Source organism: Argopecten irradians, chromosome 9 (assembly GCF_041381155.1).
Source record: "Argopecten irradians isolate NY chromosome 9, Ai_NY, whole genome shotgun sequence".
In the NCBI taxonomy this organism is placed as follows: Eukaryota; Metazoa; Mollusca; class Bivalvia; order Pectinida; family Pectinidae; genus Argopecten; species Argopecten irradians.
Genome location: NC_091142.1, coordinates 43,734,794 through 43,806,882, shown reverse-complemented (window position 1 = coordinate 43,806,882; position 72,089 = coordinate 43,734,794). Strand labels below are relative to the sequence as shown.

The following is a 72,089-nucleotide window of genomic DNA, read 5'->3' as shown; positions in this document are numbered from 1 at the left end:
ATCCCCCAAGATGGCAATGTAATGCTTATATTTCCGTTTTATGTTATTTTAAGCCAACCTGTAACGTACACTGTTATCGCTATTACCAAATCAAATTCCCCGCTGCCCCCGTCAGTGAAGCCTCTTCTTGTGATGTCATAAGTATCTCGGACGTCATAAGAACACCCAACGTCATTCGCGGTAAAAAAAAATAAGTCCACGGAAATAAATATACTTCCAACATTTTAATCAATATGTTCCATCTTTAGGATATTCAATATTTTAAAACATAACTACAAATATTGTTGCAAATAACATAGAACAATTGGGGGTTTTCATTCAGGTAATTGTCGTCTTGCTGAGAGGATCAGCCGGATTTATCAGATATAAACTGTTGACGGAGATCATCAAAAATCGTGTGGAGATTTATCCGTGATTTCTGTGTCTGGCTTTAATGAGTACAAATAACGGGTGTTGTTTTAATGTATATCACAAAATACCACTTAGTACGTAGCAATACTATTAATTATCGTACACCGATGAAAACCTCGCTTTAAAATGTTTCACATGAAATTAACACTGGCACAATACTTGGTTGGTAAGCATGGATTATTGACGAGCTTATATTGGAAGACATATTGTTTCTGATGCGATGTTAATCAGCTGAAGCTCAGTTTACAAATTCGGAAGAATAATTGGTGTTGTGGTCGGAGTTACTCTTTTATGGTATCTGTAATAAGGATAATTGGGTGGTGACGTGAAAGGACCTTCTTTCAGTGTGAGATCATATGTGGGTAGTTATTGTAAATCGCATAAGATGTTGAAGCATATGGCTTGAGGTGGTTTGGACTATTATCATTTGGAGTCAGAATGTGTGGCTGCCTGCTTCATTGAGATATTACTAAATATATCGTTATACTATCCAGATAAATATGTAGAGCAAATACAAGGACTTGTGCATGGTAATATTAGTGACATCAAATCACTTATGAACGACATACTTTCTAACAGTCTACAATCTTAATGATAAAATAGGATTTGTAGAAAATGAATCATTTGTACACAGTGGTACTAACCGGTTATAGTACAATGTGAAATGATTACATAAAACAACTGTTGAGTCACTGCCCAACTGTTACATCGCATCCATTCAATAGTCCTAAACTGTTTGAAGCGCGGAACCTTCCGCCATATTTTACTGTGGTAGAGTCATACGTCAGGAGCACTATATGTATTACTAGTCATCCTTATCAAACACAAAAGCCATTCGTTAAATCACACGAAAAGCTTGATAACCCAGTAATTAAATTCATGACACCCTCTTTTGTTTCCATTGTATGTAATTGGGTTTTAATTGGACGTAATTAAAAATCAATGTTTACATCATTGCTTTGATCTCAAGTTTCAAAAGCTTTTTATTTTCGACCTATAATAAAAGTAAAAGTTGGCATAGTGCGGGTTGCATTACGCCCTATATAACATCATAGTGCGGGTCGCATTACGCCCTATATAACATCATTTCATTATTTGTTTCCAATAATGCATTTCCTCTCACATTTCCCAGATTCAGTTCAATTCTTTAATACTTTGAAGTATTTGATTTATCAGTGGTACATTTAACAACTTTTCCTAAAATATGTAAAATGTTTCAATAGATTGCAAATACTTGCAAACCAGTTTTATTTCTACACTTTTGGTATAATAAAATAAATACTACCTGCTTTAGTCACTGGCAGTGCCTAGTGTGTGCTTCGTCTCGGGTGACAGTGATATCCTCAGGGTGACACTATTGATTAGTATATGCATATTTATTTATAATTAATAACGTCGTAATGTGTCGTTATGTGGGTAAAAATCTAGATATCAGATGTAAAAGCGTTCATACTAACAGAACGTGCTTTTAAGCTTGTTTATTGTTATCATTATTATTGATGAGATGTTACCAGACACTTCTAATTTACTTTATTTTTAAATATAAAAAATATCAAATATCATTGTAAATATATTTTACTTTGCTGCCATTCAATTTATTGATAAATACAACTTGATACGTTCGATAAAGATACTTATTATTTTTCTGGATTTTTTGTCACTTCTCATTGGTCAAAAACACGCCACGTGATCATCGATAAAAAACTATATTGCACGATTTTTCCGGAAGTAGTTTATAGAAAAAGTATATTGCACGGTTATTTTAAGATAACGTTATTGTCTACGTTACCAAAACGCTTCGTGTTCCTGGCGCTTTGAAACAAACGCTTTGATGACCTGAGTTTGAAGCGTAACCACAAAAAGTGACAGACGACGTTGATTGTTTCGGTTTCTAACTAAGATGATGATGACTTCCAGCTGATGACTACAATTTAGGTTTTTAAAGTTTCGATATAAACACGGTAGGAGAGAAGAAAATAATCGAATAACATTCATTAAGCGTTTGGAGCCATTGAATACTCAATAGTGAATACGTTTGATATCTATTTTTAAAATTCCACCTAAGCAACTTACAATATTAGGCCTAGGCTAATCCTACTGTATGTATACGATTTTCATTTTACGTAATAGAGTACTAAGCATAAGATAATGTATCTTAATGTCAATCTGAATCTGATAATATATGTTTGACGCCGAAGTGTATTATTTCAACGGAGAACAGCTATACATTTAATTGACTGTGTCGTTAAGACATGGAGCTACATGTATAATGGAGTACATGTACATGTATGCAATTTACAAACACGCATGCACCGGGTTCATGTAATAAAAGCTTGAAGTGCATCAATTGATACTGTTTTCATATATGTTGTTTTTGAATTATACTTGTTACAAAATCATAGGATTGTAACGGTCATCACGAAGCAGAATTTACAATGCGATGCTCATTTAGTTTCACACTCATTTCAAAATGTAAAAAATCCAGAAAAATAATAATATACACTGTCGTCTAAACGGCAAAAACGCAAAAATACATCCTCAAATGGTAACGTAGAAAACAATAAAAAGAACTATGTATGGCTTGGGCCCTTTTTGGCCCCTAAATCCGTCAAATATTCAAAATTGTTATTAAGTATTTGATTAGGTGTCAGATGGAGGTGTTGATGTCCCTACTGAGGCAATGTACCACGTATTTAACAGTGATAAATGAGTGGAGTTGACAGGAGACACACTAACAACGATACTTGGGCTCAGTTTAAAAACTTAACTCACACGCGTATGATTCACCTGAGATGGACTGTCTATTGGATATACACGTTATATATATACTGTTAATGATACAACGTCATTTTCTTGTTTCATAAACATGTGTTCTACTACTAAGTGATTTGTTCTGGAATAAGGAGCAGATAGATACATCTCACTAAATTTATATAATTGCTTTAATTAATGTACACAAAAATAAATTCTCACATTAGTACATTGAGCTGATTAGAATGTTCCCTTTACTAAATGTGTCAATAACTATTTTCAGAAAGTACCTTGAATTTTTTTTATCTTCAAAGTAATGAATTAAGAAAGAACAAAACCAAGTGAATGTCTTTGTGTTAGGTCCAGTAATGGTGAATATCGTAGGAGATTAATACAGAAGAAGTGAGAACCATTGACAGACCCTCATGCGATAGCTTGTGAGTAATTTCGGGTTAATTGTGGTCATTCGATATCGGAAATAAAACTGACACCATATGAGCGATAGAAGTTTGATGATGATATTTCATTAGGGTGACTGAGGCGTTGGGGAAACTGTTTCAATTTTAGAATGTAAACAAATTATTACTATGATTTCCAATTAAACTTATATTATGATAATTGTTTTGTATATTTGACATCGTTTCAATTAGACAATAATACTTGAAATGTCACTCATTTTATTGTATCGATCTTAAACCTAATCATTTCCCCTATTGATAACCCACAAAAGGCCTCAGTGCTTTGGCTGACGTCTCGCGCATGATGGTGTGCATATTTTCTGACAACTGGCTCAAGCTATCCGTCAATCTATGTCCATTCCGTCAGATTAATTTCACAGAGTTATTTAGTGCTATTTAATATCGCTATACACTTCATAATCCAATAACGACTCTGACGGGCCGGAGTCACTCAATTGTGAAAAGTCAACATCACATCTATACAAATCGAATATGGCCGTTACGTCACATCATAAGTAAAGCGCGGTTCTGCTCGACTTCAAAGAAGTAGAATTTTACGGTTCTGTGAATTTGTATGAGCCAAGTTTGAAAACATCATACAGCTTGAATAGCACTGCCCTTAAGAGTCATTATAGCGTTGGCAGATTTTACAGATGACCCAAAATTTTAGACTAATTGTCAATCCAGAGAGTATCTATCATAAATAACAAAATGAATGACGCAAGCGCAGGAAATGGGAAACCAAGTAATCTCATAAAATCATCTTCAGAAATTATTTTACTGATAAATTGATATGCAAGCGATTGTATTAGATTTTAGTTGGATGCTTCAGAGAATATTTTGTTTATATTACCAAATGTGTATTGTAAGTAAATATTTTGTACACTGTTTGCGTATCCCTAGATACCGTAACACTACGCCCTCTAGGGCCGAATTGTGAAATCAAACCGCTGTGAAACTGTCAGTTAATTGTTGAATCGTTAATCAACGCCAGGCACAAGTACTAAATAACTGATTAAGATTGGGGGGGGGGGTCAAATATTCAGCAAGGTAGATATTTTGTCACAATAGAAAATAACAGGCATTTAATATTGTACCATCATAGCCATATTAGCTTCGGCAAATGGAAACTTTTTCCAAAATGAGATTGCTGTTGAAAGTATCAAATGTTTGTCCAAATGATAAAACTCTCGCCTATACATGTAGACTGTAATAGGTGGAGAATATAGAGATATACAGCTGATGTATAAATACCGCCTATCATTACATACAGGTCTTTAATCACACGTGACCAATGAACCAGTACATTGATTGTATTTATAACACTATACCAAAGGCAAGTGACAACATAGAACAACTCATCCAAATGGTTTATACAAAGGAAAGTAAGACAAATGTAATATGGAAAGAACCAGGTGGTCGGAAAGAGTGAGCGATTCCTACTTTATAAAGAACCCCATCATGATTTGTGGGTTCATATTAAAATTACAATCGCGAATAGAATATAACAGTATTCTTCATTTTAATAACCTTTACATTATTTTATAAAAGAAAATCATTACACTGTATAGTTTCACAGGACACAACGTATAAAACTTTGGGTGTAGAAAGTGTTAGTGATGGTAGAAAATTATTTTTTACATCTTTGTACTGGTCAATCTTAATTTATGAAATAAATACATTGTTAGTATACAAATTTGATATCTGTTTTTGTAGATATTGAAATGATGACAGCTTTTTCAGCAAAGATACTCTATCACATGCAAAACGACTTTCTTTGTTTTGTTTCACAGGTAAATTGTTCATTGCAAACTTGCTATTCGCCAATTCTAGTTACAAACAGACATTGGTTGGGGTTTTTTCCAAACCGTTTCTATATATTTTCTAATGAGTATTCTACGGCTTTAGTTTTGCACGTTGATTATCGAATTGAGTTGGAAATCTTTTTCCTGTAAAATCAACTTCTCACCAGAAATGTTGACATTCCAAGGCTGAGAGAACCGAATCTGTCCAATATTCGTCTGTTTCCATGGACAACAATTAAATTAGAAAGCACTAAATGAGCAAGTTCTAAAACATTGAAAGCTCCCACAGGGAATATAGGCACACCGAAATCAGATAAATAAAACGATAATCAAATTACACTGAAAGATCGAAAGTGCAAACCCGGTAAAGTGAACACAAGAAACATACTGTTCATTCACTTTCCTAAAACATGCTGAAAATGGAAAGGAGTGAACCATTCGGTAAATCCCAGTAGAATTGAACTACGGAATGCCAGTAAATTTAAACTCAGTCTTGTGTATTAAAGTTCACCTTTACGCGTGGCTGAAATCCGTCGTGAGTTGAAATCTCGCCACGAAGCCTAAGTGAAAGAGACATGTTTAAAGTAGGTCTAGCCGACTTCGCTCTTCTAAAATGGATTTTCGTGGTTTGAGTAAATTTTCTACTCCACAGTGCTAGCTAAGATACATGACCTATATGTATACCCAAGCATTGAAACAGACATGTCATGAATAAATAAACACAGGAGATTGTTGGTGAAACGTTAAACTCTCTGATATGATAGATGTAAGACGAGACGACAGATTTACCCATATATTGTGTTGTGTAAAGCTTATCTTTGATATAGAAATATGTCTGAACATTGTGATATATATTTTGTGTTATATTTAAGGAATATATTTAAATAATGGAGCACGTGTAAATTATGTAACCCGCCTGGTTACATAAAATTTACACGGGCTCCATTATCATTATAACCTCATAACCTCAACAAAATAAAAAAATATATTCCTTATATTTACAGTTTTTCACGTAAATGGATATTATTTGTTCTTGTGACATTTGAAAATGTTTTTATTAAAATATCCATATTTTGTTCTCTCCCGTCATCGTCAACGAATTCGATTGAACAGCTGATTGGAATCAAGTCATTTATACGTTCCTACCAAAAGTTGGGTCATGATCCCACGTTGCCACGCCAGCGACTATTCCCGTAACAATAGAATCGCCGCACGTGTTGTACTATTATTATGCACTGATAATGATAATACTAGATTTTATACAGTGAAACAATAGGGCTTATGACTAATAACAATTCAAACCATACCATAATTATGGTCAGGCCAAAAAATGTCCGTTAAGAGTTACTCAACCCACCCTAATTTTTACCTCCGACCGTAATTTATGAAAATGAAACTACATTTAAAACCCTACCAACGTTTGACTGTCCATGGCCACTGATCGGCAGTATGTCAACAACGTACCGGAAGTCATGTGTCTAACAATGTGATTCGTAGTCCAGATTATGAGTTATTACAAATCATTTTAGCGCTTCAACTTACCCGAATTTTTTCGTGCAGTACTGGTGAAAACATATTGTCGTTAATCTATGTAATCAGAGGTATTTACCACTTTCCATGACCAATAGGTTTAAATTCTTAAAATCGATGTAACAACAAGGAATTTCCAGCTTAATTACGATTTCACAAGCACCCGCTGCTCAACATTCATTTGGAATAACCTCAATTTTCGTAATAAGCCAAACAGCCCCCCTGACAAAATAGATCCTTGTTGTGTCGGCCATCACCCAGTGACCGGCGGAGAGAAATCTTCCGTATCGCGATAGATAGATAAATTGATAGACAACTTGTTGCACAATTAGGACAAACTATTAGATATCTGTGTTGATAAATTGGTACATTTTATTTGATGTTGTTTTGCTGATATCCGAGAAGATTTGATTATCCTGACGAATATTGGTCCTTCAAGGATACTACTGACGGCACAGAAGTTGTGGAATATAACGCGACATTTGTACACATACACGAAAAGTCAAGTATGACAAGAATTTACACATTGCATGGAAACGATTTTGACGTTAAAACGCCTGCCGCCGAAAGGATATCTAATAGCGTCGATGATAAGGTTTTCTCACATCAGCAATAAGTTAGTACAGTATCTAAACTTATATATGCTGAAACGTTCCACACAGTATCCATTACTTATATCACACCAGCATGTAATACCATCCCGCCCAGTTTTAATCCATCCTACTCCTACCAGCAGCGACAGTCCTAATTAATCTCTGGCGACACCAACAACACGTGAAATGGATGGCTGGTGTCGATTTCTGTGAGAGCGAGAAACTGTGTGCCAATAGAGTTAAATAGAATGTTATACGTCAACTGGGCTTTTTAATTATTATGATTATTTTATTTCATATTTTGCAGAAAATTAGACGCCAGCCAGCTATAGTTTCACCATGGGTTGTCCTAGTATATCTACATAATGTTAAGATCATGCACCGAAGTTCAAAAAGCTAAAGCCAATGACGGCGGGACTTGAAGCTGTGCCAGTACCAACACAGGGAACCAGCTTATAAATATACCGACAGGCCTCGAATGTTCACAGAGCTGCATTCAAAAACTCAAGGTGATTCCGGTGAAATTAATCACTGGTACTGGTTGATACTAATTTGATGACTCGTTATCCATACCCGGTTGTTTGAAGTCTTTAATAATAATCATCATATTTAAACAATAAAATTGACTTGCATTATCTTTAATATTTCGTTTTAAAGGTCGAAACGTAGACAAACGACGAATTTGTGTTTATTTCGGTTAAATTAGATTTAATCTATCCCTTGTATCGACTTTTTATCTGCCATTGTCCAATTGATCATTTGTCGCTAAGCGTATTTTCTTACAGAGCTTTAAAATGTGAATTTAAGTTTTATTATTGTAGACACCAAACAATGGAATCGCCACAGTAAGATAAAGTGTTTGCGGTATTTTACGTACATCTGTGTAGGAATTCGCCAGACTGTTCGCCGACACTTTGATTTACGTCTAAGAGAAATCCCTATGCGGGTCAGAAATTAATTTGCAATCATTTGATTTATTCCGAATCTGATTTTATTGATTTCCTCGACGTGAGACCATTACAGACTACCTGCATGTATCATACTGACTTAAGTGTTACAGTATACCTACTGGGATACCGTATAGGCCTATAAACAAGTGTTACGGCGCGTCCTGGGAACGACGTCATCCATCACACCAACACGACATCGGACAATTCTACAGACAATTGAATTCTCAGAACAAAGACATTTTAACGTCACAGTTCTAATTGTATTACACATTGTCTTGGGGATTTGGTTTCTGATTTTTAAAGCAAACATTTAGAACATCGATGGAGCATTGAGACATTATGGACAGCGGCCGACAAGGAAATGTGTTTTAAACCCCGCGATATACTGGTATCAGACAGATACAATGAATAGTCCAGAACATTTATCCTACTGTATCTAATATTCAGTAGGACTATCACATTCACGATAAATGTTACATAGAAATAGAAAATGTTTACATTTTCAGAGTGCTATCCCTAGGCTTAAGTCAGATTCTTTTTAGAATTTCTAGATGATGAAGTTGACGACGAGATGTAAAAGCAATCTAAAACAGCCACGCCATTACCTTGACAGTCGTCCGTCTAACATAGTACCAATATGTTATACATTTAATACCTTATTATCATAGAATGTTTCCGAACATAAATCAAATAGAATAGCTATGTAACCATGACAACGGGTAATCACATGGCGGGAATATATCAACGTACATGTAACTTGAATACACTCGCCTGCTCAGGGCTCGCCGTTTGTGGAAGTGAAATATATCTACTTAAGCTTATTCAATGACACCATTGCCTCAAGGAAGTTTAAAACACTTTGACATGTGAACACTATATGTAATTGGTGGTCACCTACAAATGTAAGACCACAATGCTTAGGGTAGATTTTAAACTTGTCAACACATCTAAAGTATCAAATTATATAACAACAAAGAACATCCCAAATTTCTCTATGACAATAGCCATATTAGCTTCGGCAAATGGAAACTTTTTCCAAAATGAGATTGCTGTTGAAAGTACAAATGTTTGTTTCCAAATGATAAAACTCTCGCCTATACATGTAGACTGTAATAGGTGGAGAATATAGAGATATACAGCTGATGTATAAATACCGCCTATCATTACATACAGGTCTTTAATCACACGTGACCAATGAACCAGTACATTGATTGTATTTATAACACTATACCAAAGGCAAGTGACAACATAGAACAACTCATCCAAATGGTTTATACAAAGGAAAGTAAGACAAATGTAATATGGAAAGAACCAGGTGGTCGGAAAGAGTGAGCGATTCCTATTTTATAAAGAACCCCATCATGATTTGTGGGTTCATATTAAAATTACAATCGCGAATAGAATATAACAGTATTCTTCATTTTAATAACCTTTACATTATTTTATAAAAGAAAATCATTACACTGTATTGTTTCACAGGACACAACGTACAAAACTTTGGGTGTAGAAAGTGTTAGTGATGGTAGAAAATTATTTTTTACATCTTTGTACTGGTCAATCTTAATTTATGAAATAAATACATTGTTAGTATACAAATTTGATATCTGTTTTTGTAGATATTGAAATGATGACAGCTTTTTCAGCAAAGATACTCTATCACATGCAAAACGACTTTCTTTGTTTTGTTTCACAGGTAAATTGTTCATTGCAAACTTGCTATTCGCCAATTCTAGTTACAAACAGACATTGGTTGGGGTTTTTTCCAAACCGTTTCTATATATTTTCTAATGAGTATTCTACGGCTTTAGTTTTGCACGTTGATTATCGAATTGAGTTGGAAATCTTTTTCCTGTAAAATCAACTTCTCACCAGAAATGTTGACATTCCAAGGCTGAGAGAACCGAATCTGTCCAATATTCGTCTGTTTCCATGGACAACAATTAAATTAGAAAGCACTAAATGAGCAAGTTCTAAAACATTGAAAGCTCCCACAGGGAATATAGGCACACCGAAATCAGATAAATAAAACGATAATCAAATTACACTGAAAGATCGAAAGTGCAAACCCGGTAAAGTGAACACAAGAAACATACTGTTCATTCACTTTCCTAAAACATGCTGAAAATGGAAAGGAGTGAACCATTCGGTAAATCCCAGTAGAATTGAACTACGGAATGCCAGTAAATTTAAACTCAGTCTTGTGTATTAAAGTTCACCTTTACGCGTGGCTGAAATCCGTCGTGAGTTGAAATCTCGCCACGAAGCCTAAGTGAAAGAGACATGTTTAAAGTAGGTCTAGCCGACTTCGCTCTTCTAAAATGGATTTTCGTGGTTTGAGTAAATTTTCTACTCCACAGTGCTAGCTAAGATACATGACCTATATGTATACCCAAGCATTGAAACAGACATGTCATGAATAAATAAACACAGGAGATTGTTGGTGAAACGTTAAACTCTCTGATATGATAGATGTAAGACGAGACGACAGATTTACCCATATATTGTGTTGTGTAAAGCTTATCTTTGATATAGAAATATGTCTGAACATTGTGATATATTTTTTGTGTAATATTTAAGGAATATATTTAAATAATGGAGCACGTGTAAATTATGTAACCCGCCTGGTTACATAAAATTTACACGGGCTCCATTATCATTATAACCTCATAACCTCAACAAAATAAAAAAATATATTCCTTATATTTACAGTTTTTCACGTAAATGGATATTATTTGTTCTTGTGACATTTGAAAATGTTTTTATTAAAATATCCATATTTTGTTCTCTCCCGTCATCGTCAACGAATTCGATTGAACAGCTGATTGAATCAAGTCATTTATATGTTCCTACCAAAAGTTGGGTCATGATCCCACGTTGCCACGCCAGCGACTATTCCCGTAACAATAGAATCGCCGCACGTGTTGTACTATTATTATGCACTGATAATGATAATACTAGATTTTATACAGTGAAACAATAGGGCTAATGACTAATAACAATTCAAACCATACCATAATTATGGTCAGGCCAAAAAAAATGTCTGTTAAGAGTTACTCAACCCACCCTAATTTTTACCTCCGACCGTAATTTATGAAAATGAAACTACATTTAAAACCCTACCAACGTTTTACTGTCCATGGCCACTGATCGGCAGTATGTCAACAACGTACCGGAAGTCATGTGTCTAATCATGTGACTCGTAGTCCAGATTATGAGTTATTACAAATTATTTTAGCGCTTCAACTTACCCGAATTTTTTCGTGCAGTACTGGTGAAAACATATTGTCGTTAATCTATGTAATCAGAGGTATTTACCACTTTCCATGACCAATAGGTTTAAATTCTTAAAATCGATGTAACAACAAGGAATTTCCAGCTTAATTACGATTTCACAAGCGCCCCGCTGCTCAACATTCATTTGGAATAACCTCAATTTTCGTAATAAGCCAAACAGCCCCCCTGACAAAATAGATCCTTGTTGTGTCGGCCATCACCCAGCGACCGGCGGAGAGAAATCTTCCGTATCGCGATAGATAGATAAATTGATAGACAACTTGTTGCACAATTAAGACAAACTATTAGATATCTGTGTTGATAAATTGGTACATTTTATTTGATGTTGTTTTGCTGATATCCGAGAAGATTTGATTATCCTGACGAATATTGGTCCTTCAAGGATACTACTGACGGCACAGAAGTTGTGGAATATAACGCGACATTTGTACACATACACGAAAAGTCAAGTATGACTAGAATTTACACATTGCATGGAAACGATTTTGACGTTAAAACGCCTGCCGCCGAAAGGATATCTAATAGCGTCGATGATAAGGTTTTCTCACATCAGCAATAAGTTAGTACAGTATCTAAACTTATATATGCTGAAACGTTCCACACAGTATCCATTACTTATATCACACCAGCATGTAATACCATCCCGCCCAGTTTTAATCCATCCTACTCCTACCAGCAGCGACAGTCCTAATTAATCTCTGGCGACACCAACAACACGTGAAATGGATGGCTGGTGTCGATTTCTGTGAGAGCGAGAAACTGTGTGCCAATAGAGTTAAATAGAATGTTATACGTCAACTGGGCTTTTTAATTATTATGATTATTTTATTTCATATTTTGCAGAAAATTAGACGCCAGCCAGCTATAGTTTCACCATGGGTTGTCCTAGTATATCTACATAATGTTAAGATCATGCACCGAAGTTCAAAAAGCTAAAGCCAATGACGGCGGGACTTGAAGCTGTGCCAGTACCAACACAGGGAACCAGCTTATAAATATACCGACAGGCCTCGAATGTTCACAGAGCTGCATTCAAAAACTCAAGGTGATTCCGGTGAAATTAATCACTGGTACTGGTTGATACTAATTTGATGACTCGTTATCCATACCCGGTTGTTTGAAGTCTTTAATAATAATCATCATATTTAAACAATAAAATTGACTTGCATTATCTTTAATATTTCGTTTTAAAGGTCGAAACGTAGACAAACGACGAATTTGTGTTTATTTCGGTTAAATTAGATTTAATCTATCCCTTGTATCGACTTTTTATCTGCCATTGTCCAATTGATCATTTGTCGCTAAGCGTATTTTCTTACAGAGCTTTAAAATGTGAATTTAAGTTTTATTATTGTAGACACCAAACAATGGAATCGCCACAGTAAGATAAAGTGTTTGCGGTATTTTACGTACATCTGTGTAGGAATTCGCCAGACTGTTCGCCGACACTTTGATTTACGTCTAAGAGAAATCCCTATGCGGGTCAGAAATTAATTTGCAATCATTTGATTTATTCCGAATCTGATTTTATTGATTTCCTCGACGTGAGACCATTACAGACTACCTGCATGTATCATACTGACTTAAGTGTTACAGTATACCTACTGGGATACCGTATAGGCCTATAAACAAGTGTTACGGCGCGTCCTGGGAACGACGTCATCCATCACACCAACACGACATCGGACAATTCTACAGACAATTGAATTCTCAGAACAAAGACATTTTAACGTCACAGTTCTAATTGTATTACACATTGTCTTGGGGATTTGGTTTCTGATTTTTAAAGCAAACATTTAGAACATCGATGGAGCATTGAGACATTATGGACAGCGGCCGACAAGGAAATGTGTTTTAAACCCCGCGATATACTGGTATCAGACAGATACAATGAATAGTCCAGAACATTTATCCTACTGTATCTAATATTCAGTAGGACTATCACATTCACGATAAATGTTACATAGAAATAGAAAATGTTTACATTTTCAGAGTGCTATCCCTAGGCTTAAGTCAGATTCTTTTTAGAATTTCTAGATGATGAAGTTGACGACGAGATGTAAAAGCAATCTAAAACAGCCACGCCATTACCTTGACAGTCGTCCGTCTAACATAGTACCAATATGTTATACATTTAATACCTTATTATCATAGAATGTTTCCGAACATAAATCAAATAGAATAGCTATGTAACCATGACAACGGGTAATCACATGGCGGGAATATATCAACGTACATGTAACTTGAATACACTCGCCTGCTCAGGGCTCGCCGTTTGTGGAAGTCCTGTCCATATATATCAAAACTAGTTATTTCATTTGTCGATTAGTCGTAAAACTAAAACAAACTTTTCCAAAACTAATATTTTGACTGTCTAATTAGCGAATGAATTCAACTTTGTTTTCACATAAATGTATGTTAGTATATACAGTATTGCCATGTAGGTAACTTTGAAAACAACTCGGAACACTGTCTCTTTCTTTTTTTATTTACTCATAAAAATCTCTTTTAATTTTGCACTCATTTCATTGGGTAAAATCTGTTCATAGTAATTCAGAGAATGTGATATTAAAGCAACGTCGACTTTGATACATAGCCAGGGTATTTGATAATTCATTAAAAATACACTTCACTGATCGTGCCTGGATCGTGAATTAATTTCAAATATGTCTGCTGCACGTGCATTACGTATAGGTACATTATGCACGTGAGCTTCTACTCAGATAAGATTCGTTTGATTTGATCGGTCTATGTTTTTGATAAAGGTTAAGTTTCGGTCGTAGATTTCGTTTGACAAACAAATGCTGGCGAATAAACCAATCGGAAATAGATAGGTCAAAATAGATATATAAAAGTTTGGAATGTTGGTTTGATCTGTATCATCTTTTTATTGGGACTAAATGCAGTAGTTAAGTAATCGTATAGGAAATAGTTAAAGTTTATATATATCTATATCCACCATTCTAGCATACATAGACCATTTTTGATGAGACCAGATCAAATATATAGAAAAATCAAACAACATGATATTATACACTATGTAGAGTATTATTTTTGTGCATGAGTGATTGGGCATATCCACTACCGACAGATTGTACTATCCCCCATAATTTTATGCATTTCGTATTATTGTAATGTGCATCCCTCAAAGTCCATATGCACACTTTTTTATTGAAAAGAGAAAGAAAGAAAGAAAGAAAGAAAGAAAGAAAGAAAGAAAGAAAGAAAGAAAGAAAGAAAGAAAAAAGAAAGAGAGAAAGAAAGAAAGAAAGAAAAATATTGAATATATTAATATAATATTTCCGGAATGTTATCTATGAAGTGTCATAACAAATTTCATCGAAATAATATTTTAAAGAAGAAGAAAAAGAAAATATAATTAAATGACTGGGGGAAGTGAGAGAGTGATTCGCATTGGAGTGTAGTGTTATTTCAACGAAACATTACAGGGATTATATTAACGCAGCTGTCCTGTTCTAACAGTATAACAAATACAGACTGCAGTTGTGAGCCACCGTAAACTGGCTCTGTGACATTTAACACACGCTTCCCTAATAGTTTCCTTTGTCCGCACGGTATCAGGAATCAGAATACCTTAGACAGATATATCGGACATGCTCATTTAGAGACTTCGAGAGAGCTAATTAACACATGATATTGGAAGAACTGTCGGAATCTGGTCCGCAGATCGACTAGAATTATCTCCCCTGTGAGGCCTTTATCGTCTCGTATCAAAGCGTCGTCCACAGCCGTAATAGAATAGGGGAGATGGTGGTTCCCTGGGGAACGCCAGTGGTAAAGATCCTAGCGAGAGCGCATGCCGAGGTATCACTTGGACGTATCAACGACCAAAGACTTAATGTTTTTGTATTTTTCTCAGTTTAAGATAATATGTTTCTTAAACTGAGAAAAAAGGGTTTGTTATGAATATTTTGAAATGGAACTGGCTACATGAAGGGCAGAAAATGTCTTCGCCAATACGTTTAAACTAATATATAAAACTGGCATTTTCAGTAAACTAATATATAAAACCGGTATTCTCAGTAAACTTATATTAAAACCGGTATTCTCAGTAAACTTATATATAAAACCGGTATTCTCAGTAAACTTATATATAAAACCGGTATTCTCAGTAAACTTATATATAAAACCGGTATTCTCAGTAAACTTATATATAAAACCGGTATTCTCAGTAAACTTATATATAAAACCGGTATTCTCAGTAAACTTATATATAAAACCGGTATTCTCAGTAAACTTATATATAAAACCGGTATTCTCAGTAAACTTATATATAAAACCGTATTCTCAGTAAACTTATATATAAAACCGGTATTCTCAGTAAACTTATATATAAAACCGGTATTCTCAGTAAACTTATATATAAAACCGGTATTCTCAGTAAACTTATATATAAAACCGGTATTCTCAGTAAACTAATATATAAAACCGGTATTCTCAGTAAACTTATATATAAAACCGGTATTCTCAGTAAACTTATATATAAAACCGGTATTCTCAGTAAACTTATATATAAAACCGGTATTCTCAGTAAACTTATATATAAAACCGGTATTCTCAGTAAACTTATATATAAAACCGGTATTCTCAGTAAACTTATATATAAAACTGGCATTCTCAGTAAACTTATATAAAAAACCGGTATTCTCAGTAAACTTATATATAAAACCGGTATTCTCAGTAAACTTATATATAAAACCGGTATTCTCAGTAAACTTATATATATAAAAACCGGTATTCTCAGTAAACTTATATATAAAACCGGTATTCTCAGTAAACTTAATATATAAAACCGGTATTCTCAGTAAACTTATATATAAAAACCGGTATTCTCAGTAAACTTATATATAAAAACCGGTATTCTCAGTAAACTTATATATAAAACCGGTATTCTCAGTAAACTTATATATAAAAACCGGTATTCTCAGTAAACTTATATATAAAACCGGTATTCTCAGTAAACTTATTATAAAACCGGTATTCTCAGTAAACTTATTTATAAAACCGGTATTCTCAGTAAACTTATATATAAAACCGGTATTCTCAGTAAACTTATATATAAAACCGGTATTCTCAGTAAACTTATATATATAAAACCGGTATTCTCAGTAAACTTATATATAAAACCGGTATTCTCAGTAAACTTATATATAAAACCGGTATTCTCAGTAAACTTATATATAAAAACCGGTATTCTCAGTAAACTTATATATAAAACCGGTATTCTCAGTAAACTTATATATAAAACCGGTATTCTCAGTAAACTTATATATAAAACCGGTATTCTCAGTAAACTTATATATAAAACCGGTATTCTCAGTAAACTTATATATAAAACCGGTATTCTCAGTAAACTTATATATAAAACCGGTATTCTCAGTAAACTTATATATAAAACCGGTATTCTCAGTAAACTTATATATAAAACCGGTATTCTCAGTAAACTTATATATAAAACCGGTATTCTCAGTAAACTTATATATAAAACCGGTATTCTCAGTAAACTTATATATAAAACCGGTATTCTCAGTAAACTTATATATAAAACCGGTATTCTCAGTAAACTTATATATAAAAACCGGTATTCTCAGTAAACTTATATATAAAACCGGTATTCTCAGTAAACTTATATATAATAAAACCGGTATTCTCAGTAAACTTATATATAAAACCGGTATTCTCAGTAAACTAATATATAAAACCGGTATTCTCAGTAAACTTATATATAAAACCGGTATTCTCAGTAAACTTATATATAAAACCGGTATTCTCAGTAAACTTATATATAAAACCGGTATTCTCAGTAAACTTATATATAAAACCGGTATTCTCAGTAAACTTATATATAAAACCGGTATTCTCAGTAAACTTATATATAAAACCGGTATTCTCAGTAAAACTTATATATAAAAACCGGTATTCTTCAGTAAACTAATATATAAAACCGGTATTCTCAGTAAACTTATATATAAAACCGGTATTCTCAGTAAACTTATATATAAAACCGGTATTCTCAGTAAACTTATATATAAAACCGGTATTCTCAGTAAACTTATATATAAAACCGGTATTCTCAGTAAACTTATATATAAAACCGGTATTCTCAGTAAACTTATATATAAAACCGGTATTCTCAGTAAACTTATATATAAAACCGGTATTCTCAGTAAACTTATATATAAAACCGGTATTCTCAGTAAACTTATATATAAAACCGGTATTCTCAGTAAACTTATATATAAAACCGGTATTCTCAGTAAACTTATATATAAAACCGGTATTCTCAGTAAACTTATATATAAAACCGGTATTCTCAGTAAACTTATATATAAAACCGGTATTCTCAGTAAACTTATATATAAAACCGGTATTCTCAGTAAACTTATATATAAAACCGGTATTCTTAGTAAACTTATATATAAAACCGGTATTTTCAGTAAACTTATATATAAAACCGGTATTTTCAGTAAACTTATATATAAAACCTTTATTCTCAGTAAACGTATATAAAAAACCGGTATTCTCAGTAAACTTATATATAAAACCGGTATTCTCAGTAAACTTGTATATAAAACCGGCATTCTCAGTAAACTTAAGAAATATATTTAAATTTATTCCTTCCGACGTGTCTCATCAGAGAACTGAAGAGATCGTAGCTATATATTTGACATTGTAACTGTATAAAACCGGTATTTGTTGTTAGCGTTCATACCCCAATCAACTTATCTAAACACTTTCCTTATCAAAGTGGCGGGAACAAGGAGAACATGTTATCGCAGTTAAGTCATCAGTAAAATCATTTAAAAGTTTATTTCTTGTCACCATCACAAACTGTCATAAAACATACAATGTGTGATTATAGATGCTTTTATATGATGGTTCAGACCAATAAAAGCATCAACATACTGTACACATAGTGGTAAATGTCGCATGAAATATCACACGTTTTGAAAGAAGCGCCACAGTCAACGGTGTGTTTCCCACTTTCGGATAATACCGGAAAACCGAGTCGTATCTGGTGACCAACAACGCAATACCCGCACAGATTGGAACAGTTTGGAGATTTCCTGCTATTTTAAACGTGTACACATGGAAAATCATTATTAAGATTTAATTATCTAATAACTTTACGAATACGAACTTTACAAAACTCGGTAAATATGAGAAGTTTAAAACTTAGAGAGGCGAATAAAAATATGTAGAACACTTTAAATGGTTTTTTCTATGACACAATTAGAAAAAAAGCCATAGACCATACAGCTTTAATAGACAAGCATGATTTATCAAATTATACATCAATAGACAGTGTTGGGCATTACTCTGGTATAGACAGGGCGCCGGTGTATAGTACAACATCAGAATTTTACTGTCTAAATATGGTATGGAGTTCGAACCGCTTTAACATTTATATTCAAACTGAAGAATAGATTCAACAATAGCTAAAACAGTTCTAATTCCTTTTCTGAATGCTGCCTCCATTATAAATCACAGTTTTACATGCGAGCCCAGTACTGCTGAACGAGGTTTAGCACATATCGCTGTCATTTGTTATACTGTAAGTAAGCATTATATCGTCAACCATTATTTCTCTATGGTTCCCGAACACACATTTGTACAAATGTACATGGTATAAAACGAAATTTATTTGAATATAATATGAAATAGCCATATTTGTTTTTAATTGATGTTAACATTTTGCATATCTTTACGATAAGTCTATACATGTGTAGGTACATTTTCCTTCTCAGCATCATATCCTAAAATGTAGCACAAGGATTATCTTTTTTATCATAAGATATTAACGATACCCAATTGAAATAGAAAAGGACTCTGTATGGCAAAACGTCGCTTTACGTGAGCCCTTACTAGTAATACGGTACATGTAATTATTCTGTACGGCTCAATCACTACAGTGACATGTCCGATACTATCAAAACGATCGGGCAAATTTGGAACTGCACTTCTTCATACAGATGTATAATATAAAGTCAGATGCGCAAAAGATTTTAGAGTAAAAGTACAGTAGTACAAGTTATCCTCCGTAGATTAACGGCCTGGTCGTCCATACGTATAACAGTACACAGACGTCAACTCGTCCCAATGTGTGAGAGCTGCCTCAGCAGCCGATCGCGAGTGTAGGGCGGGAAGCAGTAACTTATCAACCGGTGTGATCTGAGAGTGCAGCCGGAGCCAGGCATGGAGAGCCGTGATAGGAACAACAACTTATGTGTTAAATCGGCTCAACAGAATTTCAATTGTATTCGATTTCATTGATCAGAGGTTTTTTTTTAATTCATAGAAAACAAATTTGATGAACAGTACCTAGTAGGAATTGTTTTGTTTACAGTAATTCAAATCATTTTGTATGACTCTTCTGTAGTATACATGGATGTAGTGTTTTATAACGATACCTGCCCCAGAAGAAAAATAAGGTACATATCAGTATCTATACAAATGTGTTAATTGTTATATCTTAAAACAGATATATTTAACAAAACGGGCATGTTCTGCCATTAACATTTCAGATCTTCTTCATACAGGAATATCTAGGTGAAACGATCGTTAATGTGTGAACTTGACATGTTGTCGGCGTAGTAGAGAACCAAACCTAGGTATACATGTACGGATTGATACGGCGCTGATGTAGATCCCCAATTTATGTAACTACACCGGACGGCACATCAAAGAGGCGAGCATGTCTCTATCAACAGGATAGTTCAGAAGCGTGTACCAGTACTGATACGGACAGGGAAAGTCAATTTAAAGGATATAAGATTACTGTGGACATAGGTCAAGAGATAGTTTGGCCAAAATGACCAGCACCAGACCAGCGTCCAAAAGGGATTAGTGATAGTTATAATAGACTGGCCGTGTAATATCGAATTCTCTGCGCGGACCAGTGATAATTCGGAGATTGGAGATTAAATTCGGACCTATCAATTTGACCATTCGACTGCATTGACCGGCAACTGGACAATGTCCACTTGAGAATAGTGATAGCTCCGATAGCGGTATTGGATTTTCTATATGCACAGAGCAGCTAATAATTCCAGTCTCGCACGGAACCATCCACCACAGAGGACTGTAAACATACGCTACGAATCGGAGGGATTCGATAAATCCGGAATTATTCGGCGCTTTAAGATCTAACAGGTTTTATTAATTATAGCCTGCCTTATGTTGCTGTACGGATAGAGCTATGAAGCTGATCATACCAAGTGTGTCAACACGTATCAAGTGATGTTCTTTTATCAAACATCTGTGATTTAACAAATTGGATAATTACAATTCAAGTTTGTTTTATATCGAAGTGTAACGAGAGATGCGTTTGTAATTGCAGACGAATTAATTAAGATTGACATAATTTTGCTATCAATATTAGCTGCGTTTGTGAAACTGAATTAGTTTTGTTTTCCTGTCGGAAATCTCAGTACATGCCGTTATATCTTTCTACACACGTTAACATCAATGGGTGACTGCCGAACGGTTGGCTTGGAGTAACAATTGGTTAATGTAACATTTGGATCCGGAAGGCGGTATTCAGTTCCGATTACTTGCATTTACTAACCATGCACGATTTAACTAATTTCACACTCCATCGAATCGCAGTGGAATATTTTCTCCAGACCTAATCGGGATAACTGGATTCATTAATGTGCATGGTCAAGAATGTGATGGTCAGTATAAAAGACCAAATTTGATTGGTTGTGAGCAACTCTGGATTTTGCTAGTCTTGATATAGCCGGGGGAATTTCTCTAGAGGATTAGAGTTTAGAATGGTCACTCTACCATGGAATATTGGTGTATAGGAATTTATTGTGATTCATAAAATACACTGTTTATTCAATAAATATGGAATATTCCGAAAAAGTATGTGATAATTAAGCAGCTTATCATTTTTCAATTGCCAATAGTAACAGATATATTACAAGACAAAGTAGACCAAAGGTTATACCATTTTATTGGAAATAATAATTGCGTCTCTTATTGCTGTTGCGGTGGTAACGTATCTATCAATAAAAACATTTCTATGAATAGTGGGATCTGAGGTCGAGTAGAGGTGAATTAATTCTCTGACTTTGAGAACAGAAATGCAGAACAATGATTTCTTTCGTATCCTATATATGGATACTAATCACGGCTTTGGTCGCCGCTACATGTGCTTTCAGTCTGCTTCAGCCATTTTGGATCATACATCCGGACAGTATTCATTCCTTCGGAGTTTACATATACTGTAAAGGATCCGGAAGTGGTGGTGCGAGTACTGACCTTACAAACCGGATGTGTTCGTTTTATGGTGGTCAGCTAAGTGTTGTCAACATTCCTTCAGGAGCTTGGCAGGCGACATTTTTATTATTTTCAACCGGATGTGCCATTTTGCTAGCTAGCTTGATTCTAGGAATGGCTACAATGTTAATGGCTGTGGACTGGAGTCGGAAGTTGTCCGGTACAATGACTTACATACAGACATCCGCAGGTAATATTATCCTTTCAGACAAGTTGTCCGGTAGAATGACTTACAAACAGACATCCGCAGGTAATATTATCCCTCTTACATACAGAAATCCGCAGGTAATATTATCCTTCTTACATACAGACATCCGCAGGTAATATTATCCTTTCAGACAAGTTGTCCGGTACAATGACTTACATACAGACATCCGCAGGTAATATTATCCTTTCAGGCACGTTGTCCGGTACAATGACTTACATACAGACATCCGCAGGTAATATTATCCTTTCAGACAAGTTGTCCGGTACAATGACTTACAAACAGACATCCGCAGGTAATATTGTCCCTCTTACATACAGAAATCCGCAGGTAATATTATCCTTCTTACATACAGACATCCGCAGGTAATATTATCCTTTCAGACAAGTTGTCCGGTACAATGACTTACATACAGACATCCGCAGGTAATATTATCCTTTCAGGCACGTTGTCCGGTACAATGACTTACATACAGACATCCGCAGGTAATATTATCCTTTCAGACAAGTTGTCCGGTACAATGACTTACATACAGACATCCGCAGGTAATATTATCCTTTCAGGCACGTTGTCCGGTACAATGACTTACATACAGACATCCGCAGGTAATATTATCCTTTCAGGCACGTTGGCACTTCCTACGTAAATACCAATCCCCATATTTAGTATTAATAATCAGATGATATTGTTTTATTCAAAATAGATTTAACATTCTTAATAAAATACGTAATATACAACATTAAAAAAGACTTTGTCAAAACTGCTGTTTATGGATCTATCTTTGGTAGCGCGGCCTTGATGACAGCACGGCATGTAACTTTACCACCTCGGTATATGTGATAACTTTATAACACCAAAACAATTTTCGTTACAAGTGTAGGAAATGGGAGGGAAATTTTCGAAAAGGCATCTGATTTAGTAAATCATTCATTTAGTACTTGCGTCCATGAAATTAATTTCAAAAGAATGTAGTGTATCAGACCCGTGTCTATAATCTAGTCAATGAATTTGTGTTTATAGTATCTATTGTCTACGTCGTGTCCTGAACAACCAATGGAAAGGTTGGGGAGCAATGTTTTAGTATCACCAATAAGCAATGTAGAAAATGACTGGTCAGGCGTGTCACAACTGGGTCTAAAACGATAACTTCATTTTAATACAAACACGTATACACAATTTGAATTTCCAGTATTTCAACTAATTTAAAGATAGTCTTGACATGACGGATATCGTCTCTTTTCATTTTCACTAAAGATAGTTTATTGCCAACAACTAACGCGGTATGTGTATGGTCTTGTCGGTGGCAGAAAAACTGCTATAGTGAACATTTATATTTTCATTTCTTAATAGATTGTTTAAGTTATGGTGTTTGTTTTAATAACATTTGCATTTTCGTGACTATTACGTATACATGACGACATATTGATTGTCGTTATATGTAATAGACACAAACGTCTGTCCTACACAGACTGATCACGGCTATAAAACGCTTTACCATCTACTGGAACCATTGATAGGTGATTGATCGAAATCTAATTCATTTCAAACTAGTCTGACTGACGTACGTAATGGGGACGGTATTATTACAATGACTTCCGCAAAGTAAAGGTCATATGGGGACTCCAGTGTTTAATGTTATTACAGAAAGTAAAGGTCGAGTGTGGCTGTTTATTTTCACATCCTTTCTTCATTCTGTTTCTGATCATCTGTAATGGTAGAGTGGCCCAGTGTTTGTTGATTTATTGTTTAACAGCCTGGAAATATTAAGGTTATAGAGTGGATTAGTTCGGTACATCTAGTCCTTACACATTAATCACTGTGTGTAAACATTCTTATAGGCCGCATGTACAGTAATCATCAACATATGAAAACAATAAATCTCTCATACCAATGACAAGTCTAGTCAAAATAGAAAAATTATAACCCTATTTTAACTAATAAAAACGATTGTTAATCTAAATCTTAAATAATTATGTGCAAAAATGCTATGGTTTTCTTTTTCTATCTTTTTTTATTTCCATTGACAAAATATATAGAATCATCCTTATCTGGCTTGATTATCATCACTATACCTCTGGGTTAATGTAAATGATCATCTCCATCACTACACGTAATCACCAATAGCGACCGTCTGATCACTTTGGACGCTGCTCGTGTACCTATAATACAGCCAAGAAAAAGAGATTTTTGATCCACTTGTAAACACATCTGGAGCAATGGTTCGTATCCAAATGATTTTTATATCCAAAAACCTGGTACCAATGTAAGTCTTACCGAATATATGGTGCCCCGATACTAATTATGATAACATTCGGATTCCAAAATAAAGAAATATATCCCAATACATTATATAGTCACTGATAACGCGCGCACGTGCCGCCATAACTAAGTCATATTGCAGATTACATCTTATAGTTTTTATACTTGAGAACTCGCTCTAGAACACGAGTCTAGTTGGATGCTGTCGATTTTACTGCAATACTAAGCGACACGTTTGTTAAACAAATGAAACCTTTCCGTATTTACATATAATTGCTATCTCTCAATTCGAATCCTTATACTTTTTGTTAATAGGTATTTAAATTTGCAATTTTTACGAAAACATTTTAGTTGGTTCCATGAAACTGACAAGGCTTAGAACATAATGATATTCCTATTACTAACCACATTCTCCATGACCACAACCTGCTTTATTTGTTAACCTAACTTATGTATTGACAACTTGATTTTGTGCTTTGATAAACATGTTGATGGAGTCATCCAGACCATTGTTTTTTGTCTGATCAACGCTATGACTTTTGGATAACATCAAACAATAATGGTAATAACATGTTTTATTACATGGTTACCTGTTAAAATAGGTCTAATTCAGTACCTGGCCCTGTATGAATGTATTTACAGTTCACTATGGTTACCTGTTAAAATAGGTCTAATTTAGTACATGGCCCTGTATCAAAAATGCTATAATTTTAATAATGAAAACAAAAATACAAATAGGACCATAGCAATATAATTTTAAAAACATCTCATAATACTAAACATTCTTTTACTTTGATTAATGGTGGCTAGATCTAGAGCTCTAGTCACATCAGCCATCACCACGATTGACCAATTGGGAAGTGCTCCTACTGACTGTCCGTCCGTAATGACAATTACAAAACTAAAATTGTGAAACACATCTTTCATATATAAGTTTAAAAGCAGAAATACTAATGGCAGTTCCAATACCTTATCTTTTTATTTGTTTAATACATTTGAGTAGGTGTAAGAGTTTTTACATTTGGAATACAAAACATACACATGTATACTGAAGGCATGTTGTACTTCTAAAAGTAATATGCCTAACACAGCTAAACTTATTGTTTATAATGTTTATGTACAATTTTATAGACAAGAACAGCTTTCCTTAAAAATGTAATAAACATTAATCGCCAGCCACTTCATCCAGTTAAAGAGCAATCGGTATGACGTTAAAGGAGTCAGCAAATCTCTGACTGCTCTCCAGTCAACCAAACAATAGATAACACCTGGAAACAACAATATGGTGGGTATTAACTAAATCTAGAGCTCTAGTCACATCAGTCCATCACCACGATTGACCAATGGGGAAGTGCTCCTACTGACTGTCCGTCCGTAATGTCAATTACAAAAACTAAAAAATTGTGAAACACATCTTTCATATATAAGTTTAAAAACAGAAATACTAATGGCAGTTCCAATAACTTATCTTTTTAGGTCATCTGACCCGAAGGGTCAGAATGACCTATAGTCATCATGCTTCGTCCGTCGTCGTGCGCCGTGCGCCGTCCGCCGTGCGCCGTCCGCCGTGCGCTGTCCGCCGTCCGTAAACTTTTCACATTTCAATCTTCTTCTCAAGTTTGACCAGTGGGATTGAGCTGAAACTTACATGAAATGATCCTGACATGGTCCCGACAAAGTGTTGTTATTTTTCGGGTCGATCCGAAATCCAAGATGGCCGCCACAGCCGCCATCTTGAAAACACATTTTGAAACTTCTTCTCAAGTTCTACCAGTGCGATTTGGCTGAGATTTGCATGAAATGATCCTGACATGGTCCCGACAAAGTGTTGTTATTTTTTGGGTCGATCCGAAATCCAAGATGGCCGCCACAGCCGCCATCTTGAAAACACATTTTTGAACTTCTTCTCAAGTTCTACAAGTGCGATTTGGCTGAAACTTGCATAAAAATGATCCTGACATGGTCCCGACAAAGTGTTGTTATTTTGCGGGTCGATCCGAAATCCAAGATGGCCGCCACAGCCGCCATCTTGAAAACACATTTTGAACTTCTTCTCAAGTTCTACCGGTGCGATTTGGCTGAAACTTGCATGAAATGATCCTGACATAGTCCCGACAAAGTGTTGTTATTTTTTCGGGTCGATCCAAAATCCAAGATGGCCGCCACAGCCGCCATCTTGAAAACACATTTTGAACTTCTTCTCAAGTTCTACTAGTGCGATTTGGCTGAAACTTGCATGAAATGATCCTGACATGGTTCCGACAAAGTGTGTTGTTATTTTTCGGGTCGATCCGAAATCCAAGATGGCCGCCACAGCCGCCATCTTGAAAACACATTTTGAACTTCTTCTCAAGTTCTACCGGTGCGATTTGGCTGAAACTTGCATGAAATGATCCTGACATGGTCCCGACAAAGTGTTCTTATTTTTCGGGTCGATCCAAAATCCAAGATGGCCGCCACAGCCACCATCTTGAAAACACATTTTGAACTTCTTCTCAAGTTCTACAAGTGCGATTTGGCTGAAACTTGCATGAAATGATCCTGACATGGTCCCGACAAAGTGTTGTTTATTTTCGGGTTGATCCGAAATCCAAGATGGCCGCCACAGCCGCCATCTTGAAAACACATTTTGAACTTCTTCTCAAGTTCTACCGGTTCGATTTGGCTGAAACTTGCATGAAAGGAGCCTGACATGGTCCCAACAAAGTGTTGTTACATCTCTGGTTGATCCCCAATCGAAGATGTCAACCATGACACTATATCTAATTAATTTCCTATATGATTATTGCCAAGGTACTCAGATGACCGTTAAGGCCCATGGGCCTCTTGTTATTTGTTTAATATATTTGAGTAGGTGTAATAGTTTTTACATTTGGAATACAAAACATACACATGTATACTGAAGGCATTTTGTACTTCTAAAAGTAATATGCCTAACACAGCTAAACTTATTGTGTATAATGTTTATGTACAATTTTATAGACAAGAACAGCTTTCCTTAAAAATGTAATAAACATTAATCGCCAGCCACTTCATCCAGTTAAAAAGCAATCGGTATGACGTTAAAGGAGTCAGCAAATCTCTGACTGCTCTCCAGTCAACCAAACAATAGATAACACCTGGAAACAACAATACTTTGGTAAACCGAACAATAGATAACACCTGGAAACAACAATACTTTGGTAAACCGAACAATAGATAACACCTGGAAACAACAATACTTTGGTAAACCGAACAATAGATAACACCTGAAAACAACAATACTTTGGTAAACCGAACAATAGATAACACCTGGAAACAACAATACTTTGGTAAACCGAACAATAGATAACACCTGGAAACAACAATACTTTGGTAAACCGAACAATAGATAACACCTGGAAACAACAATACTTTGGTAAACCGAACAATAGATAACACCTGGAAACAACAATACTTTGGTAAACCGAACAATAGATAACACCTTGAAACAACAATAGATATCATTTGAAACAACAATAGATAACACCTGGAAACAACAATAAACACCTGGAAACAACAATACTTTGGTAAACCTAAACAACAATGATCCAAACAATGTCGGCAATACTTTAAATACCAACAATACTTTGCAATGTCAATGATATGCACCTTAAAAACAATACTTACAACAATGTTATTATAGTTAAACAATACAGCAATTATTGAACCGAGTTGAATAATGTTTTGACCTGGAAACAACAATATGTTTCTTTGATAATTAAATCCCAGCAATGTTAAACAGCAACATTTTTGTCCTTGGTAAACCGAACAGCATATGATATATGAAAAAAATTCCTATGACAGAACAATACTTTGAAACTTAAAAAATAGATAAGACCTTAAAACAAAATATTTGACAAATAAATGTCGAATTAAATAATCATACATATAACATGGATAACAATTGTCGTAAACCGAACATTGATAACACCTGGAAACAACATGACTTTTAAAATGTCGAACAATAGATAACACCATGAAACAACAATACTTTGGTAAATGAACAATATAATGACCAAGAAACAACAATTACAATATTTCGTTAACCGCAATGTAGACCATAAACAACAAATGATATTATACTAACAACAATACAATAAAGCTTTCCTATGAACAATAATAACACCTTTAAAGCAACAGACCTTGGTAACCGAACAATAGATAACACCTGGAAACAACAAATTTGGTAAATACCGATAGACTGAATGACCTTAAAATTCTGTATTAAAATACCTGATGACCAATACTGAAACAATACAGCAATAGATACGACCTTGATGAAACAACAATACTTTGGTAAACAACATTAGATAACACCTGAAACAATATAAGCATACTTTGGTAAACCGAACAGCAATGATGAATGACCACCATGATGCAACAACAATACGGGAGTTGGTAAACCGATACAATAGATAACACCTGGTAAAACAATGTTAGCAATGTCGCTAATACTTTAGGTAAGCCGAACAATAGATCACCTGGATTTGAAAACAATACTTGGTAATCCGAAATGTCAATAGAGAACACCTGGAAACAACAAACTTATAATAAACCGAACAATAGATAACACCTGGAAACAACAATGTCGCTATGACTTTGGTAAAATTGATACAATAGATAAGACCGTGGAAAACAAACAACAGTATTGTCTTTGGTAAAATATGATCAATAAATATGGAAATTGATATGACATACTTTGGTAAATTACACATAGTATTTACCTAGAAACATGTCACACATAACTTTGGTATACAACAATATAACACCTTGAAACAACAATAACAGGAAACCGTATTAATAGAAATACGTGAGAAAGCAATAAACAACAATACTAATGATAGTAAACCGAACAATAGATAACACCTGGAAACACAATACTATGAAAAACCGAACAATAGAATATAACACCTGAAAGCAACAAATACATGACAGCAATGGTAAACAACAATAGATAACACCATGATGTCAAATGAAAAAACAACAATTTTGGTAACCGAACAAATAGATAACACCTGGAAACAACAATACTTTGGTAAAATCACAATATACAACAATGTCGCTAGATAACAACAATAGTCCCTGCAACAATATTTGGAAACCGAAGCATAGATAACACCTGTGATGTCAGCACACGATACACAATACTTTGGTAAACAATGATAATAACACCAAATGACAGCAATACTTTGGTAAACCGAAATGTCGAATACAGTGGAAAGCAATGACAGCAATGTCCACTTGAAACAACATACTACTGGTAAACAGAATGTCAATAGATAAGAATGCCGTGACAACAATGTAACTATGATAGTGGATAAGCTATTGTAAACAATGTCGCTATGATAACACAAATCCTGCTAATAGAGAAATATGACTTATGGTAAACCGATGACAATATACACAATGTCGCTATAACAATACTTTGTAAACCGACAGCAATAGTGTCACCTATGAAACAATATCGCTATGATAAAAATGACAATGTCGCACCTGGAAACAACAATATCTATGAGTAAATGTCGCAAATATGATCGCAATGACAGCAAAACGCTATGAAACAGCAATGTCGCTATGTAAAAATGTCGAACTAGATAACACCTGACAGATGACAGCAATGTCGCTACCGTGATGTTAATGTCGATAACAAGTAGATATCATGTCGCTATGAAAATAGATACAATGTCTGGAAACAGCAATATCATATGATAAAATGACAGCTATGAAACCTAGCTCAGGATATCAATAGTCATAACCTTTCAACAACAATTTTTTATAGACTTTTTTACATGACAATATCACATAATGTGGCTATTGACAGCAATCAGTCAACAAAAACTCCCTGCAGTTTAGCACAGTATACTGTATTAATAGTTAAAGTAGCAATGCTTAATACGTTCAACTCACGGCATTTAGATTTGTACTGATCCTATTAACATATACTGGGAATTCGATCTGATATATTTGCTACGCAATGCAGTGACCATATGTTGTTCATTGAAAAATATTTATAATACCATTCTTTGTTATATAACATTATTACAACAGTGGAAAGTTATCCTGAATTTATTTACTTTTTTGGATATTATAATAAGGTTTTGTTTCAAATGTATGTTTCTTTGATAATGTATTCATTTGTGATATAGCTTATTCCTATGAGGCCTCCGTTAATCCTTAAATCTCGGTGTCATCCTAAAAAAACGTTAGATTTATTTGAATTCAGCTTCAATCGTTAGGTCGATTAACCGTATATAAATGGAGGAAGCAAAACTCACAGGGATTGACCGCCATGATGTTTTAATGATCCCCAGACCAATGTCAACCTGCGATCTAATTAGTTGTTACTTTAATTACGTTCCTCTACCAATCCCAGCAGCTTCCTCCATCAACATTCCTATCGAGCTCAATAAATCGCGTTAGCACAGATTCAATAACAACGACACATGCGCGCCGTGTTACAACGGAAACTGATAGTTCATTCAGAGAAGATTTGAAACTCCTTAAAGGGACTGAGTAGCCCGTATGTGGTCTCCGAGGGTGAATGATGAAGTGACCCGCATGATGCTGAACCCCTCGGGAGTTGGAATCATCAATCTGTATCTCCTCTCTGTGCATTTTCACATTCTTTTAGAAATTAAACTTGAATAATCGTATTAGAAATGTTACAAATGGTGTTATAATTACAAACAAATGGAATGCCGTCCAGCTTCCTGTGGCGAAAAATTGATCAACTACAATTTGGCATGGTTTGTCAGTTTTTCATGATTATGTCATGAAGTGAAATTCCAGTAAATTTAACAGATGTTTTATATAGTCGATATGTTGAGTTGAGTTTTCGGTTCGTCAAATACATATGGAAAATGACTTGATATCTCGAGCATGTCGCTAACCCTCAAATACATGACAGCAGGTCGCATCTCATGTAAGAAGTAAGAAAGAGTCACCATGTGACAGCATATATCCAATGACAGTCGAAGTACGCATGGCAGCAATGTCGCATATGATAGATATCGCTATGACAGCAATGTCGCAATAACAGGAGAAGCTATGACAGCAATTTCGCTATGCAATGTCAGCAATGATCCACTATCGATATGACAGCTATGACATCAAGCAACTGTCGCTATGTACATGCAATGTCGCTATATGACAGCAATGAAGCACTATGACAGCAATGTCGCTATGACAGCAATATCGCAATGATACAGTGGATAAGCTATTGACAGCATAAATACGCATATGTCCACAGCACGATGTCTGACAGCAATGTCGCTATGATATAAAACATGACAGCAATGTCCACGCAGCATGATAACTACAGTGGATAGCTATTGATGACAGCCGTGATGTCGCACGATAACTACAGTGGATATCGCTATGATAAATAGCATGTCCAGCACGATAAGCTAAGTGGATATCCTATGATATAATATGTGCATGTCCACGCACGATAACTATGGATATCTATTGAACAGCATAAATACACGTGATGTCCACGCACGATAACAGCAATGATAACGCTATGAAAGCAATGTCCACGCACGCTATAACAGCAGTGTCGATATAGGATGAAATAACTACAGCATATGATATAAATACAGCAATGTCGCACGATAACACAAGGATATCTATTGATATAAATACATGATGTCCAGCTATGATAACTACAGCAGTGATATCGCTATTGATAGTACCGATGGATTGATAAAAATAACTTACAGTGATGTCCACTCGCACGATAACTACAGTGGATATCGTTAAATACTGATGTCCACGAAATATACAACAGTGATGTCCATGTCCACGCACGCATAACTACAGTGGGATATCCTATTATATAATGATACCGTGATGTCCACGCATGATAACTACAGTGGATTTACTATTGATATAAATACCGTGATGTCCACCGCATGTTAACTACAGGGGATATCCTATTGATATAACTACAGTGGGTATATCCTATTGATATAAATACTGTGATGGTCCACGCACGAATAACTACAAGTGGATATTCCTTATTGATATAAATACCGTGATGATCCACGCATGTATAACTACAGTGGATATCCTGTATTGATATAACTACAGTGGTGTATCCTATTGATATAATACTTACAGTGGATGTCCACGCATGTAAACTACTGAGTTGATATCCTATTGATATAACTACAGTGGATATCCTATTGATATATAATACTGTGATGTCCACGCACGATAACTACAGTGGATATCCTATTGATATAAATACCGTGATGTCCACGCACGATAACTACAGTGGATTATGTTATTGATATAAAATACCGTGATGTCCACGCACGATAACTACAGTGGATATCCTATTGATATAAATACCGTGATGTCCATGCAACGATAACTAACAGTGATATATCATTATGGATATAAATACGCGTGATGTCCACGCACGATAACTACAGTGGGATATTCATATTGATATAAATACCGCGATGTCCACGCACGATAACTACAGTGGATATCATATTGTCTATAAATACCATGATGTCCACGCACGATAACTACAGTGGATATCCTATTGACTATAAATACCGTGATGTCCACGCACGATAACTACAGTGGATATCCTATTTTGATATATAATACCTGTGATGTCCACGCACGATAACTTCACAGTGTGATATCCTATTGATATAAATACCGTGATGTCCACGCACGATAACTACAGTGGATATCCTATTGACATAAATACCGTGATGTCCACGCACGATAACTACAGTGGATATCCTATTGATATAAAATACCGTGATGTCCACGCACGATAACTACAGTGGATATCCTATTGATATAAATACCGTGATGTCCACGCACGATAACTACAGTGGATATCCCTATTGATATAAATACCGTGATGTCCACGCACGATAACTACAGTGGATATCCTATTGATATAAATACTGTGATAGTCCAACGACACGATAACTACAGTGGATATCCTATTGATATAAAATACTGTGATGTCCACGCACGATAACTACAGTGGATATCCTATTGATATAAATACCGTGATGTCCACGCACGATAACTACAGTGGATAGTCCTATTGATATAAATACCGTGATGTCCACGCACGATAAACTACAGTTGGTATCCTATTGATATAAATACCGTGATGTCCACACTGCACGATAACTACAGTGGATATCCTATTGATATAAATACCGTGATGTCCACGCACGATAACTACAGTGGATATCCTATTGATATAAATACCGTGATGTCCACTGCACGATAACTACAGTGGATATCCTATTGATATAAATACCGTGATGTCCACTGCACGATAACTACAGTGGATATCCTATTGATATAAATACCGGTGATGTCCACGCACGATAACTACAGTGGATATCCTATTGATATAAATACCGTGATGTCCACGCACGATAACTACAGTGGATATCCTATTGATATAAATACCGTGATGTCCACGCATCGATAACTACAGTGGATATCCTATTGATATAAAAACCGTGATGTCCCACGCACGATAACTACAGTGGATATCCTATTGATATAAAAATACCATGTATGTCCACGCACGATAACTACAGTGGATATCCTATTGATATAAATACCGTGATGTCCACGCACGATAACTACAGTGGATATCCTATTGATATAAATACTGTGATGTCCACGCACGATAACTACAGTGGATATCTTATTGATATAAATACCGTGATGTCCACGCACGATAACTACAGTGGATATCCTTATTGATATAAATACCGTGATGTCCACGCACGATAACTACAGTGGATATCCTATTGATATAAATACCGTGATGTCCACGCGCACGATAACTACAGTTGGATATCTATATTGATATAAATACCGTGATGTCCACGCACGATAACTACAGTGGATATCCTATTGATATAAATACCGTGATGTCCACGCACGATAACTACAGTGGATATCCTATTGATATAAATACCGTGATGTCCACGCACGATAACTACAGTGGATATCCTATTGATATAAATACCGTGATGTCCACGCACGATAACTACAGTGGATATCCCTATTGATATAAATACCGTGATGTCCACGCACGATAACTACAGTGGATATCCTATTGATATAAATACCGTGATGTCCACGCACGATAACTACAGTGGATATCTTATTGATATAAATACTGTGATGTCCACGCACGATAACTACAGTGGATATCCTATTGATATAAATACTGTGATGTCCACGCACGATAACTACAGTGGATATCCTTATTGATATAAATACCGTGATGTCCACGCACGATAACTACAGTGGATATCTTATTGATATAAATACCGTGATGTCCACGCACGATAACTACAGTGGATATCCTATTGATATAAATACCGTGATGTCCACGCACGATAACTACAGTGGATATCCTATTGATATAAATACCGTGATGTCCACGCACGATAACTACAGTGGATATCCTATTGATATAAATACCGTGATGTCCACGCACGATAACTACAGTGGATATATCCTATTGATATAAATACCGTGATGTCCACGCACGATAACTACAGTGGATATCCTATATATAAATACCGTGATGTCCACGCACGATAACTACAGTTGATATCCTATTGATATAAAAACCGTGATGTCCACGCACGATAACTACAGTGGATATCCTATTGATATAAATACCGTGATGTCCACGCACGATAACTACAGTGGATATCCTATTGATATAAATACCGTGATGTCCACGCACGATAACTACAGTGGATATCCTATTGATATAAAATACCGTGATGTCCACGCACGATAACTACAGTGGATATCCTATTGATATAAATACCGTGATGTCCACGCACGATAACTACAGTGGATATCATATTGATATAAATACCGTGATGTCCACGCACGATAACTACAGTGGATATCCTATTGATATAAATACCGTGATGTCCACGCACGATAACTACACAGTGGATATCCTATTGATATAAATACCGTGATGTCCACGCACGATAACTACAGTGGATATCCTATTGATATAAATACCGTGATGTCCACGCACGATAACTACAGTGGATATCCTATTGATATAAATACCGTGATGTCCACGCACGATAACTACAGTGGATATCCTATTGATATAAATACTGTGATGTCCACGCACGATAACAACAGTGGATATCCTATTGATATAAATACCGTGATGTCCACGCACGATAACTACAGTGGATATCCTATTGATATAAATACCGTGATGTCCACGCACGATAACTACAGTGGATATCCTATTGATATAAATACCATGATGTCCACGCACGATAACTACAGTGGATATCCTATTGATATAAATACCGTGATGTCCACGCACGATAACTACAGTGGATATCCTATTGATATAAATACCGTGATGTCCACGCACGATAACTACAGTGGATATCCTATTGATATAAATACCGTGATTGTCCACGCACGATAACTACAGTGGATATCCTATTGATATAAATACCATGATGTCCACGCACGATAACTACAGTGGATATCCTATTGATATAAATACCGTGATGTCCACGCACGATAACTACAGTGGATATCCTATTGATATAAATACCGTGATGTCCACGCACGATAACTACAGTGGATATCATATTGATATAAATACCGTGATGTCCACGCACGATAACTACAGTGGATATCTTATTGATATAAATACCGTGATGTCCACGCACGATAACTACAGTGGATATCCTATTGATATAAATACCGTGATGTCCACGCACGATAACTACAGTGGATATCCTATTGATATAAATACCGTGATGTCCACGCACGATAACTACAGTGGATATCTTATTGATATAAATACCGTGATGTCCACGCACGATAACTACAGTGGATATCCTATTGATATAAATACCGTGATGTCCACGCACGATAACTACAGTGGATATCCTATTGATATAAATACCATGATGTCCACGCACGATAACTACAGTGGATATCCTATTGATATAAATACCGTGATGTCCACGCACGATAACTACAGTGGATATCTTATTGATATAAATACCGTGATGTCCACGCACGATAACTACAGTGGATATCCTATTGATATAAATACCGTGATGTCCACGCACGATAACTACAGTGGATATCCTATTGATATAAATACCATGATGTCCACGCACGATAACTACAGTGGATATCCTATTGATATAAATACCGTGATGTCCACGCACGATAACTACAGTGGATATCCTATTGATATAAATACCGTGATGTCCACGCACGATAACTACAGTGGATATCCTATTGATATAAATACCATGATGTCCACGCACGATAACTACAGTGGATATCCTATTGATATAAATACCGTGATGTCCACGCACGATAACTACAGTGGATATCCTATTGATATAAATACCGTGATGTCCACGCACGATAACTACAGTGGATATCTATATTGATATAAATACCGTGATGTCCACGCACGTAACAACAGTGGATATCTTATTGATATAAATACCGTGATGTCCACGCACGATAACAACAGTGGATATCCTATTGTTATAAATACCGTGATGTCCACGCATGATAACAACAGTGGATATCCTATTGATATAAATACCGTGATGTCCACGCACGATAAACTACAGTGGATATCCTATTGATATAAATACCGTGATGTCCACGCACGATAACTACAGTGGATATCCTATTGATATAAATACCGTGATGTCCACGCACGATAACTACAGTGGATATCCTATTGATATAAATACCATGATGTCCACGCACGATAACTACAGTGGATATCCTATTGATATAAATACCGTGATGTCCACGCACGATAACTACAGTGGATATCCTATTGATATAAATACCGTGATGTCCACGCACGATAACTACAGTGGATATCCTATTGATATAAATACCGTGATGTCCACGCACGATAACTACAGTGGATATCCTATTGATATAAATACCGTGATGTCCACGCACGATAACTACAGTGGATATCCTATTGATATAAATACCGTGATGTCCACGCACGATAACTACAGTGGATATCCTATTGATATAAATTACCGTGATGTCCACGCACGATAACTACAGTGGATATCCTATTGATATAAATACCGTGATGTCCACGCACGATAACTACAGTGGATATCCTATTGATATAAATACCGTGATGTCCACGCACGATAACTACAGTGGATATCCTATTGATATAAATACCGTGATGTCCACGCACGATAACTACAGTGGATATCCTATTGATATAAATACCGTGATGTCCACGCACGATAACTACAGTGGATATCCTATTGATATAAATACCGTGATGTCCACGCACGATAACTACAGTGGATATCCTATTGATATAAATACCGTGATGTCCACGCACGATAACTACAGTGGATATCTTATTGATATAAATACCGTGATGTCCACGCACGATAACTACAGTGGATATCCTATTGATATAAATACCGTGATGTCCACGCACGATAACTACAGTGGATATCCTATTGATATAAATACCGTGATGTCCACGCACGATAACTACAGTGGATATCTTATTGATATAAATACCGTGATGTCCACGCTCGATAACTACAGTGGATACGTTATTGATATAAATACCGTGATGTCCACGCACGATAACTACAGTGGATATCTTATTGATATAAATACCATGGGTCCACGCACGATAACTACAGTGGATATCCTATTGATATAAATACCATGATGTCCACGCACGATAACTACAGTGGATATCCTATTGATATAAATACCGTGATGTCCACGCACGATAACTACAGTGGATATCCTATTGATATAAATACCGTGATGTCCACGCACGATAACTACAGTGGATATCCTATTGATATAAATACCGTGATGTCCACGCACGATAACTACAGTGGATATCCTATTGATATAAATACCGTGATATCCACGCACGATAACTACAGTGGATACGTTATTGATATAAATACCGTGATGTCCACGCACGATAACTACAGTGGATATCCTATTGATATAAATACCGTGATGTCCACGCACGATAACTACAGTGGATACGTTATTGATATAAATACCGTGATGTCCACGCACGATAACTACAGTGGATACGTTATTGATATAAATACCGTGTGATGTCCACGCACGATAACTACAGTGGATATCCTATTGATATAAATACCGTGATGTCCACGCACGATAACTACAGTGGATATCTTATTGATATACATACCGTGATGTCCACGCACGATAACTACAGTGGATATCTTATTGATATAAATACCGTGATGTCCACGCACGATAACTACAGTGGATATCTAGGCTCATTGAAGGAACCTCTTCTGTTCTCTACCTTAGGATAGTTACAGCTCATTGAAGGAATATCTTCTGTTCTCTACCTTAGGATAGTTACAGCTCATTGAAGGAATATTTTCTGTACTCTACCTTAGGATAGTTACAGCTCATTGAAGGAATACTCTTCTGTTCTCTACCTTAGGATAGTTACAGCTCATTGAAGGAATATCTTCTGTTCTCTACCTTTGAGGATAGTTACAGCTCATTGAAGGAATATCTTCTGTTCTCTACCTTAGGATAGTTACAGCTCATTGAAGGAATATCTTCTGTTCTCTACCTTAGGATAGTTACAGCTCATTGAAGGAATATCTTCTGTTCTCTACCTTAGGATAGTTTACAGCTCATTGAAGGAATATCTTCTGTTCTCTACCTTAGGATAGTTACAGCTCATTGAAGGAATATCTCTTCTGTACTCTACCTTAGGATAGTTACAGCTCATTGAAGGAATATCTTCTGTTCTCTACCTTAGGATAGTTACAGCTCATTGAAGGAATATCTTCTGTACTCTACCTTAGGATAGTTACAGCTCATTGAAGGAATATCTTCTGTTCTCTACCTTAGGATAGTTACAGCTCATTGAAGGAATATCTTCTGTATTCTACCTTAGGATAGTTACAGCTCATTGAAGGAATATCTTCTGTTCTCTCTTAGGATTGTTACTGCTCATTGATGGAATATTTTTCTGTACTCTAGGATAGTTACAGCTCATTGATTGAAGGAATATTTTCTGTACTCTACTTAGGATAGTTACAGCTCATTGAAGGAATATCTTCTGTTCTCTACCTTAGGATAGTTACAGCTCATTGAAGGAATATCTTCTGTACTCTACCTTAGGATAGTTACAGCTCATTGAAGGAATATTTTCTGTTCTCTACCTTAGGATAGTTACAGCTCATTGAAGGAATATTTTCTGTTCTCTACCTTAGGATAGTTACAGCTCATTGAAGGAATATCTTCTGTTCTCTACCTTAGGATAGTTACAGCTCATTGAAGGAACCTCTTCTGTTCTCTACCTTAGGATAGTTACAGCTCATTGAAGGAATATCTTCTGTTCTCTACCTTAGGATAGTTACAGCTCATTGAAGGAATATCTTCTGTTCTCTACCTTAGGATAGTTACAGCTCATTGAAGGAATATCTTCTGTTCTCTACCTTAGGATAGTTACAGCTCATTGAAGGAATATCTTCTTCTGTTCTCTACCTTAGGATAGTTACAGCTCATTGAAGGAATATCTTCTGTTTCTCTACCTTAGGATAGTTACAGCTCATTGAAGGAATATTTTCTGTACTCTACCTTAGGATAGTTACAGCTCATTGAAGGAATATCTCTCTGTTCTCTACCTTAGGATAGTTACAGCTCATTGAAGGAATATCTTCTGTTCTCTACCTTAGGATAGTTACAGCTCATTGAAGGAACCTCTTCTGTTCTCTACCTTAGGATAGTTACAGCTCATTGAAGGAATATCTTCTGTTCTCTACCTTAGGATAGTTACAGCTCATTGAAGGAATATCTTCTGTTCTCTACCTTAGGATAGTTACAGCTCATTGAAGGAATATCTTCTGTTCTCTACCTTAGGATAGTTACAGCTCATTGAAGGAATATCTTCTGTTCTCTACCTTAGGATAGTTACAGCTCATTGAAGGAATATCTTCTGTACTCTACCTTAGGATAGTTACAGCTCATTGAAGGAATATTTTCTGTTCTCTACCTTAGGATAGTTTCAGCTCATTGAAGGAATATCTTCTGTTCTCTACCTTAGGATAGTTACAGCTCATTGAAGGAACCTCTTCTGTTCTCTACCTTAGGATAGTTACAGCTCATTGAAGGAATATCTTCTGTTCTCTACCTTAGGATAGTTACAGCTCATTGATGGAATATCTTCTGTTCTCTACCTTAGGATAGTTACAGCTCATTGAAGGAATATCTTCTGTTCTCTACCTTAGGATAGTTACAGCTCATTGAAGGAATATCTTCTGTTCTCTACCTTAGGATAGTTACAGCTCATTGAAGGAATATCTTTCTGTTCTCTACCTTAGGATAGTTACAGCTCATTGAAGGAATATCTTCTGTTCTCTACCTTAGGATAGTTACAGCTCATTGAAGGAATATCTTCTGTTCTCTACCTTAGGATAGTTACAGCTCATTGAAGGAATATCTTCTGTTCTCTACCTTAGGATAGTTACAGCTCATTGAAGGAATATCTTCTGTTCTCTACCTTAGGATAGTTACAGCTCATTGAAGGAATATCTTCTGTTCTCTACCTTAGGATAGTTACAGCTCATTGAAGGAATATCTTCTGTTCTCTACCTTAGGATAGTTACAGCTCATTGAAGGAATATTTTCTGTACTCTACCTTAGGATAGTTACAGCTCATTGAAGGAATATCTTCTGTTCTCTACCTTAGGATAGTTACAGCTCATTGAAGGAATATCTTCTGTTCTCTACCTTAGGATAGTTACAGCTCATTGAAGGAACCTCTTCTGTTCTCTACCTTAGGATAGTTACAGCTCATTGAAGGAATATCTTCTGTATTCTACCTTAGGATAGTTACAGCTCATTGAAGGAATATTTTCTGTTCTCTACCTTAGGATAGTTACAGCTCATTGAAGGAATATCTTCTGTTCTCTACCTTAGGATAGTTACAGCTCATTGAAGGAATATCTTCTGTATTCTACCTTAGGATAGTTACAGCTCATTGAAGGAATATTTTCTGTACTCTACCTTAGGATAGTTACAGCTCATTGAAGGAATATCTTCTGTTCTCTACCTTAGGATAGTTACAGCTCATTGAAGGAATATCTTCTGTTCTCTACCTTAGGATAGTTACAGCTCATTGAAGGAATATCTTCTGTTCTGTACTCTCTACCTTAGGATAGTTACAGCTCATTGAAGGAATATCTTCTGTTCTCTACCTTAGGATAGTTACAGCTCATTGAAGGAATATCTTCTGTTCTCTACCTTAGGATAGTTACAGCTCATTGAAGGAATATCTTCTGTACTCTACCTTAGGATAGTTACAGCTCATTGAAGGAATATCTTCTGTTCTCTACCTTAGGATAGTTACAGCTCATTGAAGGAATATTTTCTGTACTCTACCTTAGGATAGTTACAGCTCATTGAAGGAATATCTTCTGTTCTCTACCTTAGGATAGTTACAGCTCATTGAAGGAATATCTTCTGTTCTCTACCTTAGGATAGTTACAGCTCATTGAAGGAATATTTTCTGTTCTCTACCTTAGGATAGTTACAGCTCATTGAAGGAACCTCTTCTGTTCTCTACCTTAGGATAGTTACAGCTCATTGAAGGAACCTCTTCTGTTCTCTACCTTAGGATAGTTACAGCTCATTGAAGGAATATCTTCTGTATTCTACTTAGGATAGTTACAGCTCATTGAAGGAATATCTTCTGTTCTCTACCTTAGGATAGTTACAGCTCATTGAAGGAATATTTTCTGTTCTCTACCTTAGGATAGTTACAGCTCATTGAAGGAATATCTTCTGTTCTCTACCTTAGGATAGTTACAAGCTCATTGAAGGAATATTTTCCTGTTCTCTACCTTAGGATAGTTTGTCAGACTAATTGAAGGAATATCTTCTGTATTATACCTTAGGATAGGTTACAGCTCATTGAAGGAATATCTTCTGTTCTCTACCTTAGGATAGTTACAGCTCATTGAAGGAATATTTTCTGTTCTCTACCTTAGGATAGTTACAGCTCATTGAAGGAATATCTTCTGTTCTCTACCTTAGGATAGTTACAGCTCATTGATGGAATATCTTCTGTTCTCTACCTTAGGATAGTTACAGCTCATTGAAGGAATATCTTCTGTTCTCTACCTTAGGATAGTTACAGCTCATTGAAGGAATATTTTCTGTACTCTACCTTAGGATAGTTACAGCTCATTGAAGGAATATCTTCTGTTCTCTACCTTAGGATAGTTACAGCTCATTGAAGGAATATTTTCTGTTCTCTACCTTAGGATAGTTACAGCTCATTGAAGGAACCTCTTCTGTTCTCTACCTTAGGATAGTTACAGCTCATTGAAGGAATATCTTCTGTTCTCTACCTTAGGATAGTTACAGCTCATTGAAGGAATATCTTCTGTATTCTACCTTAGGATAGTTACAGCTCATTGAAGGAATATCTTCTGTTCTCTACCTTAGGATAGTTACAGCTCATTGAAGGAACCTCTTCTTCTGTTCTCTACCTTAGGATAGTTACAGCTCATTGAAGGAACCTCTTCTGTTCTCTACCTTAGGATAGTTACAGCTCAATTGAAGGAATATCTTCTGTTTCTCTACCTTAGGATAGTTACAGCTCATTGAAGGAATATCTTCTGTACTCTTGCTTAGGATTACTTCATTGAAGGAATATCTTTCGTACGCGTTCTTGGTGCCATTCTACTTAAACTGTTTGTAATAGTGCCACGTACAAATCAAACGCTCCATTGAGACACACACTGAGTGATTTACAGAAATGTCAACTTCAGAAGCTGACAATAACAAAAGTCATTCCTAGTCACATAGGTGTCGACATTTACGAAAGCCCGTGTTGAATTGGCTGTTCTTGAGAACATAATGGAACAGCAGACAGCGGTCTGTAATTACCAGTGTTATCTGAAAGTATACTTTTTCGGCCATCAGGCACACAAAAAGGAACAGTGTCATAGAATGTCTCTATAGATATTCTATATTACATGGTCGCTTCTTCAAACATATGAATAGAAATTATCTAAAACAGATAAAAAACAATACAGATAGTGAAAAATACCAAAACCAAATACAGACAGCGTAAAATCCAAATACAGATAACGCAAAAACAAAATCCAAATATAGACAACGAAAATACAAAAACAAATATTTACAGTAATATCTACGTAAATGAATGTGAGTCTTTTTTAATGATACTATGCTAGTCCGCGCGGGAAAATTGACATTATATTTGAATGAACCATTTCGGCTATGAAACTTATGAAAAAATCTTTTAATGTCTGGATAATTGAAAGTAAACTGAAAAGCAATTGAAAACGGGCGCTTACTATTGAGATTTTGTTATCAACCCTTTTTGTTCGAAATTTCTAGATCTTAACATCAACTTAATTTTTCTGCAACAAAACCTGCAACAACTTTAAGATACTATAGTCATTCGAAACAGAAGGTTAAACAGGGAAATAATTCTAGTATACCTAGTATTGCCAACATAGGTGTAAGATGAGGCTTTAAATTATAAAACTGTTCATTATTGTATAAACCACATACTATAACATGTATATATAAACAGTTCATTATTGTATAAACCACATACTATTACATGTATATATAAACAGTTCATTACTGTATAAACCACATACTATTACATGTATATATAAATAGTTCATTATTGTATAAACCTCACATACTATTACATATATATATATTAATAGAGTTCATTATTGTAATAAACAACATTACTATAATATAATATATATAAACAGTTCAGTTATTTTATAAACCACATATTACATGTATATATATAAACAGTTCATTATTGTATAAACCACATACTATTACATGTATATATAAACAGTTCATTATTGTATAAACCACATACTATTACATGTATATATAAACAGTTCATTATTGTATAAACCACATACTATTACATGTATATATAAACAGTTCATTATTGTATAAACCACATACTATTACATGTATATATGAACAGTTCATTATTGTATATAACACATACTATTACAGGTATATATGAACAGTTCATTATTGTATAAACCACATACTATTACATGTATATATAAACAGTTCATTATTGTATAAACCACATACTATTACATGTATATATAAAACAGTTCATTACTGTATAAACCACATACTATTACATGTATATATAAACAGTTCATTATTGTATAAACCACATACTATTACATGTATATATAAACAGTTCATTATTGTATAAACCACATACTATTACATGTATATATAAACAGTTCATTACTGTATAAACCACATACTATTACATGTATATATAAACAGTTCATTATTGTATAAACCACATACTATTACATGTATATATAAACAGTTCATTATTGTATATAAACCACATACTATTACATGTCTATATATTAAATAGTTCATTATTGTATAAACCACATACTATTACATGTATATATAAACAGTTCATTATTGTATAAACCACATACTATTTCATGTATATATAAACAGTTCATTATTGTATAAACCACATACTATTACATGTATATATAAACAGTTCATTATTGTATAAACCACATACTATTACATGTATATATAAACAGTTTCATTATTGTATAAACACATACTATACATGTATAAATAAACAGTTCATTATTGTATAAACCACATACATACTATACATGTATATATAAATAGTTCATTATTGTATAAACCACATACTATTACATGTATATATAAACAGTTCATTATTGTATAAACCACATACTATTACATGTATATATAAAACAGTTCATTATGTATATAAACCACATACTATTACATGTATATATAAATAGTTCATTATTGTATAAACCACATACTATTACATGTATATATAAAACAGTTCATTATTGTATAAACCACATACTATTACATGTATATATAAACAGTTCATTATTGTATAAACCACATACTATTACATGTATATATAAAACAGTTCATTATTGTATAAACCACATACTATTACATGTATATATAAAACAGTTCATTATTGTATAAAACCACATACTATTACAGTGTATATATAAACAGTTCATTATTGTATAAACCACATACTATTACATGTATATATAAAACAGTTCATTATTGTATAAACCACATACTATTACATGTATATATAAACAGTTCATTATTGTATAAACCACATACTATTACATGTCTATATAAATAGTTCATTACTGTATAAACCACATACTATTACAGGTATATATAAACAGTTCATTATTGTATAAACCACATACTATTACATGTCTATATAAACAGTTCATTATTGTATAAACCACATACTATTACATGTCTATATAAATAGTTCATTATTGTATAAACCACATACTATTACATGTATATATAAACAGTTCATTATTGTATAAACCACATACTATTACATGTATATATAAACAGTTCATTATTGTATAAACCACATACTATTACATGTCTATATAAATAGTTCATTATTGTATAAACCACATACTATTACATGTCTATATAAAAAGTTCATTACTGTATAAACCACATACTATTACATGTATATATAAACAGTTCATTATTGTATAAACCACATACTATTACATGTATATATAAACAGTTCATTATTGTATAAACCACATACTATACATGTCTATATAAATAGTTCATTATTGTATAAACCACATACTATTACATGTATATATAAACAGTTCATTTTTGTATAAACCACATACTATTACATGTTATATAAACAGTTCATTATTGTATAAACCACATACTATTACATGTATATATAAACAGTTCATTATTGTATAAACCACATACTATTACAGGTATATATAAACAGTTCATTACTGTATAAACCACATACTATTACATGTCTATATAAATAGTTCATTACTGTATAAACCACATACTATTACATGTATATATAAACAGTTCATTATTGTATAAACCACATACTATTACATGTCTATATAAACAGTTCATTACTGTATAAACCAGCTATCATACTATTACATGTCTATATAACCACAGTTCATTATATATAATACTGTATAAACCACATACGTATTACATTGTCTATAATAAACAGTTCATTATTGTATAAACCACATACTATTACATGTCTATATAAATAGTTCATTATTACTATACCAGGAGATATTTCAAAAAATTGTTGAAAGATTTATAAACGGGAAAAGCATAAAATATGGATCAAAACAGATTAAGTGTTCCTTTTTTGTCTTATAATGTATTTTGTTTGCACCTTCACAAGCAAAAAGTACATAATTCTAAATTATACGTGGGGTAAGAAATGAGTTTTTAAATCCTGTTTGAGCCGTGTTCCTATGTTGAGTCGTGGAGTCTTGTGGGAGTCCAGTGACGTGCTAAGCCGTTCCAACACATCAACATTCGTGAACCAGGCCCACTGTCTCCTTCTCAGCTTGAGTGTAATCGTTAAGAATGTTAAATGTTTGTATAAGTAATAATAGAGTAATGAACAAAGTCACTGTGCGTATTACGTACTCATAAACTACAGAACTACTTCTGACGTTTCGATCGATTCTGGCAGCCTCTACACAGGACGGCCAAGTTATGTTCCTTTGTATGACGCCTCCTAATCATAAGTGATTTTCTGTTTTCTATATTTACAAACATTAAAAAAACGAAATATAAACATAAATTAAGAATAGTACATATAACTATTAATTATCTCCCTTGATTTAATGTTTTGTCATTTTTAAAAGTTCTACATTTTATTCACCCACATACAATGTACATCAATCACACTACATGTAATAGGGTAACGTTTCACACACAAGTTGTTCTTGTATGTATGTGTCAGGACCATAACAAACAGTACATGTTCTTTACTTGGTTTGGCCTAATCACTGCTCAACGTGATTCCAAAAAATTGGCACCGGAAGTTCATTCCGCTTCAGATATTATAATCAACGTAAATTATGTTGTGAGTTGCGCGCCTGTCCGCTCCAGGGATCCGGTGAATGTAGTTTAGTGTAAGGGGGTTGCTCTTTCGAAGTATTCTTCTTTTGAACTATAACTTTTCACACGAATTTTTTTATAATTATTATTGAGGTTTTCTGTTAATCAATTATTATTTGACGAAGGAATATGAATAATACTTGTATGCTTTGTATTTCTTACAGTATTATCTATTAACAAAATATTATGAGTCTCGATAGAGGTCTGGAGATACACCGTTAACCCCCAAACTCTGAATTTTGAACATGGCTATGAGAGTTTAAGGTATTGTCAGTGTGTGTTTCAATCCTTTTTTTTTATCCAATCCCCGTATTTCTCTGAAACATATGTTAACAGAGCAGAGGATAACAATACAGAGTCATACCGTCGAGTTTACAGAATGGACAGTTATAAATCATAGGTTTGTTAATTAAAAAATATGGGGTAAATACTTGAACATTTAAACAACAATTCAACTATAAAACTGCAATATTACAAACGGCCAATCTACTATAGGAATATACCTACTATGCTATAGAGGTTTTTTAATCAAAGTTTTCTATTAGTTTTCCTGACAGCCGTCGTACACAGTAAAAGTGTTGGTGACACCCTTCAGTGTGTGCTTATCAACATAATAAAATACCCCCTAAAGTTTTTTTTATTTATCTATTTATCTCCAAAGGGTACACGATAATGTTTATGACTATACACAGATATACTCTCGTTTTACCTCCTCTTTTCAGTACTACACGCCTAGCTGTCTTAATTATAGACAAAATATTATCTTAGTTAATTCCTAAATGCAACATTCCGCAGGAATATTATACAACATGAAAAGGATATCGACGGGGTAATTAGTGATTTCCCTAAATGTTCCACAATATTTTCTTCACTATTCTAAAAGAATCCTCAGGATTTCTTTTAATAAGGGTACTTAAAACTAAAATTGAAATATCTAAAACTACATATTTAAAACAGCAGTGTGTGGTATAATTTTTCCATAAACATATTTTTTTTATTATTTCGATAATATTGCACGCTATATTAAAATTGCCGCAGACTTAATTTTATTTAAACACTGTTTATGTGGTAGTAATGATAGGTTCGTTTTTTCATCATGTAGAGTAATCTTAATTTACTATTTAGAAGTGTTTCCTATACAAATGAAATGACCTAGATTTGTCATTTGTAATCAGTTATACTTTGTTAATGGTGCACTTTCATATTTGTGCTCGTGTTTTTGTGCGTGTGTTCAACTCTCGTGGACACGCCCCTGTACATTTTTATCAGTCCCCTTCCACTTTTTATCAAATTTTGTTGTCTTACTTTTTCCCTGGTTCACACTTTCTCTCACATTTTCATCCTGTAACTTTCAAACCTAATCCACAAATGGAATTGTACTAATCTATCGCCAGCTTTATCCAATGACAATTAAGTTGGAAACTGTATTTATAGGGTAAGGTGGTAATACTGATACTTCGATCTATATCATATCTATAAAAATGACATTTTCTTGGTCTGTTGATGTTTCATTGTTGAGTTGTTTTCGTTGAATGGTGAATTGATGCAATGTTGAAATGATGATGAAGGCGTTGTCTTTGTTCCTTGTTTTATTGGACTCAGAACTGTTCAGTTCTAAACATCCTGACAGGAATTACAATAATATGGAAATGGTCAGAATTTTAGAAAATTTTAAGATACATTATACTAAATTATAACTGATTTATTATAATTTATAACATGGAGACGGATATGGTGTTCAAATTTAGATATTTTATCACAGATCAGTAATGGACCACGTCCGCCGTCAGCAGGACAATCTAATTGACCTGTATATAACAAAATATAGAGCTGTACACTAAATGTATTTCAACATTTAAACGCATGAAATGAATGCCCTGGTATTTGCGTCTAATGAAATGAGGGATACTGAAAAATCTATGTGAGAAAGCGTGAAGTTTTTTATACGATAGTATGTACGTTGCTTTGTAAAAATGATTATCAAACAAAGCGAGGTAAACTTAATTCACCATAACTTAATATGAATGAAAACTTTCAGCCCCGATACAATGGTTAAGACGTCAGTAGTACAGACAATTATCAAGATTCAGTATTTGGCTCAAAGTCATGTTGAAGAGAATTTAATTCCTCTCATGGAAATAAAGAAAATATAAAGTATAATAAATGTGAATTTATATAAGTCCTGAAATAAATACACCAAACACAGAAGTTGAATATCAATTATCTGTTATCTTCGTCTGTAAATGAGGAATGATGCGAAAATATCGGCCTTTCCTGTAGGTCTATTATAACATTGATCAGATCGCAGATCCGACACCAAAATCTTGTACCACGATAATGATTACAAAAAGCATGGTCTCATCACTGACAAGGTTATCTAGAAGGAGATGACAATGCTAATGTAGGATATTTAAAAATGTATTGACACTCTCCCCAGCAATAAACATGTTATCTAGCGATGGAATCCTGAATTACAATTGAAATAGGAGAAGACGATACAGCAGATAGTCGACATTGCCATTTATAATTGGATCTCTGACCTTCAGTTTGCACTATATACAGGAGCCTGCGGGTATTTTTTATCGCTGTGTCAGTTCTTTCTGCCATAATTTTATAGAATATCGCCCGGAACCTGCATTAATTTTGAATATCAGCTTCCCTTGGGATCAAGCTATGACAATGAATTATCCAACCCCGGGTTATTTTGTTGCATTTGCAAATTTACAAAATCTTCATCACAAAATGTTTACAGCTGACTACAGATTGTATATGCATGTACAAAATACAGTTTTTTCTTTTTGTTTAAAAACGACATTTTTAAATTAAAATGAATTATTCACCTTTATATCACAGTATCTTGTACTGCATGTCTTTATTAAAGTTTAATTGTTTTCCCGTCCACTTTCAGTACTTCTTAATAACATTTTCTATCTTTCTGTTACAGTTCTCATCTTGACGTCAGCATTGTTGGTGTACCCATTAGGAATGACGTCGCCGTTCTTTCATTATTACTGCGGATCTGCTGCGGAAGTGTACAACGCAGGACAGTGCAGTATGGGATGGAGCTATATGTTAGCTATAATGGGAACAGCATTATCTATATTTTGTCCAATTTTGTGGAATTTACGTGATTTTAAATCAGAACATGACGATTATCCATTTAATTTATGATATTTTATGACATTTTCTTATTGAATCGATTTCCATATTTTCTTATTTATTTATTAGCAGCGCGAAATCTGTTGATCCTTTAAATGAAATTTTGAGCGTACTGTTGGGTTTTAACAATTCATCAAATGTTTTATATAAAATGTAGTGTGTACATGTTGTGTATGTGTTATTATTACCAGAAGAGGTTATATCTATTTATCCGAACTGTACTCCTCACGGTATACTTATGGTGGTAGGTTATGATGTTATAGAGGCTATTTTTGTGGTTGGCCTTATCGTTACTGATGCTCTTTTTTCTGTTATGTGAAATATCAATTTGAATAGCATACATTGTCCTTATTAAATAATCAAAATCAAAATTCAATTACTATCCAGGATGAAAAAAAAAAAACATTGTAGAAATTTGGTCCGTTGTCTTTATGTATACGATCAGTGTCAGGGCTTCCATCGTATGTGTCACCAACAAACACCATGAACTCTCCAAACAGTGCTAATTGTCGTGGTATAACGTGTGCGTTTTATTGTCATGGACTTGGACACAGAAAAGGATTGTTTCCTTTTGTTTTATAACACACACAGTGATTTCACAGCCAGGTGCTGTTGACCCGATATACGACGTCAGAAATAAAAGCCGTCTCCAGACACAACTCACAGCATGGACGGTTTTACATATTACGCCATGCTTATAAAGTAGCTATATATTTCATTACACTTTCTCATCAGGGAATGTCTACATCACAGACCAAAGACCACCTGGCGGGAAAATCTAACGTATGGAGAAGCAAGCGTGCACGTGACCGGGACGGCCAGCTGAGCTCAAACGCCTTCATGAATCAGACCAATATAACTCGGGTCAACTGTACTGTCTGAGAGCTGTGAATAATATGGCCATGCAACATCAGCTGCTGGGATGAAATTCTGTCCTGGTCGATCCACTGCTGGAACAGCTTAACCAGAGACAGGACAAACTTGGGATTGTTGACAACAAATGATAATTTTTGAGGCCATTAAAAGTTCATTTACCACGTAATTTCATTTTATTAAGAAGAATGATAAAACATTAGATTTTTACAGATATTTCAATTAGCAGCCCACTTTGAGGTTTATTAAATACTTTCCCGTTTCCACATTATCAAAAACAGCTAATGTTCGAATACACTATTTAAAGGGACAATTCAATGAGCGTAATTCTGCTACATAACCACGAGGCAAAATAAGACACAAATGTATTGTTCTATATTCCTTATGAAGCAAATAACAAGAAATATTGACAAATTCCATGACATTGTAAAGTATTTTATTGATACGGTTGAAATTCTAAATCGTTGATCAATACGATTAAGCAGGTACAATATGTATGCTGTACCCATACCCGAACTAAAGTCACGTACGCTAATCAAATACAATACATAACCATTGAGGAGTTAGTGAAATTATATTTAGACAAGAAAATGCATCTAATAATATAAAGACACTACTGTAAGAGCGATTTGAGTAGTTCTAGATAAAAAAAATTCTTTACTACACTGGCAAGGGCCAGGATTCGCCAAACAAGACGTCCGACCACAATGTGTAATGTCGGAGAGCAAGCGATGTTGAACATTTCACACACATTTCACTACAGTGGGCTTTCTGGCATATCACAGTAAAACCAATTTACTGAATTTCTTTTAGAACTGGTTTGTTTCCTATCTTTATGCAAATTTTGATGTACTCTTAGACTGAATTGTCCCTTTAAATAGTATTTGCAAGTAACAAACTCATTCTTCTGAATCGTATTTAAAAATTAAACAGAAGTTAATATAATTTTATATGAGCATAATTTTTAAACATTTCATAGGTCAATGAGAACAACTAGCTACTGATGGAGTTCTAAACCCTTCTCCTGTTTCACTGGTACAGGGAAGTCGTGGGAGAATACTTGAACTATCAGCACATTTCAGTACCGGTCAAGATTTAATTACTAAAGTGTCAAACAACTACTAACAAGCCAAAATACGAGAAGTTGGCGTTCAATATGGATGAGAATATGTTTATACAAAAATTGTCAGCTACTTTCCACAGACGAGTGTAGTACCATTGTAGATATGCAGAAGTTGATATCAGATACATGTTTCTTTTATTGAATCAAACTCCATAGACTGAACCATGATAAGATATGCTGAAGTTGATATCAGTTACGTGTTTCTTGTATTGAATCAAACTCCATGGACTGAACCATGATAAGATATGCTGAAGTTGATGTCAGTTACATGTTTCTTGTATTGAATCAAACTCCATGGACTGAACCATGATAAGATATGCTGAAGTTGATGTCAGTTACATGTTTCTTTTATTGAATCAAACTCCATAGACTGAGCCATGATAGATATGCTGAAGTTGATGTCAGTTACATGTTTCTTTTATTGAATCAAACTCCATAGACTGAACCATGATAAAATATGCTGAAGTTGATGTCAGTTACATGTTTCTTTTATTGAATCAAACTCCATGGACTGAACCATGATAAGATATGCTGAAGCTGATGTCAGTTACATGTTTCTTTTATTGAATCAAACTCCATGGACTGAACCATGATAAGATATGCTGAAGCTGATGTCAGTTACATGTTTCTTTTATTGAATCAAACTCCATAGACTGAACCATCATAGATATGCCGAAGTTGATGTCAGTTACATGTTTCTGTTATTGAATCCAACTCCATGGACTGAGCCATGATAGATATGCTGAAGTTGATGTCAGTTACATGTTTCTTTTATTGAATCAAACTCCATAGACTGAACCATCATAGATATGCCGAAGTTGATGTCAGTTACATGTTTCTGTTATTGAATCCAACTCCATGGACTGAGCCATGATAGATATGCTGAAGTTGATGTCAGTTACATGTTTCTGGTATTGAATCAAACTCCATGGACTGAACCATGATAGATATGCTGAAGTTGATGTCAGTTACATGTTTCTTTTATTGAATCAAACTCCATAGACTGAACCATCATAGATATGCCGAAGTTGATGTCAGTTACATGTTTCTGTTATTGAATCCAACTCCATGGACTGAGCCATGATAGATATGCTGAAGTTGATGTCAGTTACATGTTTCTGGTATTGAATCCAACTCCATGGACTGAGCCATGATAGATATGCTGAAGTTGATGTCAGTTACATGTTTCTGGTATTGAATCCAACTCCATAGACTGATTACACCGATAGACACGCTGAATTAGATGATGTAGTGTTATAAGACTGATACATGAGAATAGTCGCTAAACTATCTACTATTATTCTCTATATAATTCTCTAGCCTCAGACCGAACATACGACACACAATAGCTAACTTCATCTTACGCTATACATCCCATTCAATTGAATATTAAAGTACACATACATTTCTTAGATGTTTTTTATGAAGACAGTTAGTCTTTCAGTATTAAATTGATAAGATCGAATCACTCAAAGCTTTCTTTACTATTATGCTTATTATAAAACGTCAGCACTTTCGCTAAGATTATGAAATTCGTAATTTCTAATTTAATCCAGTTTGTTTGTTTGATTAAATTAACTTCCTATTAACAGCCAGGGTCATATAAGGACGCCCTCCCACGTATGCGATTTGTAATGTGTATGAATTCTTAATGAAAACCAATTAAATACAAATGAATTGTTTGGCCCCGCATTGGCATCACAATCATATCTTCCAAAATATAAACAATTCTAGATCTACTAAATATTAACCTATATCGTTATATAACAAATTTACCCTGCATTGGTACCACAATTTTTATAACAAATTTACCCAACCATCTTATCTCACAAAACATAAACAATTCTAGATCTACTAAATATTAACATATCGTTATATAACAAATTTACCCTGCATTGGTACCACCATCTTATCTCACAAAACATAAACAATTCTAGATCTACTAAATATTAACATATCGTTATATAACAAATTTACCCTGCATCGGTACCACCATCTTATCTCACAAAACATAAACAATTCTAGATCTAATAAATATTAACATATCGTTATATGACAAATTTACCCCGCATTGGTACCACAATTTTATCACACAAAACACAAACAATTCTAGATCTACTAAATATTAGCATATCGTTTATAACAAATTTACCCCGCATTGGTACCACAATCTTCTCTCACAAAACATAAACAATTCTAGATCTACTAAATATTAGCATATCGTTTATAACAAATTTACCCCGCATTGGTACCACAATCTTCTCTCACAAAACATAAACAATTATAGATCTATCAAATATTAACATATCGTTATATAAGAAACAGTTATACCACCTAATTTCTGGCGTTTAAGGTTATATATATATATTTTATCAACTGACTACGTTTTTTCAGTAGGCAGTACGATACCTTTTATTTTGTTGTTTAATTTACAATTACAAGATTGTTAGACTGCAATTATTGGATACATAAATGCCTTCTGAGTTGCCGATAAATAGAATAACGACCGTTAGGGTGTTACATTGTTCTACCCTTCTGGATGGCTGATCAATAGAATAACGACCGTTAGGGTGTTACATTGTTCTACACTTCTGGGTGGCTGATAAATAGAATAACGACCGTTAGGGTGTTACATTGTTCTACACTTCTGGGGGGGCTGATAAATAGAATAACGACCGTTAGGGTGTTACATTGTTCTACACTTCTGGGTGGCTGATAAATAGAATAACGACCGTTAGGGTGTTACATTGTTCTACACTTCTGGGTGGCTGATAAATAGAATAACGACCGTTAGGGTGTTACATTGTTCTACACTTCTGGGTGGCTGATAAATAGAATAACGACCGTTAGGGTGTTACATTGTTCTACACTTCTGGGTGGCTGATAAATAGAATAACGACCGTTAGGGTGTTACATTGTTCTACACTTCTGGGTGGCTGATAAATAGAATAACGACCGTTAGGGTGTTACATTGTTCTACACTTCTGGGTGGCTGATAAATAGAATAACGACCGTTAGGGTGTTACATTGTTCTACACTTCTGGGTGGCTGATAAATAGAATAACGACCGTTAGGGTGTTACATTGTTCTACACTTCTGGGTGGCTGATAAATATAATAACGACCGTTAGGGTGTTACATTGTTCTACACTTCTGGGTGGCTGATAAATAGAATAACGACCGTTAGGGTGTTACATTGTTCTACACTTCTGGGTGGCTGATAAATAGAATAACGACCGTTAGGGTGTTACATTGTTCTACACTTCTGGGTGGCTGATAAATAGAATAACGACCGTTAGGGTGTTACATTGTTCTACACTTCTGGGTGGCTGATAAATAGAATAACGACCGTTAGGGTGTTACATTGTTCTACACTTCTGGGTGGCTGATAAATAGAATAACGACCGTTAGGGTGTTACATTGTTCTACACTTCTGGGTGGCTGATAAATAGAATAACGACCGTTAGGGTGTTACATTGTTCTACACTTCTGGGTGGCTGATAAATAGAATAACGACCGTTAGGGTGTTACATTGTTCTACACTTCTGGGTGGCTGATAAATAGAATAACGACCGTTAGGGTTTACATTGTTCTACACTTCTGGGTGGCTGATAAATAGAATAACGACCGTTAGGGTGTTACATTGTTCTACACTTCTGGGTGGCTGATAAATAGAATAACGACCGTTAGGGTGTTACATTGTTCTACACTTCTGGGTGGCTGATAAATAGAATAACGACCGTTAGGGTGTTACATTGTTCTACACTTCTGGGGGGCTGATAAATAGAATAACGACCGTTAGGGTGTTACATTGTTCTACACTTCTGGGTGGCTGATAAATAGAATAACGACCGTTAGGGTGTTACATTGTTCTACACTTCTGGGTGGCTGATAAATAGAATAACGACCGTTAGGGTGTTACATTGTTCTACACTTCTGGGGGGCTGATAAATAGAATAACGACCGTTAGGGTGTTACATTGTTCTACACTTCTGGGTGGCTGATAAATAGAATAACAACCGTTAGGGTATTACATTGTTCTACACTTCTGGGTGGCTGATAAATAGAATAACGACCGTTAGGGTGTTACATTGTTCTACACTTCTGGGTGGCTGATAAATAGAATAACGACCGTTAGGGTGTTACATTGTTCTACACTTCTGGGTGGCTGATAAATAGAATAACGACCGTTAGGGTGTTACATTGTTCTACACTTCTGGGTGGCTGATAAATAGAATAACGACCGTTAGGGTGTTACATTGTTCTACACTTCTGGGTGGCTGATAAATAGAATAACGACCGTTAGGGTGTTACATTGTTCTACACTTCTGGGTGGCTGATAAATAGAATAACGACCGTTAGGGTGTTACATTGTTCTACACTTCTGGGGGGCTGATAAATAGAATAACGACCGTTAGGGTGTTACATTGTTCTACACTTCTGGGGGGGCTGATAAATAGAATAACGACCGTTAGGGTGTTACATTGTTCTACACTTCTGGGTGGCTGATAAATAGAATAACGACCGTTAGGGTGTTACATTGTTCTACACTTCTGGGTGGCTGATAAATAGAATAACGACCGTTAGGGTGTTACATTGTTCTACACTTCTGGGTGGCTGATAAATAGAATAACGACCGTTAGGGTGTTACATTGTTCTACACTTCTGGGTGGCTGATAAATAGAATAACGACCGTTAGGGTGTTACATTGTTCTACACTTCTGGGTGGCTGATAAATAGAATAACGACCGTTAGGGTGTTACATTGTTCTACACTTCTGGGTGGCTGATAAATAGAATAACGACCGTTAGGGTGTTACATTGTTCTACACTTCTGGGTGGCTGATAAATAGAATAACGACCGTTAGGGTGTTACATTGTTCTACACTTCTGGGTGGCTGATAAATAGAATAACGACCGTTAGGGTGTTACATTGTTCTACACTTCTGGGTGGCTGATAAATAGAATAACGACCGTTAGGGTGTTACATTGTTCTACACTTCTGGGTGGCTGATAAATAGAATAACGACCGTTAGGGTGTTACATTGTTCTACACTTCTGGGTGGCTGATCAATTGTTCTACACTTCTGGGTGGCTGATAAATAGAATAACGACCGTTAGGGTGTTACATTGTTCTACACTTCTGGGTGGCTGATAAATAGAATAACGACCGTTAGGGTGTTACATTGTTCTACACTTCTGGGTGGCTGATAAATAGAATAACGACCGTTAGGGTGTTACATTGTTCTACACTTCTGGGGGGCTGATAAATAGAATAACGACCGTTAGGGTGTTACATTGTTCTACACTTCTGGGGGGGCTGATAAATAGAATAACGACCGTTAGGGTGTTACATTGTTCTACACTACACTTCTGGGTGGCTGATAAATAGAATAACGACCGTTAGGGTATTACATTGTTCTACACTTCTGGGTGGCTGATAAATAGAATAACGACCGTTAGGGTGTTACATTGTTCTACACTTCTGGGTGGCTGATAAATAGAATAACGACCGTTAGGGTGTTACATTGTTCTACACTTCTGGGTGGCTGATAAATAGAATAACGACCGTTAGGGTGTTACATTGTTCTACACTTCTGGGTGGCTGATAAATAGAATAACGACCGTTAGGGTGTTACATTGTTCTACACTTCTGGGGGGCTGATAAATAGAATAACGACCGTTAGGGTGTTACATTGTTCTACACTTCTGGGTGGCTGATAAATAGAATAACGACCGTTAGGGTATTACATTGTTCTACACTTCTGGGTGGCTGATAAATAGAATAACGACCGTTAGGGTGTTACATTGTTCTACACTTCTGGGTGGCTGATAAATAGAATAACGACCGTTAGGGTGTTACATTGTTCTACACTTCTGGGGGCTGATCTGGGTGGTTATAAATAACGACCGTTAGGGTGTTACATTGTTCTACACTTCTGGGTGGCTGATAAATAGAATAACGACCGTTAGGGTGTTACATTGTTCTACACTTCTGGGTGGCTGATAAATAGAATAACGACCGTTAGGGTGTTACATTGTTCTACACTTCTGGGGGGCTGATCAATAGAATAACGACCGTTAGGGTGTTACATTGTTCTACACTAATGGGTGGCTGATAAATAAAATAACAACCGTTAGGGTATTACATTTTTCTACACTTCTGGGGGGGGGGGGGTGATAAATAGAATAACGACCATTAAGGTGTTACAACACCAAGTCTAAGCTGCATACATGTATTTATATTCGCTCATAATGCAGATCCTAATTATCATTAGCGTTAGGGGAGCCTATGGTAAACTGTAAGTATTCAACAATATAATAATATCAATACCTGTTTTAACGACCACCGAGATATAGAAATTTGGAGCTTCTGATTTGATATGAAACAATGTAACATATAACTCAGTCATTCCGGAATCATCACACGGGAATAGTAGTAAATTCTACAACTTTGGGGAGGAGGAGGCGGTAGTATGATGTCAGTGCCGGCGACCGAACCCCTAAATTGAAGTTAGTGAGCGAGCCATTTAGTGTCAGTACCAATAAACTAAATAGTCGAAATTGATAGCTTCATATACAGAAAGATGTTTATCAGGCCTCATTTATCATATGCCATGATAACTTGACTCTAATCTAATTCTGACTAACTGCCATCGAACCAGGCCGTGACGTCATCCAGCGACCATATGTCCAGTAGAATTAATTCAGAAAACGTCAAATAACGTTTCCGTTTATTAATGAGTAATTTCCATCACTGTCAACAAATAAAGTAACAAACAACATACAGTGATATATTTTCCAGTTTTGACAAATGTTTTAGTTATTGGTTTGATGTATAGCCAACAACCCCACGGTGAAAGGTGTGGTTAGAACAGTTGGGAGTGGAAAACGTATGCCTAATTCAAACAACAGCATTTAGTGATAGCGTATGCACAGCGGGAGCCATGGTAACGACCATAACAATTATTTGTCCAGTTTCGGACAAACGAACATTTTGTTTTATCTCCGCCGAAACAGACATTTATCAAGCTGGGACATTTTTAACAAAGATAACTTTCAAAATTATTTTGTCAACATCCCGCCGCTGTGAATCTGTAGTGCACATCTGTTTTCACTTCTCTCATCTTCCAAATTGTCGAGCTCTTCGTAGTGCTCGATTAACATCGCGCTGTTGGACTTGTCTGCCGGAAGTGCTTAGATTACAGTCCCGCAGTGAGAACAGGGCGACATCCTACTGGTCCAATGATTGATGGTAACCATGAGCCAGTGTTCAAAGGAATAATTGGACATTGCGGACGAATATACCGCATTTGTATAATTACGATAACTCGGGTTTTATGCGGCATGTCAATCAAGCTTGCCATTGATCACATATAAAACAAACACTTTGAATGGATTAAATCAGCAGCCATAAATCACTGCTAATTCATTACGGTGCACGGTTTATAACAACACTATAATAAGGTAATGTAGTGTGATGTATTAGAATCAAGTAAAATCTCTCATATTGTCAATTTTACGGAATTCAAGTCTGTTCAGACATTTTAATGTGACGAGTTAAGATAATTTAATTAAATATGGCACAGTAACTTCGTTTTCAAGGTAATAAGAATGGTTTGATTAAATATAAATCAGCTGCAACAGTTTTTGTTGTATGCTCGAGGTATTATAGATTAAGGTGGAATGATTTCAGTATCAATATTCTACAATTAAAACATCATATAGGAATCCGATTGGAAAGCACACTATATACACGAAACAATGTTTCCTCAAACTAAGAATTATTGATAAATAAGATAAATAAGGAGCAACAGAAACGTATAGTTTGATAAGCCTGACAGATCACGGGTGATAAGATCACTTGTACATCTCACATCTGTAATTATTTACTTCCATAAGATAGCGTTAACACCTTCTACTTCTCGATCGGCTTCAATACAGAGATACACCACCTACGGTTACTTACAAAGTTTACACTATTCCTACCTTTAGTATTAGACAAAGAGTTATTAAAGGCGACTTTACCTAACCGCTCCGTAGATATATATGATTACAATGTAAGACTTCGTTTTAATACAAAGATTGATCTCATCGCTTGTCTGGGGTGTCCTACAAACTTATTTAACTCGATACCAAACTAAGACCACGGTTTATTATGAGAGTGCACTTCGATTTCAGTAATATATCTCCATAACATAAAACAATCCCAGTTAATCCTAGCCTCAGGATCAGGAAAAGACTTTTCTCTAAAGCTGTCTTTATTTTAGACTTAACCAATCAAAGATGGCGTTACAAAAAGTTACATCATTTATGAATGGCAAAGTCAAAACCTAAGTCTGAGATTCATTATGATCTTCGGGTCTGATATTTTTATACAAATTTCTTCAAAAGCTAAAATTTCTATATGGTTACGCTATGGTATCCGACGACACGCATCGGGATCATGAGACAGTCTCAAGTCAATTACAGTCTCAAGTCAATTACAGTCTCAAGTCAAAAACAGTCTCAAGTAAAAACAGTCTCAAGTCAATTACAGTCTCAAGTCAATTACAGTCTCAAGTCAATTACAGTCTCAAGTCAATTACAGTCTCAAGTCAATTACAGTCTCAAGTCAATTACAGTCTCAAGTCAATTACAGTCTCAAGTCAATTACAGTCTCAAGTCAATTACAGTCTCAAGTCAATTACAGTCTCAAGTCAATTACAGTCTCAAGAAAAAAAAGTCTCAAGTAAAAAACCAGTCTCAAGTCAATTACAGTCTCAAGAAAAATAAGTCTCAAGTGAAAAAACAGTCTCAAGTCAAAAACAGTCCCAAGTCAAAAACAGTCCCAAGTCAAAACCAGTCTCAAGTGAAAAACAGTCTCAAGTAAAACAGTCTCAAGTCAATTACAGTCTCAAGTCAATTACAGTCTCAAGAAAAAAAAGTCTCAAGTAAAAAACCAGTCTCAAATCAAAAACAGTCTCAAGTCAAAAACAGTCCCAAGTCAAAAACAGTCTCAAGTGAAAAACAGTCTCAAGTCAAAAACAGTCTCAAGTAAAAACAGTCTCAAGTCAATTACAGTCTCAAGTCAATTACAGTCTCAAGTCAATTACAGTCTCAAGAAAAAAAAGTCTCAAGTAAAAAACCAGTCTCAAATCAAAAACAGTCTCAAGTCAAAAACAGTCTCAAGTCAAAAACAGTCTCAAGTAAAAACAGTCTCAAGTCAAAAACAGTCTCAAGTAAAAACAGTATCAAGTCAAAACAATCTCAAGTCAGAAACAGTCTCAAGTAAAAACAGTCTCAAGTAAAAAAAAACAGTCTCAAGTCAAAAACAGTCTCAAGTCAAAACAGTCTCAAGTCAAAACAGTCTCAAGTCAAAAACAGTCTCAAGTCAAAAGCAGTCTTAAATTTAGACTAACAAAGATGACATTGCAAACCAAAAGTTTCTTTATCTTTATTGGCTAAGCCTACTAAGGGGTTGTTTCATGCTTCTGGATCCAGGAGTGTCGTCACAGATGGTGACATTATTTGTACGTTATGATAAGACAATAAATCCAATGAATAGTTAATTTATAACATAAAAATCGAAAATGAATTATAAAGACATAAATGATGAATGATATATGTTTAATTTGGTGTTCAATATCTTCTCTTTAATATTTCTAACATCTTCTTTGAGATGTCTATTTTCAGAACGAATTGAATTATAAACGACTTGGAGTACTGTAGAATTTATCTAAGGAGTCGACCCCATTGTTGGTGTGTTATTATGCAGGCGACAGAAAGGTCCCGTATAGATCGTCATTTTACACGTACCTGTATCTCACCTGTCATAATGGAACTAAGGTTATCAATCATGCCCAACCTCGACACCAACCGGCTTTGTTCTGAGGCATTCCATCATAGCTCTTCACGTTCTGTTGTAAATGTTACAAAGAGATACAAATAACACATTAAGTGTTTGTCCCAGTCTACATAGAACGTTGAATATTTTGATGGCAGTTTGAAGACAGTTGATCCTTGGAGGTGAATAACTTTTGTCAACTTCATTTTAGCCTCGCACATAAAACGCTTCAACTTAAATTCATTGATAAAACAGCTGATTTAATTCTTTGCAAAAATTGGAAAGCCACATTGGAAGAAAAAAATCTTGATTTAAATGATACCATACGCTCTCTATACTATTAAGAATTGTGATTATATGTTACCTTTTTAGTTTGTCCTTTAACAGACGTCCATTCTGACTAACGTTGGTAACATGTGTCCATGACATAGTTTGTACGAAACAAGGTTTAAGATACATGTAAACCTTGTTTGTACAAACTATGTAATACACGTAAAACATTGTTTGTACAAACTATGTAATACATGTAAAACCTTGTTTGTACAAACTATAAAATACATGTAAAACATTGTTTGTACAAACTATTTAATACATGTAAAACCTTGTTTCGTACAAATTATGTAATACATGTAAAACCTTGTTTCGTACAAACTATGTAATACATATATAAAAAACATTGTTTGTACAAACTATTTAATACATGTAAAACCTTGTTTGTACAAATTACGTAATACATGTAAAACCTTGTTTGTACAAACTATAAAATACATGTAAAACCTTGTTTGTACAAACTATAAAATACATGTAAAACATTGTTTGTACAAACTATAAAATACATGTAAAACATTGTTTGTACAAACTATAAAATACATGTAAAACATTGTTTGTACAAACTATTTAATACATGTAAAACCTTGTTTGTACAAACTATAAAATACATGTAAAACCTTGTTTGTACAAACTATAAAATACATGTAAAACATTGTTTGGTGTGCATTTTACAAAATGTGCGGTTTAAGGTCTTTTTGGTCCCTAAATCCATCAATACTATAAATAAGGAAGCAAATTCAAGTTTTCGTATTTTAGATTATATTAAGAACTTCCTTGATTCAAAATAGCAATAAAAATGGCCTACTTTTTATCTTTAGATGTCATGGAACCCATCCGAAATAAAGATAGATTAAGCGAATTTGAAAACATCGTTATTTTTGGCCTATTTCTGATAGTGTTTGTCTACGGTAAAGCGTAACTTTAAACAGAATAATGTAAGATACATCTTGTTAGAAAATATATAAAGTATATTTAAAGATGTGCTATACCATCTCTAGATGAACATAATGACCAATATTGACACAATTGTCATATTTACATCCTTTATTCATGTATAAGATGTTTACAGTAGCAGCTTCAATGACACAAACTAACATATATACCATTGGCATCAAGCTGGTCACAAACCATGCATAGTACCTTCATTAATTACACAAATAGTGTAAAACTTAGTGTTAAGTCTTCACACACTGTTAACAGTTAACCTAAAAGAGAACAAGATAATTTAGATGGTGTCATTCAAAATAACAAAGCTATTTATGTAAACATGCAGGCGAGCGTGTGCTCATTGCCCGTATAATCATATGTGTCCCGAACAGCGGGTAATCTCCATGTCACGAGGAGTCACGAGTGGTCATTACCTGCTGATTAGGGTATGATTATAACACGTGTAGTACCTGTTGTTACACGTCATCTCAACATCAATACAGATAACACACTCCAGATGTCATTGTACCGATACACATCCAGGAAGTTGAACAAAACCTATGAACATTAGACATTTCAGTGGCGTAGGAAGATGAAACGTCATGGGGGGCAAAGGTCCTCAATATTTTGTAACCCCCCCCCCCCCCCTTACGAGAGGAGATTAATTCAACTCCCAACCATATAATATATGCTTTATGTACATTTTTCATATATCACTAAATTTAATCCTTGTACACATTTATAGACAGTGGGGTCGCTAAAAGGAAATTAACGAAAACGCAAATTGGCCAAATTAGCGTGTGAGCGTCGAAGGCGCGAGATTTTTGTGTTTTGTTAGGGGTCTGAGGGTGACCCCCGGGATGAGTTTTATGTATTTTGATGATTTTGAGATCGCCCGAAAGCGCGAGATTTTGGTGTTTGGGGGGTCGGGGGTCTCCCCCGGGAAAAAAAATACGATTTAGAATGGCTGAGATGAGTTTTACGATAAAGTTTAATGATTATAAAGCGTTCTTAACATGGTAATTTTTCGATTTAAAGCTACCTGCATTTAGAAATGATAATTGTGTCGTCATAACATTATGCAACCCTTCTCGATCTGAATATACCGGCTTCACACCATCGGCACATTGTTGTGTAACATAAAAAATGAATTAATTGTCTCGCTAAGACATATAAACAAATTGATCTTTTAAGAGACATTTTTCTAAATAGTACATAGAATCCCTTGATGGACATTTTTAGTCTAGTTTTTGTGTATTGAATTTTTACTATTTAAGGTTTGACAATATGTGCTTGAACGTTTTAGGAAATGCGCCGCGCAGCGGAAAATTTTCTAGAATGAAGTACGAAAAATGTGCAGGAGGACCCTTTTTTCTTTCAAATAAGCATTTTTAGAAAATTTCAGTCGGCGAAAATGGGGGGGGGGCAAAAAGACATGTTTGCCCCCCCGTCCTGGGGAACGGGGGGGGGGGGGGCAGTTGCCCCCCCCCTGCCCCCCCGCTTCCTACGCCCCTGCATTTCGCTGAAAGGTGAGTACATTTTAGTTTGGACCTTTCATGATCTCCGAGCGATAATTTCTTACCTCAAAACTAGAGTGGAGAAACAATAAAATTGAGGACTGACATTACATGTATTTGTGGAGATTGTATTGAGGACTGATTTTACATGCATTAGAATTTCCGTCCGGGCGTGTGCGTGATAAACTGAAATCAATTGTGATGTAACACGTTCTCGCCATTAAAATCCCCGCCCCCGGGGACTGTTGTGGTCCTAGAATGGTCATAAGGACTATTACAGAACACGGATGACCTTGGAATCACATTCCAATCGGATTACAATGGATGCCAAGGGAACCATTTATCGGCCACAATTCTAATCATGCAAGGTCAAGGTCGCCTATCATACAGAATTAGCAGCATTGGTGAGAATACTAACAGCACCAATTACCGTGGGGCAGCTCTTTTAGTGTAAGGAAAGACGGGTTTAAAAACTAGAAATTGCCCTGCTACAAATAAAATTGTATTATCCAAACATAACAATGGAATAAGATTGAGACAATCATGTTATCTGAATCTAGTCATTGTTGGGAATTTACATCAGGGTCAGATTCAAATCAAGGACATTTGTCAGCAAGCAACATCTATTTACAAAGAAAGAGAAAGATAAGAGTACAGTTCTCAGATAAATAAGTAAGAGCTTTCCCCGGAACATTGGAATATCAATGGGGGATATATCTAGTTATACGTGACATGGTCGTGTTTCCGTCTGTACCATCAGACGCCACTATCACTACCAAATTAGTTTATAGAGATCCTTGTCTTTACAAGATTAAAATATTGTTATTCTCAACATGTTTGTAAATATTGTGGGTTTTTTAATTGTCAGTTTGAAAATTATGGCACATACAACTTACATTGAAATACAAATGGTAAAGTAATGTCACTTATAATACTTAATATAGACTTAAATACGTGTGAAGAAGCTAGACAGTAGCATTTTACAAAAACAACAATAGGGTTTTATTAATTTGTTGTTGTTATTGATAAAGCGAAGGAGGTGGGTAAAGCATGACACTATTCATTATAGAAATATATCAGATGGTTAAGTAGAGAAGGACATGTACATCGTTTACTACTGAATGATAAAGCCATCAACGCTATATCTATATAGGACTTACTAAACACAGAAACAATTTACATACAGGCAAAAGAGTGTACCCCTAAAACTCAGCATAAATACCACTTCCAAAGTAGACTATAATGGACCAGAACTTTATTGATCTTTTATGCGCGTGCCTAACTGTGACGTGTCAATTTGTTTCAGTAACAACACGAAACAGACAACTTAGCAGCATCACCAATATTAAAGCATTGCAAGCTTAAAAGGGATCAATTTAAAAACATATAATGAGAAAAAAACATGATATCGCCGTCGTATTTTGAAATGATTTAATAAAATGTGATCATTTTACCTTGAGGATGTAAGACTGTTTATGTTGGTACATTCCTAAGTCAAGCTTACAGCGAGTACCATGGCATTGTTCTCATTAAATGAATTTCACAGAAAAAGTGCTGAATCAGAAAGGTTTAAATTTCGAGAGAGGACATGGAAAATTGTTACCGATGTACGGTACTCTCCCGTAAATTGGCTAAAGTGATACCCATTTAGAGACAAATGGAATGTGTTTCTATCGGGATGTCAGTACACACGAGGGAAATTGTAACAGATACCATTGGCTTCACTAAGGTTACACTTGTCTTTAAACTCTGTACTTTCCTTTGTATGAACTATTTTCTTTCGCAAACTACGTAGATTTTGTTTCATACATCAGATGTGTCTTGGTTCGTCTGTTCATAAACGATCCATTTTTATTTGTTTGTTTGACCCACATACAGAATTGGTGACAAAACAAAAGACCCATACAGAATCAATATAACAATTAAATATAGAACATATAAATATAAAAAAGACATTATTAAACAATTCTGGAAATGAATGCTGAGTATTATTGATCTACCTAAAATCTGTTTTGTTAATTTCGGATATACAATATTCAAGTGAACCGTCAAAAACTGTCAGGAGTAGAATTAATGCTGTTAAAATGTGCCAGTATTTAAACACTACACGTTGGTACATTAATATGACATGTTGTAGACATGATATAGCACACCGAGGACTTCCTGTCTTGGTATGTGACGTATCAGTACGCGCCTAAGGTGGTTTGGTATCACGATCAGAAGCTAGCTTGTTTTCCTACGATTGTTTACGATAACAACCACCCCTCAATACACTCCGCGCGAGAGGTTTCACAAACAAAACTATATACTGATTCAAATGGCACCTTACAGGTGACGACAGTTAAAATGAAACAATTGCATGATAAGACACTTTAACAATCAATATCATTTTAACATTTTATAGAAATTGAAAAATACCATTACACTTGCTTCAAACAAAGGCTTGAATGGTTTTAAAACAATCGGGATGGAATCAAAAAGCTTATTGAAACAAACAATAATTCGCTCATTTGTAAAAATAAAAGGGTACAGAAAAGGAAAACAAAATACAAATTTCAAAATCCGTTTCAAATTAATTACAATGTACAAGAAAACAATGTCACTATCACTTTTCAATATGTAGTGTTACTGTAATTAAATTTTAAAATTAAATTTATTCACTAAAAGGCGATTTTATATACCCTCAAATTCACGCCGAATTAAGCAATACAGCAAGATTCATAAAGACCAATTTAAAACATTAACAACAGTCATATTACTGTTGATAAAGCTCAAACTTATCATCTTACTGTCGATAAAAGCTCAAACGCATCATCTTACAGTCACTAAAAGCTCAAACTTATCATCTTACAGTCGATAAAAGCTCAAACTTATCATCTTACAGTCACTAAAAGCTCAAACGCATCATCTTACAGTCACTAAAAGCTCAAACGCATCATCTTACAGTCACTAAAAGCTCAAACGCATCATCTTACAGTCACTAAAAGCTCAAAATTATCACTTGACAGTCACTAAAAGCTCAAACTTATCATCTTACAGTCACTAGAAGCTCAAACATATCATCTTACAGTCACTAAAAGCTCAAACATATCATCTTACTGTCGCTAAAAGCTCAAACTTATCATCTTACAGTCGCTAAAAGCTCAAACTTATCATCTTACAGTCACTAGAAGCTCAAACATATCACCTTACAGTCGCTAAAAGCTCAAACTTATCATCTTACAGTCACTAAAAGCTCAAACTTATCATCTTACAGTCGCTAAAAGCTCAAACTTATCATCTTACTGTCGCTAAAAGCTCAAACTTATCATCTTACAGTCGCTAAAAGCTCAAACTTATCATCTTACAGTCACTAAAAGCTCAAACATATCATATTACAATCGCTAAAAGCTCAAACTTATCATCTTACTGTCGATAAAAGCCTAAACTTATCATCTTACAGTCGCTAAAAGCTCAAACTTATCATCTTACTGTCGCTAAAAGCTCAAACTTATCATCTTACAGTCGCTAAAAGCTCAAACTTATCATCTTACTGTCGCTAAAAGCTCAAACTTATCATCTTACTGTCGATAAAAGCCTAAACTTATCATATTACAATCGATAAAAGCCTAAACTTATCATCTTACAGTCGCTAAAAGCTCAAACGTATCATCTTACTGTCGCTAAAAGGTCAAACTTATCATCTTACAGTCGCTAAAAGCTCAAAATATAATCGTACAGTCGCTAAAAGGTCAAACTTATCATCTTACAATCGCTAAAAGCTCAAACTTATCATCTTACTGTCGATAAAGCTCAAACGTATCATCTTACAGTCGCTAAAAGCTCAAACTTATCATCTTACTGTCGATAAAAGCTCAAACTTATCATATTACAATCGATAAAAGCTCAAACTTATCATCTTACAGTCGCTAAAAGCTCAAACTTATCATCTTACTGTCGCTAAAAGCTCAAACTTATCATCTTACTGTCGCTAAAAGCTCAAACTTATCATATTACAATCGATAAAAGCTTAAACTTATCATCTTACAGTCACTAAAAGGTCAAACTTATCATCTTAAATTCGCTAAAAGCTCAAACTTTTCATCTTACTGTCGCTAAAAGCTCAAACTTATCATCTTACAGTTAAAAGCTCAAACATATCATTTTACAGTCGCTTAAAGCTCAAAATTATCATCGTTCCTTCGCTAAAAGTCCAAATTTTTTCATCTTACAGTCGCTAAAATTTGGGTAGACCTTATGAGTGAAAATACTGAAAGTTTCGACACATGCTATCAATCTTTCTAACAGTAAATATACTATGAATTGTCATAAAAAAAATCAAAGCAGCCAAAGAAAGTTTGTAGTACTTTGACGCAGAAAGTGAAATCGTCAAGCAACAAATATGGTATTAAGAGAAATAAGCGTATATTTGTATCAATTTGGGTACCAATAACGTTACCATCCTCGATGTTGCAGGAGTTACTATCACTGACAACATATCCACCCCTGGACTATCTTATATAGTAAAACTAGAGGCAGCCCTGGAGAAAAAACCTGATCAATCACAGACATATAAAGACTTCCTTTGAAGATTAGAGAGACTGTCATCCTACTTCAAAGCCTCACCGCCAGCTAGAGCTACCTTTATTCGATTCTGTTGATGTACATTAAAGGACCGAATTGAGCTGAAATTGCCCTTGGTTTATGTTGCCTTCAGTTTAACAATGGCATAGCCCAGGGGTTGATATAACGATAATGATAGTAACCCATGGAATATCGAGGATGATGTATACTACAATATCTGTCCCCGTAGTATAAAAGTAGTAAATGTGATAACAAGGATTATTTACAAAATCTAACGCAAAAAATAGACGACAGATTACAGATCATAAAATATTTCGAGTTAAAATTCATCGGAGTTATTTTCAGATTTTTAACATGAAAACAAATCAAGCCCAACTGTGTGGCAGTCAATGGATACGGCCAGTCTCACGATATTGGCAGTTCTCGCCCTCCCAATAAACTGTGGGGAATTCAATCATTTTACTTAATTGCTCTAGTCATGTATCTGATTGAAAATATAATATAAATAATTGTACTCTCGGCGGGACGTCGATAGTTTTCTCTTGTTCATATCACGTCAGCCTTACATCGTTTCCATAGAGCTGTCCGCCACAAAACCAGAGTCTGATTGGCACGTGCTTTCACTCTCAGTAGACGACACTCTTCCATTCCAGTCCGCTTACAATACTGTCACTGGCCATAGGTGCCGTTCAGCATTGGTAAAAAACCGTGCTGCAGAGAGATTTTCTGAGCGTTGTAAGAGTAGTAAAGACGATTCTGCAATATTTCTGTTCGTGTTTTAATCCTTAATGCGTTATCGCTGAGTAAACAAGAAGAGGGGTTTAGGTGCTGCTGCAGAATTGCCTTTTTGTTAAATACTGTTTAAGTGTCTGGCACTTCAGCATCACCAACAGGTGATGACATCGAGTATTGTTAAAAATAGTCAAGTTAGGGCTGCCGAAATGTCATTAATGAACGTTGTTCAATTGTTTATAAGTCGAAGCTGCATAGAACACCAGTTATTTGAAAATAAAGATAGTAAATGTCAGTTCCGCGTTCATGTCTCAAAGAACATTTATAAATGCAATTTATGTATCTAAAATTTAATCAAAATTTAAATCTTTCTTTTTTTCATTAAAGTGATGGACATATTTCGTTAGCACAGCATTGATTGATGTTTGGAATGTTTTTATCATAATCTGAAACACCACTTACAAATCGTTTTGTGTGCATAGAAACGTATCGATGAAACCATGAAAATATACCGTGAACAATTACCAGACGATAGGTTGTGGGAAGGGGACGCGACATTAAAGTCACACCTACGCTTAAAAGACAGTTCTTCACTTGGCACCACTTATAATGGGAACTGTTACAGAGGATATGAAGGGTGTTGTCAGAGACTCTCGGGAGGAGAAAAAGAAGGAACCATTACAGAGGATGTGAGGTGGTGTCAGAGACTCTCGGGAGGAGAAAAAGAAGGAATTATTACAGAGGATATGAAGGGTGTTGTCAGAGACTCTCGGGAGGAGAAAAAGATGGAACTATTACAGAGGATGTGAGGTGGTGTCAGAGACTCTCGGGAGGAGAAAAAGAAGGAACCATTACAGAGGATGTGAGGTGGTGTCAGAGACTCTCGGGAGGAGAAAAAGAAGGAACCATTACAGAGGATGTGAGGTGGTGTCAGAGACTCTCGGGAGGAGAAAAAGAAGGAACCATTACAGAGGATGTGAGGTGGTGTCAGAGACTCTCGGGAGGAGAAAAAGAAGGAACCATTACAGAGGATGTGAGGTGGTGTCAGAGACTCTCGGGAGGAGAAAAAGAAGGAACCATTACAGAGGATATGAAGGGTGTTGTCAGAGACTCTCGGGAGGAGAAAAAGAAGGAACTATTACAGAGGATGTGAGGTGGTGTCAGAGACTCTCGGGAGGAGAAAAAGAAGGAATTATTACAGAGGATATGAAGGGTGTTGTCAGAGACTCTCGGGAGGAGAAAAAGAAGGAACCTTTACAGAGGATGTGAGGTGGTGTCAGAGACTCTCGGGAGGAGAAAAAGAAGGAACTATTACAGAGTATGTGGAGGTGGTGTCAGAGACGGGAG

General features: G+C 35.2%; 1 protein-coding gene across 2 annotated transcripts; it reads left to right on the top strand.

The window, feature by feature from the left end:
• The first annotated feature begins 19,938 nt into the window (after positions 1–19,938).
• Positions 19,939–51,016, top strand: LOC138332398 (LHFPL tetraspan subfamily member 7 protein-like). 2 transcript variants are annotated; one of them, XM_069280492.1, is made up of 3 exons: positions 19,939–20,245; positions 20,339–22,290; positions 50,639–51,016. In XM_069280492.1, exons 2-3 carry the CDS (start codon positions 21,915–21,917, stop codon positions 50,863–50,865), a joined length of 603 nt encoding a protein of 200 aa, XP_069136593.1. In that variant the 5' UTR covers positions 19,939–20,245; positions 20,339–21,914; the 3' UTR covers positions 50,866–51,016. The 2 variants fall into 2 exon arrangements, with proteins under 2 accessions (XP_069136593.1, XP_069136592.1); XM_069280491.1 differs by having other exon boundaries at positions 19,939–22,290.
• The last annotated feature ends 21,073 nt before the right edge of the window (positions 51,017–72,089 follow it).

Coding starts and splice junctions, on each gene's coding strand:
- LOC138332398 (XM_069280492.1), top strand. CDS start 21,915: ATGATTTCTTTCGTATCCTATATATGGATACTAATCACGGCTTTGGTC. Junction 22,291..50,638: donor TTACATACAGACATCCGCAG/GTAATATTATCC, acceptor TTTCTGTTACAG/TTCTCATCTTGACGTCAGCA.